The sequence below is a fragment of the Arachis ipaensis genome, chromosome B8, assembly GCF_059453495.1.
Source record: "Arachis ipaensis isolate K30076 ecotype BB chromosome B8, ASM5945349v1, whole genome shotgun sequence".
Lineage (NCBI taxonomy): Eukaryota > Viridiplantae > Streptophyta > Magnoliopsida > Fabales > Fabaceae > Arachis > Arachis ipaensis.
Genome location: NC_142443.1, coordinates 67683919 through 67756007, shown reverse-complemented (window position 1 = coordinate 67756007; position 72089 = coordinate 67683919). Strand labels below are relative to the sequence as shown.

Genomic DNA, 72089 nt, shown 5'->3' with positions numbered 1-72089 from the left:
TATAGGGGTCTTGAATGCTGTTCTGTAAGCCCACAGAGCATCATCCAAGCTCCTTGCCCAATCCTTTCTACGGGTATTTACTGTCCGTTCCAGGATTCTCTCTAATTCTCTGTTAGAGACTTCAGCTTGCCCGTTGGTTTGTGGATGATATGGAGTGGCCACTTTGTGGCGAATTCCATACCGAACCATGGCAGAGTAAAGCTGTTTATTGCAGAAGTGAGTGCCCCCATCGCTGATTAACACTCTAGGGACACCAAACCTGCTAAAGATATGTTTCTGGAGGAATTTCAGCACTGTTTTAGTATCATTGGAGGGTGTGGCGATAGCCTCAACCCACTTTGATACATAGTCAACTGCCACCAGAATATAAGTGTTTGAGTATGATGGTGGGAAAGGTCCCATGAAGTCAATTCCCCATACATCAAACAACTCTATTTTCAAGATCCCTTGTTGAGGCATGGCGTAACCATGAGGCAGGTTACCAGCTCTTTGGCAACTGTCACAATTACGTACAAACTCTCGGGAATCTTTATAGAGTGTGGGCCAATAGAAGCCACATTGGAGAACCTTGGTGGCTGTTCGCTCACCTCCGAAATGACCTCCATATTGAGATCCATGGCAATGCCATATGATTCTCTGTGCTTCCTCTCTGGGGACACACCTACGGATAATTCCGTCTGCACATCTCTTAAAGAGATAGGGCTCATTCCACAAGTAGTACTTTGCATCAGTAATTAGTTTCTTTTTTTGTATTCTATTGTACTCCTTGGGTATGAACCTTGCAGCTTTATAGTTTGCAATATCAGCAAACCATGGTGCTTCCTGAATGGCAAATAGATGCTCATCAGAGAATGTCTCAGAGATCTCAAGGAAGGGGAGGGACGTCCCTTCCACTGGCTCTATCCGGGACAGATGATCAGCCACTTGGTTCTCTGTCCCTTTTCTGTCTCTTATTTCTATATCAAACTCTTGCAGAAGCAATACCCATCTGATGAGCCTGGGTTTTGAATCCTGCTTTGTGAGTAGATATTTAAGAGCAGCATGGTCAGTGTACACAATCACCTTTGATCCTACTAAGTAGGATCTGAACTTGTCAATGGCGTAAACCACTACAAGTAATTCCTTTTCTGTGGTTGTGTAATTTTTCTGGGCATCATTTAAAACGCGACTGGCATAATAAATGACATGCAGAAGCTTGTCATGCCTCTGTCCCAGTACTGCACCAATGGCATGATCACTGGCATCACACATTAACTCAAATGGCAATGTCCAGTCTGGTGCAGAAATGACTGGTGCTGTGACCAGCTTAGCTTTCAGCGTTTCAAACGCCTGTAGGCATGCTGTGTCAAACACAAATGGCGTGTCAGCAGCTAGCAGATTGCTTAGGGGTTTTGTGATTTTTGAAAAATCCTTTATAAACCTCCTATAGAATCCTGCATGCCCCAGAAAGCTTCTGATTGCCTTAACATTGGCAGGTGGTGGTAATTTTTCAATTACCTCTATTTTTGCTTGATCTACCTCTATTCCCTTGTTTGAGATTTTATGCCCAAGAACAATTCCTTCAGTCACCATGAAGTGACACTTTTCCCAGTTTAAAACTAGGTTGGTTTCTTGGCATCTTTTCAGAACAAGTTTCAGGTGATCAAGACAGGAGCTGAATGAGTCTCCATATACTGAGAAGTCATCCATGAAGACTTCCAGAAATTTTTCCACCATATCAGAGAAAATAGAGAGCATGCATCTCTGGAAGGTTGCAGGTGCATTGCATAGCCCAAAGGGCATCCTTCTATAAGCAAACACTCCGGATGGACATGTGAATGCTGTTTTCTCTTGATCCTGGGGATCTACTGCAATCTGGTTATAGCCTGAGTAGCCATCCAAAAAGCAGTAATAATCATGACCTGCTAGTCTCTCTAGCATCTGGTCTATGAATGGTAAAGGAAAATGATCCTTTATGGTGGCTGTATTGAGCCTTCTGTAGTCAATACACATGCGCCACCCTGTAACTGTTCTTGTAGGAACCAGTTCATTTTTTTCATTATGAATCACTGTCATGCCTCCCTTTTTTGGGACGACTTGAACAGGGCTCACCCAGGGGCTATCAGAAATGGGATAAATAATCCCAGCCTCTAGTAATTTGGTGACCTCTTTCTGCACCACTTCCTTCATGGCTGGATTTAGCCGCCTCTGTGGTTGAACCACTGGTTTGGCATTATCCTCCAATAGGATTTTGTGCATGCATCTAGCTGGGCTTATGCCCTTAAGGTCACCTATGGACCACCCAAGAGCTGTCTTGTGTGTCCTTAGCACTTGAATAAGTGCTTCCTCTTCCTGTGAATTTAAGGCAGAGCTTATGATCACTGGAAAAGTGTCACCTTCTCCTAGAAATGCATATTTCAAGGATGGTGGCAGTGGCTTGAGCTCTGGTTTAGGAGGTTTTTCCTCTTTCAGAAGAAAGTTCAGAGGCTCTTTCATGTCCCCTGAATCCTCCAAATCAGGCTGAACATCTTTAAAGATGTTTTCCAGCTCTGATTCGAGACTCTCAGCCATGTTGATCTCTTCTACCAAAGAGTCAATAAGGTCAACTTTCATGCAGTCTGATGATGTGTCTGGATGCTGCATGGCTTTGACAGCGTTTAACTTGAACTCGTCATCGTTGACTCTCAGGGTTATTTCCCCTTGCTGGACGTCAATGAGGGATCGTCCAGTTGCTAGGAAGGGTCTTCCTAGAATGAGAGTAGCACTCTTGTGCTCCTCCATTTCCAGCACAACAAAGTCAGTGGGAAAGGCGAATGGCCCAACTCTGACAATCATGTCCTCAATCACGCCTGATGGGTATTTAGTGGAACCATCAGCAAGTTGGAGACATATCCGGGTTGGTTTAACTTCTTCAGTTAAGCCAAGCTTCCTGATAGTGGATGCAGGTATTAGGTTGATGCTTGCCCCAAGATCGCATAAAGCTGTCTTGGTGCAATCATCTTCTAATATGCATGGTATCAGAAAACTCCCAGGGTCTTTAAGCTTTTCAGGAAAGCTTTTCAGAATGACTGCACTGCATTCTTCAGTGAGGAGAACTCTTTCTGTTTCTCTCCACTCCTTTTTATGACTCAAGATCTCTTTCATGAACTTGGCATAAGAAGGTATTTGCTCAAGTGCCTCTATAAAAGGAATCTTTATTTCAAGAGTCCTTAGATAATCTGCAAAGCGAGCAAATTGCTTATCCTGCTCCTCTTTCCGGAGTTTTTGAGGATAAGGTATCTTGGCTTTATATTCCTCAACCTTAGTGGTTAAAGAAGCCTTTTTAGAGGGGTTGTTATCAGCACTTGTGTGTGTCTGATCCCTCACTGGCAATTGAATGCCAGAGTCAGAAGCTGGAGTGACGTTAGACGCCAGCTCACTGCCTGTTCCTGGCGCCTGAACGCCAGAAATGTGCCCCTGTTGGGCGTTCAACGCCAGATTCTTGCCTGTTTCTGGCGTTGAACGCCAATCCTGCCTTGTTTCTGGCGCTGAACGCCAGTTTTGGGCATGGTCTGGGCGTTCAGTGCCAGCCTTCCACCCATTTTCTGGCGTTTTAGTGCCAGAATTATTTTTCCCTGGGCTCTTACTGTCCTCAGGGGAATCTTTGGTGGGTCGCTCATTTCTTGAATTTTTGATGCCTTGAGGTGGGGTATTTAATGTTTTCCCACTTCTTAATTGAACTGCTTGGCATTCTTCTGCTATTTGCTTTGATAGCTGCTGCTTTATTTGCTTAAACTATTCGTCCATATGTATATTAGCTATCCTTGTCTCCTGTAACCTGTCTTTGAATTCAGCTAGCTGTTTTGTTAGAAAATCTAATTGCTGATTGAATTCAGCAGCTTGTTTTACAGTACTGAATTCAGCAGTTACTGTTTTAACCTCTTCATTCATGGAAGGGTTGCTGCTTAGATACAGATGCTGATTCCTGGCAACTGTATCAATGAGCTCTTGAGCTTCTTCAATTGTCTTTCTCATATGGATAGATCCACCAGCTGAGTAATCTAAAGACATCTGAGCTCCTTCTGCAAGCCCATAGTAGAAGATGTCTAACTGAACCCACTCTGAAAACATTTCAGAGGGGCATTTTCGTAGCATCTCTCTGTATCTCTCCCAGGCATCATAAAGAGATTCATTATCTCCTTGTTTAAAGCCTTGGATGTCCAGCCTTAGCTGTGTCATCCTTTTTGGAGGGAAATATTGATTCAGGAATTTTTCTGTCAGCTGTTTCCATGTTCTTATGCTGGCCTTAGGTTGGTTATTTAACCACCTCTTAGCTTGATCTTTTACAGCAAATGGAAACAGTAATAGTCTGTAGACATCCTGATCTATTTCCTTATCATGTACTGTGTCAGCAATTTGTAAAAATTGTGCCAGAAACTCTGTAGGTTCTTCCTGTGGAAGACCGGAATACTGGCAACTTTGCTGCACCATGATAATGAGCTGAGGATTCAACTCAAAGCTACTAACTCCAATGGAGGGTATGCATATGCTACTCCCATACGAAGCAGTAGAGGGGTTAGAATATGACCCCAAAGTCCTCCTGGACTGTTCATTTCCACTTATGTCCATGATGGATCTATGGATATAACTTGGACTGATTTATCTTTTTATTTATTTTATTTTATAAGAAGTAAATACTTAAATAAAATAAAATAACTAAAAAGAATTTGAATTTTGAAAATTTTTTTTTCGTAAAAAAAAAATTAAAAATAATTAGTTAAAAAAACGAAATTTTTTTGAAAAAGAGGGAAGATATTTTCGAAAATTAGAGAGAGAGAGAGTTAGTTAGGTAGTTTTGAAAAAGTTAAGAAACAAACAAAAAGTTAGTTAGTTAGTTGAAACAAATTTGAAAAGATAAGAAGTTAGGAAGTTAGAAGAGATATTTTGAAAAGATATTTTTGAATTTAGTGAGGAGAGAGAAAAACAATAAGATAATACAAGATTTAAAATTTTTAGATCTAATGCTCCTTGTTTTCGAAAAATTTGGAGGGAAAACACCAAGGAACACCAAACTTAAAAATTTTAAGATCAAGACACAAGGAAACTCAAGAACACTTTGAAGATTCACAAGAACACAAGAACATGAAGGAAGAACACCAAACTTAAAATTTTTAGAAAACCAAACCAAAATTTTCGAAAATCAAAGGGGAATCAACAAGAAAACACCAAACTTAAAGTTTGGCACAAGATTTAATAGAAAAAATATTTTTGAAAAAGAAGGTTTTGAAAAGAGTATAAAAGATTCTAACCCAATCAAATTAATGTTCTAGCCAAATGAGTTATGGGACCTTCAAAAAAATTTTAAGAAAAATTATTTTTGAAAACACCAAACTTAAAGTTTGGCACAGGATTTAATAGAAAAATTATTTTTGAAAAAGAAGGTTTTGAAAAGAGTATAAAAGATTCCAACCCAATTACCAAGAACACAGATTAACGCTCTAGTCAAATGAGTTATGGGACCTTATTAAAGTTTGGCATAGGATTTAATAGAAAAATTATTTTTGAAAAAGGTTTTTAAAAATATGATAGCCAATTACCATGAACATAAACACCACGTTCTAATTAACTGAGCTATAAATTTAAAGTGTTTTAACAAGGGATAAATAATAAAAGACTCTAAACCAAAAAAAAAAAAAAAAAAAAAGAGAAAATTTTTCCTAATCTAAGCAACAAAATAATCCGTCAGTTGTTCAAACACGAACAATCCCCGGCAACAGCGCCAAAAACTTGGTAGCACGAATTGCGAATCACACTTTTCACAACGCGTACCACTAACCAGCAAGTGCACTGGGTCGTCCAAGTAATACCTTACGTGAGTAAGGGTCGAATCCCACGGAGATTGTTGGTTTGAAACAATCTATAGTTATCTTGTAAATCTTAGTCAGGAAGTCAATTATATCTATCAGTTGAATTGTGAATAACCAGTAGAGCATAAATTAAAAGTTACTTGTTGTGCAGTAATGGAGAATATGTTGGAGTTTTGGAGATGCTTTGTCCTCTGAATCTCTGCTTTCCTCTGTTTTCTGATTCACGCACGCACGTCCTCCTATGGCAAGCTGTGTGTTGGTGGATCACCGTTGTCAATGGCTACCTTCCATCCTTCCAGTGAAAACTACGCTCACGCGCTCTGTCACAGCACGGCTAATCACCGGTTGGTTCTCGATCCGGTTGAAATAGGATTTACTATCCTTTTGCATCTATCACTAACGCCCAGCCTTCAGGAGTTTGAAGCTCGCCACAGTCATTCAATCCTTGAATCCTACTCGGAATACCACAGACAAGGTTTAGACCTTCCGGATTCTCATGAATGCCGCCATCAGTTCTAGCTTATACCATGGAGATTCTAATTAAAGAATCTAAGAGACACTCATTCAATCGGATATAGAACGGAGGTGGTTGTCAGGCACACGTTCATGGGTTGAGGAAGGTGATGAATGTCACAGATCATCACCTTCATCACAGTTAAGCGCGAATGAACATCTTAGATAGGAACAAGCGTGTTTGAATGGAAAACAGGAATACTTGCATTAATTCATTGAGACACAGCAGAGCTCCTCACCCCCAACAATGGGGTTTAGAGACTCATGCCGTCAGAGAATACAAAGTTTAGATCTAAAATGTCATGAGATACAAAATAAGTCTCTAAAAGTTGTTTAAATACTAAACTAGTAGCCTAGGGTTACAAAATATGAGTGGACTATGATGGATGATGCAGAGATCCACTTCTGGGGCCCACTTGGTGTGCTGGGGCCCACTTGGTGTGTGCTGGGGCTGAGACTTTAAGCAATCCACGTGCAGAGGCCATTTGTGGAGTTGAACGCCAGTTTTTGTGCCAGTTTGGGCGTTCAACTCCAGTTTTTGATCCTTTTCTGGCGCTGGACGCCAGAATTGGGCAGAGAACTAGCGTTGAATGCCAGTTTACGTCGTCTATTCTTGTGCAAAGTATGGACTATTATATATTGCTGGAAATCCCTGGATGTCTACTTTCCAACGCAATTGGAAGCACGCCATTTCGAGTTCTGTAGCTCCAGAAAATCCACTTTGAGTGCAGGGAGGTCAGAATCCAACAGCATCAGCAGTCCTTTTTCAGCCTGAATCAGATTTTTGCTCAGCTCCTTCAATTTCAGCCAGAAAAATACCTGAAATTACAGAAAAACACACAACTCATAGTAAAGTCCAGAAATATGAATTTTTCCTAAAAACTACTAGAAATAGACTAAAAACTAACTAAAACATACTCAAAACTATATGAAATTATCCCCAAAAAGCGTATAAAATATCCGCTCATCAGTCTCCTTTTAATCAACCCCCAAGTCAAGTTGGGAGTCTTCTCCATTGACATGAATGTAACTTTCATAAATGATAAAAAGGAATAAGAAGAAGACATGATAAATTAAATAAAATAATAACTGAAAATTAATTAAAGGTAAAAATAGTCCTTTGCATTAATAATCTCAAAATGCAACATCCTTATCTAAACAGGGTTAATGGGCAATAAAAAGAGTAAAGGAATAAGAAAACAAACTAGAATAATGAAACTTCAACGGAGGTAGTGACTCTTCTCAATATCCAAAGCGAAAGCATAAAACTAGAAATCTATGAATGTAAAGGAAACCTAGAGGAAGTAGTAATTTCTCTCTAAGATTAAAAACTAAAACTAAAAACTATGCGAATGAGAATGTCTGTTGAGTCTCTGCTTGTCCCCTGGCTCTAGTCTATGTTTCTGGGCCAAAAACTGGGTCCAAACTTGGCCCAAAATCGCCCCCAGTATTTTTTGCAATTTCTACAGGTAGCGCGCGTCACGCGTACGCGTCAGTCACGCGTACACGTCGCTGGTCATTTTCGCGTATCACGCATACGCGTCAGGCACGCGCACGCATCGCTGTGCGAACCCCAATTCACGAGCACGCGTGAGCCATGCGTGCGCCTCACTTCTCGCTGGTTATCTTCTTTATTTCTTGTGCTCCTTCCATTTTTGCAAGCTTCCTCTCCATCCTCTAAGCCATTCCTGCCCTATAAAGCCTGAAAACACTTAACGCACAGATCACGGCATCGAATGGTATAAATGGGAGTTAAAAATATACAATTTAAAGGCTCAAAAAGCAAGTTTTTAATCATATAACAAAATTGGAAAGGAATTGTAAAATCATGCAAATTGTATAAATAAGTGTACAAAGACTTGGTAAAACCACTCAAGTGAGCACAAGATAAACCATAAAATAGTGGTTTATCAATCTCCCCACACTTAAACATTAGCATGTCCTCATGCTAAGCTCAAGGAGATACAAAGAATGAATGGGGGAAAGTAAGACTCATGAGATGCAACCTATGAATGCAACTATATGCTAAGATGATTCTGTCTACTTGGTCAAAAGTAAATAAGCTCTTCAAGACAAAAATAAACCAGATTCCACTAATTCAAATCATACAATAAAAGACAAGTAAACTTGTAAGAAGATAGCTCATGAAAGCAGGGAACATAGAATCAAGCATTGAACCCTCACATGAAGTGTATATGCACTCTAATCTCTCAAGTGTCTAGGATAAATTCACTCTACTCTTCTCTAGTTATGCTTTCTAAACTTTGTTCTTCATCTAACCAATCAACAAAAATTTAGTATACCAATGCAAACATCATGAGGTCTTTTTAAGGTTGTAATGGGGCTAAGGTAAGGGTGAGGATATATGTATGGCCAAGTGAGCTATAATATGAATCTTTGACTAACCTAAGCTCTCACCTAAACACACACACACTCTATGTAACTCTAAGATTATGCCTAGCTACCCATAATTCCCACTTTTGTATCACATACTCATGTACCAAATTTTCCTTAATTTCACCATATATGCATTGATCTTTTATTCAACTTAGCATTAGGGTAATTTTGTCCCCTTATTTATTTATTTATTTATATTGTAATTTATTATTTTTATTTTTATTTTTTTTTCTCAATCGTAAAAGCAAACATAACATATCAATGCACATGAGTTTTTAATTTTTTTGGTCTCATATGAGTATGCACCCCAAATTCCCAATACTTTTGTCAGTAAAACACAGCACACTTTCATCAACCCAAGTTCCCACAGTTTCCCACACTTAATTGATACACAATCTCTAACTTAACCTAACCAAAGATTCACTTGGGGTAATTAATTGTTTTTTTGCTTAAGGCTAGTGATGTGGTAAAATATAGAACAAAAGGGGATTAAAAGGCTCAAAGTGGCAAACAAAAGTAATTGAAAGGGTAGGCTATTTGGGATGAGTGAGCTAATAACAAATAATGGTCTCAATCATATGCAAGCATGTAAATACACTAAACAATGGACATATAGAATGGAACAAAATATAGATTACAATCATAGAAAAAAAAACACACAAGAATAAAATATTATGGTTAAATAGTGTAACCATGTAATTAAGCTCAAATCTCACAGGTTGTATGTTCTTAGCCATAGCCTATGTTCCAAATTACAATCTTCAAACAAGTTTAACACAAATTATCAATTTAAATTAGTGAAATGCTATAAAAAGGGTCTTGAAAGGAAACTCATTACTTTAACCAAGCAAAACATACATGCAAACAATTATTAACATGCAATCTATCCTATCTAACAAAGAAAAAAGTCAAATGTTGGTGTTAAGAGAGAGAAAGAGCTTACCTCCGGAAGTCAAGGACTGACCTCCCCACACTTAAGGTTTGGCACCGTCCTCTGTGCTATTAGTAAGGAGTAAGGGAGGGCTGGAAGCATCACCTCCAGTGTCTGGTTTGCCTTGGTTTCCTGTGCTACTGGATGAAGGGAAGTCTGGGGTATCCTTTTGTTCTGGGGGTGGGTGTGTACCAACTATGAGGTCCTTCAGATAGTTGTATCTGCACTTGTTACGGCGCTCCATTTGCTCCATTCGCCAGTCTTGCCGGTCGAACCTCTCAAGGATCTGAAGGAATATCTGATGGATGGACGGTGCCTGTGGTGTGGATGATGGTAGAGTAGAAGAATGAGGAGTATCCAAAGATGGGCCTGCAGGCCGGCTCGCAGAGGGAACTGGTGGCCTGATGTACTTCCCATTTGGGATATACTGGTTGGCCCGAGGGATCATGACCTTCGTGTCACCTGGCCGAGAGGACACACCTGCTGCAGAGACTAAATCTGAGACCAACGCAGGAAAAGGCAGATTACCTGCTATCTGTATGTGTCCCATGGCTTGCCGGATGTGTCGGGGCAGGTTGAGGGGTTGCTCTGTCAGGATGCATCAGATGAGGACAGCCATGTCTGCTGTGAAGGTCGACTCGTGAGTGCTCAGAAAGATATAGTGGGACATAATTTGTGCCCACACGCGAGCCTCCAGGATGAGTGACTGGGCTGGGATGCTCTTGGGTTTTGAACGATGATGCCCGTAGATCCACTTACTGCCAGGTTGGGCTATAATTCCAAGGACGCTATCCCAGTCAAACTGATACATCTGGCACTTACAAGATGCTTCTTGATATACATTCCATCCCTTTGGACTAGGTGGAAGGTCCAGTGCTCTCTGGATGGCACTCTCGGAGACAAGGACCTGCTGCTGACGGACGAAGACAGTCTGCAGAGTAGGCGAGGACAAGTTTGAGTAGAATTTAACTACCCATAATAAGTTGGCCTCCCGTGGCTGTCTCCTCAAAAATCCTCACCGTCTCCTCTCAATTTGGGGCTCCACAAAATCAACAAAGTGTGTTGGGACAATGAGTAGATGCTCATTGTTGTAGTTCCTCTCAGCTAGGATGGGGAACATCTGTTTGTAATAACGGTTAGCAAACCGTGTGGAGTCTCGGGCGGGAAATGCTTTCTCTGATTCATCAAGCTTAATGATCCTCTTCACCCGCTTTGTTGGTGGCTTTACACTGGTAGAGGGAAGTTCTTTTGCTAGTGTTCTTTTGGTTCCTCTCCTTGCTGGTGTCTTGTCAGTGGCTTTCGCTTTTCCTTTCTTGGTACCCATGTCTAAAGAAGAAAAAAAAGGAAGAATATTAAAGATAGATAACTAAAGAACCGGAAGGGAGAAAAGTCCAAGTGATAATGAATGCCAAAGGAAAGATGTTAGCTTAAATACATGGTAGCTACAACATGTAGGTAAGACATTAATGAAGATCAAGAGGCCAATTCATAATAAATAGATGCAAGAGTGTTTATGGCATGCAGAAATAGGCATGAGAAGCATATCTCAAGCATCAAGTAGTAAATGTGCCAAATTAAAGAGCATGTGTAATGATGATAATTGTGAATAATAATCCCAAATACATGTGGAGTACAAATATTGGGAAAGGGAGGCATTCAAGTAAAAGGGTAAAACAAAATAGAGTCCAAGATGCCATAGGCCTTTTCACAAACACTTGGTGAGCAAGTTAAAGTAGGAATGAAAATAATATAATCCAAATATGTATGAGAGCTAAATTAAAAAATCAATTGTCAAATCACTCCTCATAATATCCACAAGCTTCATTATAGTAAGGTAATACCCAAATAAAACTCCAATACTAACATAAGAATGCATGAAAAAGAAAGAAAAAAAAACCATGGATAATGAAATTAAGAGAAAAAGAAAGAAGAAAGAACAATAAATGCAAGAATGAAAGAGTAGAAGGGAAGAGAAAAGAAACCTGGTGATGAAGATAAAGAAAAAGGAAAGAAAAAAGTAGTAGAAAGTAAGAAAGAATAAGGAAGAAGAAAGAAAGAAAGAAGAAGAAATAATTAGGATTGAAAAGAGTTAAGATTGGGGGAGAGGGAGAATTAGAATCAGGTGCTGAGGTGGTTTAAGTGTGCGTCGCATGCGATGCGTACGCGTGCATCCCGCGTACGCGTGGCTCGTGCAATTTTCAAGCGACGCGTAAGTGTCAGGGATGCTGATAAACCACTATTTTATGGTTTATATTGTGCTTAATTGTATGATTTTATCAATTCTTTACCCACTTATTCATATGATTGGCTTGCATTTATATTTCCTTCCTAAAATTATTACATGATTGAATATTTGCTTCCTAAAGACTTTTAATTATGTATTTTAACTCTCCTTCATTACATTAGATGCCGTGATCTGTGTGTTAAGTGTTTCAGGCTTTATAGGGCATGAATGACTTGGAGATTGGAAAGGAAGCTTGCAAAAATGGAAAAAACACAAGAAATTGAGGAGATGACCAGCGAAAAGGGACGCGGACACATGGCTCACGCGACCGCGCGACATAGAGTAAATCGCAGTGACGCGGACGTATGGCTCACGCGACCGCGCGGATTGGAACTGCACAAGTGACGCGGAGGCGTGGACGACGCGCACGCGTGGCAAGGCAAAACGCCGAATGACGCGTCCGCATGAATGACGCGATCGCGTGACATGCGCAATCTGCAGAATCTGCAGAATTCGCTGGGGGCGATTTTGGGCCCTGTTTTGACCCAATTTTCGGCCCAGAAAAGCGGAGTAAAGCCAATGAACATGGAGAAATGAAGGACAACAATTCATTACAGACAATTCTCAGTTTTTGATCTAGTTTTACTCCTCCTCTAGGTTTTCTCTCTGCACATTCATAGTTCTTAGGATTTATTTTCACTACTTTTCGCATTGGGATATTGAGAAGAGTTATTACTTCCGTCAAGACTTCATCATTCTCGTTTGTTTTCTTTACCTGTCTCTTACTCTTCCGTGTCTTTGGTTTACTCAAAAATATTATTGGATTATTTTTAGAATTTATTAATACAAGAATTATTTTTATTTTTAATTGATCCTTTTGATTATTACTTATCATGTCTTTCTATATTTCCCTTTCCTATGTTATGAATTCTACATTTACAATGAGCGAGTAGTTCCATAACTTGGATGGGAGTTAATTGAAGGAAAGACCTTCAGTTGGAATTCTTAAAAGGAAAACTGTAATTGGGTTTATTGTTGGATTGTCCTCTAGTCACTGACACCAATCCTTTTCAATTGAGCGGATTGGAACTTGTGAATAGAAACAGCTTTCCAACTTGCTTGACTTTCCCTTACCTAGTAAGGGATAACTAAACAGAACAACCCTCAATTATCAATTAATCTTGAGAGTACTTCAACAAGAATAGGGCTTCCAACTAATCTACTCCCAGTCAAGGTTTTTATTTAAAATTACATAAATTCTCCAATTTAATTTCTCGTTATTCAACTCAAACCATTTTTGAAAACATCTGATTAATAAAATAGCACATTTCTCTGCAACTCGTTGGGAGACGACCTGGGACTCATACTCCCAGTATTTTAATTTAAATTTTGTGACAACCCTTCTAAATTGATAAGCGGATTTTTGGTTGGTTAAGAACTGTACTTGCAACGTATCTCTTCTAATAATTTCTTAACTCACCAATTTTCGCCACGTCAATTTTTGGCGCCGTTGCTGGGGAGTTGCAATAGAGTGCTAAAGTTATTAATTGAAATTTATTTATTTGCATTTTATTTTATTTTGCTACTATGAGCTTCATGTTTCTTTCGTTAAATGACGCGTTCACTTCCTGATCCAAGCTTGCCAATATTCGATCCTGAGATTGAAAGAACTATTTCACGAATAAGGCAAGCTCGGTGTCGGTTAGTCCTCTCTGAGGGCGGATCTAAAACGTCACTTGAGGAAGAAACAGGCTCCCTTTCTGCTGATTCAGTTGATTTATGTGCAGTTGACATGGCAGCACCTAGGAGAATTACTATCCAGGAGGCTGGAGCCCCTGATTTTTCAATGCAACCGTTTCAAGCGCATCACCCAGCAGTGGCTACAAACTTTGAAATAAAAATAGCACTGCTCAATTTGATGCCCAAGTTTCATGGCTTACCTGCTCAAGAGCCTATCAAGCACCTTAGAGACTTCCAAGCAGCCTGTTCTACTGTCAAGCGTGATGGTGCAGATGAAACTTCAATTTTGTTAAAAGCCTTCCCATTCTCTCTTGAGGAAAAGGCGAGAGAGTGGTACTACACTCAACCCGCAGCAACTGTATCCGACTGGGATACACTTAGAAGAGAATTTTTGGAAAAATTCTTTCCAGCTGAAGTTACTGATAAACTGAGGAAAGACATTTCCATGATTGTTCAGGACGAATCTGAGACTCTCTATGAATACTGGGAGCGCTTCAACAATCTTCTAGAAGCATGCCCCCACCATATGATTGACAAGATAGTGTTGCTCGCTACGTAACATAGGGCATGAGGCCCCAAGATAAGACTACATTGGAAAGTGCTAGCAATGGGTCTATGAAAAAGTATAAGACCACTGATGAGGCATGGCAATTGATCAGTGACTTAGCTGAATCTACAAGGAATCACAGGCAGAAACAAGGCCGGTCAAAAGCTGTTGTAGAGGTATCTTCTAGCAAGGAGACTACTGCTCTGGCTCAAAGTATAAGTGAAATGACCACCTTACTGAAGCAGATGCAGTTGACTCAACAACAAGCGCATCAAAGCCAACAGCTAGTCCCACAGAGAGTGTACGGAATATGTGCTGATTACAGCCATTATACTGATGAATGCCTGCAGCTCCAACAGGAAGACAACACCGTGGCAGCCACTCATAACTTCCATGACCGCCCCAACCAAGGGTACAATCAAGGTGGCAGTTACAACCATGGATGGCAGGACAATTCCAACCAAGGTTGGAGAGATAATTCTAACCAGAATTGGAGGGACAACAATAACAGAGGAGGCAGAGACAATCAAGGATATCAGAGGTGGAATAATAACAACAATAGGCAGCAGAACCAGAACCAGCCTTATAGAGCACCTCACTTGAGGCAGTCCCAAGGGCCACAGCACAACCAACAACAAGTTCCGCAGATCACTCAATCTAATTTCTCTCCGAGTGAAGAGGCCATTCAATCCATTGCACAAGGACAAAGGAACATGGAAAGTTCACTTAATGGCCTAGCATCCACCATACAAGCCCTTATCTCTCAGCTGGCACCACCCAATACTTCAAACACTCAACAGGCAAACTCCAGTGGAATTCCTTCTCAACCCTTGCCCAATCCGAAGGGTGGCATCAATGCCATCACCCTAAGGTCTGGAACTACACTGCAAGAGAGGAATCAGGAGGAACCAAACCCACCAGAACACGCCTCAGCTGAAGAGGTAGTAGAAGTAGAAGATGTTGAAGAGGAAGAGGACATACAGGACATGGCTGAAGAAGAAGAAGCTCAATCACAGGAAGAAGCACCAGAGGACGCTGAAGCTATGAAGGACGCCATTCCTATTCCATTTCCAAAAATTGCAAGGAAGGCCAGGAAGCAGTTGGAACCCGACCCCAAAATGGTAGAGATATTCAAAAAGGCTGAGGTAACTATTCCCCTTTTTGATGTTATTCAGCAGGTACCTAAGTACGCAAAGTTTCTAAAAGATTTATGTATACATAAAGACAAAATTAATGAATTAGAAACTATTCCTTTAGGTAGTTCTATATCTGCTTTAATGGGAGGTATACCTGAAAAGTATAGTGATCCAGGTCCATGTATGGTTAATTGTATTATTGGTGGTGTGATATTTTCTGACTGCATGTGTGATTTAGGAGCATGTGTTAATATAATGCCTTTGTCCATATATGATACCTTGAGGCTCCCTCCCTTAAAAAGGTCGGCAGCTCATTTTGTGTTAGCAGATAAAAGCATTATTACGGTGGTTGGAATAGCTGAAGATGTATTAGTGGGCATTAAGGGGCTCACATTTCGCATTGACTTTTATATCCTGGAGATGCCCCAAAATGACTCAGAGAAGCCATCATCAATCCTACTAGGAAGACCATTCGTGAAGACCTCAAAGTTCAAATTAGATGCTTTTTCAGGAACATACTCTTTTGAAATAGATGGCCGAGTAGTAATCTTCAATCTGAATGGAGCTATGAAGCATCCTCCGGAGGATCATTCTATCCTCCAGTGTGACATCATAGATAAAACCGTGGCTGAAATTCACCAGGAGGAATTTGAAGAGAAGTACATAGGACAAGGTCCGAGTGTGGGGACACTTTATGAAGACAATGACAGTGCTTTACCATTGTTACCAGCTCCAGACAACCCAGAGCCTAACCATGAATAGAAGTTAGAATTGAAACCCCTCCCTCCACACCTCAAATATGCTTACCTTGAGGACAAGCAGAAGTTTCCAATTATCATTGCAAGGGAACTCACTTCTCAACAAGAAGAGCAGCTACTTAGTGTGCTGAGGAGGCACAAGAAGGAAATTGGTTGTAGTTTGGCAGACATCGTAGGCATCAACCTTCAGGTCTAAAAGCACAAAATATTTTTAGAAGAGGGAGCAAGACCTGTCCGTCAACCTCAGAGAAGACTGAACCCCACTATCTTAGAGGTTGTCAAGAAGGAAGTGACCAGACTACTGGAGGCAGATATCATCTACCCCATCTCAGACAGTGAATGGGTAATCCGAGTACAAGTGGTGCCCAAGAAGTCTGAAGTCACTACAGTGAAGAATGAGCATGGAGATCTCATGGCAACAAGAGTTCAGAATGCCTGGAGGGTCTGCATTGACTACAGACGCCTAAACCAGGCCACTCGTAAGGATCACTATCCTCTTCCATTCATTGATCAAATAATGGATCGCTTGTCAGGTAAATCACATTATTGTTTCTTAGATGGTTACACAGGGTATTTCCAGATTCATATAGCTCCTGAATATTAGGAAAAGACCACTTTTACATGTCCTTTTGGGTCTTATGCTTATAAGAGAATGCCCTTTGGCTTGTGCAATGCACCAGCTACTTTCCAAAGGTGCATGATGAGTCTTTTCTCTGATCTTATTGAGGACTGTATGGAGGTTTTTATGGATGAATTTAGTGTATATGGTGATTTCTTCAATCTTTGCTTGGATAGTTTATCTAGAGTATTAGATAGATATGTCAATACAAACCTTGTATTGAATTTTGAAAAATGTCACTTTATGGTTAAACAAGGGAATGTACTAGGACATGTTGTGTCTAATATTGGAATTTCTGTAGATCCAGCAAAGGTGGATGTTATTTCTAGTTTACCTTACCCCTCCTCTATGAGGGAAGTCCGTTCATTTCTTGGCCATGCAGGTTTTTACAGGAGATTCATTAAGGACTTTAGTAAAGTAGCTCTTCCCTTATCCAGACTACTGCAGAAAGATATTGAGTTCGAGTTCAGTGAGGATTGCAAACAAGCGTTTGATAAGCTGAAGACCGCCCTGACTCAAGCTCCAATTGTGAGAGGACCAGACTGGAGCCAGCCATTTGAACTAATGTGCGATGCCTCCAACCATGCAGTAGGTGCAGCACTGGCTCAGCGTGAAGGTAAGGACCCCTTTGTAATTGCTTATGCGTCTAAAACTTTAGATGCCGCTCAGTCTAATTATACTACTACTGAGAAAGAGCTTCTTGCTATTGTTTTTGCTCTGGATAAATTCTGAGCCTATTTACTTGGTACAAAAGTAGTAGTGTACTCAGACCACGCAGCTCTAAAGTATCTATTAGCTAAAAAGGAATCCAAACCAAGGCTTATACGTTGGATACTGCTACTACAAGAATTTGATTTAGAAATTAAGGATAGGAGTTGTAACCAGAATCTAGTGGCAGACCACTTGAGTCGCCTTCAGCACATTAAGCATGACTCCACTCCTATAGCTGATAATTTCCCATTTGATAACATGCAAGCAGTATCTGAGGTAGTCCCTTGGTATGCACCTGTAGCTAATTATCTAGTTAGCCGCACTTTTCCTCCAAACTTTACTAAGCATCAAAGAGACAAGCTGAAAAGTGAGTCTAAATATTATATATGGGATGACCCATATTTATGGAGATGTGGCACTGACCAGGTAATTAGACGGTGTGTGCCTCAATCAGAATTCCAATCCATTTTAGAAGCCTGCCACTCATCTAAGAGTGGAGGACACTTTGGCCCTCAAAGAATAGCTAGAAAAATCTTAGACTGTGGATTCTGGTGGCCTACTCTTTTTAAAGACGCTACTGAATTTTGTAAATCCTGTTTCCCATGCCAAAAATTTGGTAATATATCCATGAGGGATGAGATGCCTCAACAAATTATGCTTTTCTGTGAAGTTTTTGATGTTTGGGGCATTGACTTCATGGGTCCATTTCCAAATTCTAATGGTCATTTTTATATATTGTTAGCTGTGGATTACGTTTCCAAATGGGTGGAAGTAATTCCTACCCGCACTGATGATGCTAACACTGTTGTTTCCTTTGATAGAAACCACATTATTTGTCGCTTTGGATCCCCACGAGCAATCCTGAGCGATCAAGGCACCCATTTTTGTAACAGAAGACTAACAGGATTAATGAAGAAGCATGGGATAATTCATAAAGTTGCAACCGCCTACCATCCTCAGACTAATGGGCAAGCCGAGGTGTCAAACAGAGAGATAAAGCGTATATTGCAGAAAATAGTCAAACCTCATAGGAGAGACTGGAGCACCAGGCTACAAGATGCACTTTGGGCATACAGAACAGCATACAAGACACCCATTGGGATGAGTCCTTTCCGCTTAGTTTATGGAAAAGCCTGCCATCTCCCAGTTGAAGTAGAGCATAAAGCCTTTTGGGCAGTAAAGGAATGCAATATGGGATTTGAAACATCCGGAGCTGAGAGGAAGTTGCAACTGCAAGAATTAGAAAGCCTTCACCTGGAAGCTTATGAGAACTCAAGGCTGTACAAGGAGAAGATGAAGGCTGTACATGATAAGCACATCAAGAGGAGAGAGTTCCAACCTGGGGACTTAGTCCTCCTTTATAAATCTCGACTGAGGCTCATGCCAGGCAAGTTGAGATCAAGATGGGAAGGTCCATATAGAGTAGAGAAGGCCAAGCCGTACGGAGTTTTTCACCTAAGTCATCCTTCAAGTTCTGAACTCATCAAAGTTAATGGACATCGTTTAAAGCTGTACCATGGCAAGAAGTTGAAGAAAAACAAGGAGCTCGAGATCTTCCTCTTGGAAGATCCACACATAGCCGAAGACTGAGCTAGTGGAGCGTCCAACTTACGGACGTTAAAGCAAAGTGCTAGGTGAGAGACAACCCACCATGGTATGATCGTTCTTTTCTTTATTCGCAGTTTTCTTTTTCAATAACTGTTCTCCTTATTTGCACATTTAGCTTGCATCTACTTTTGCATATTTTTATTTCGAAAAAAAAATTTCACACGACGCGACCACATCAATGATGCGTCTGCGTCGCAGGTGGCTCAGAAAGAATAAGAAAGCGAACAGAAAGTCATGCGAGAGCATGGCTGAAGGCGTGCCTTGGGCACAAATCGCCCCACGCGTCCACGTCAGGTGGAAAATTTGCCTCCCACGCGACCACATCACCCACGCGGCCGCGTGACCTGAAAATCGATGTGAAAAGGGTGCATAGCTGAAAGTTATGTTGGAGTGGTGATGGACTAGCGCTAGACGCACAGCCCTTACCACGCGAACGCGTGCCCCACGCGTCCGCGTCATATTCCAATATTGGCCACTCACGCGGTCGCATGACCCACGCGATCGCGTCACCCATATTTTGGCAAAATAAGATTTCGAACAGAGACTTGTGCGAGCGCGAGGCTGCCGTCGCGCCAGTAGCATAAAACGTGTCACGCGACCGCGTGACCGACGCGACCGCGTCAATCCGAATAAGCGCAATTCACGCGAACGCATCACCCACGCGTCCGCGTCGCTTGCGCTGCACAGCTTACCCTGATTTGCCAAATATCTTATCTTTCTTCTCCCCAAATCCTATTTTCTCTTTTCCCTCCTTATTTCTTGTTTCTTCCGTCTTCCTTCTTTCTCACCTTCTTCTCCCTCTCTCTCATCCCCATTATCAAGGTTTTTCTTTTCTTCTTCCTTCCTTACTTTTTCATTATCTTTATTATTTTTATGTTTTCTTCTTTTCTTTTCTTTTTACTTTCATTATCCATATTTTCTTTTTCCTTCTTTTTTTTTCTTTTAATTGGTGTTAGAAATTTAATTGAGTCATTATTTTTCATTATATGCTTGTGGATTGTTGCAAAAATTGTTTGGCAATTATATATTAATTTTTAAAGGGTTGCTTGCATGTTCAAATTATTATTTTCAATAGTTTATTCATCATGCATGCTACGTGTTTGTGAAAAAGCCCATATGGCATTATGTATTTTCTACATTATTCTATTCTATTATTCAATGCTTGCTTTTCATAAATTTCCTTTACTATTTTATTAATTTAATTTAATTGTCAATACAAACGTGATGGTTAGTTTGTTACGAGTGATAACATATTTAACAAATCAAATGCTTGATCTATGCTACTCATGCCTTTGCCTGCATGCCAATAAACACCTTGCATTTAATTGTCATCAAATGCACTTTCTATATTTTCATTGGTGAACTTTTCACATGTAGTCATGACCATGTGTTAACGACATCCTCTTTACCGTGCATTGATTATCACTTATACAATCCTCTTCCTTGCTCTATCCTTTTGAATTCATGTTACTTTCTATTTCCCTTTTCAGGATGGCCACCAAGAAAGGAAACGAGAAAGCTACTCCCAAACCACCAGCAAGAAGAGGAATAAAAAGAGCATTAGTGGCAGAGCCTTCTTCAACTGCAGTCAAACCCTCAACAAAAACAATTAAGAGGATTATAAAGGTTGATGAAAAAGAAAAAGCCTTCCCAGTAAAGGACACTGCGCGATTTTTCAATCGCTACTGTGAGCAGATGTTCCCTATCCTGGCAGGACGGAGCTACAACAATGCATACCTTCTTATCCTCCCACCCAATATTACTACCTTTGTTGAGCCGCAAATTGAACGAAGACAATGGGGTTTCCTCCAGAGATAGCTAAGGCAGGTTAATCTTTCTTGGGTAGTTGAGTTCTACTCTAATTTCCACCTGCCAACCCTGCAGTCTGTCTATGTACGTCAGAAGCAAGTCTCTATTATAGAAGAGGCCATTCAACAAGCTCTAGATCTTCCCCCTGCTCCAGAAGGATTGGACGCCTTTCAAGAAGCCTCACTTAAGCGCCAGATGCACCAATTTGACTGGGACGCCGTTCTCAGAGTTATCGCACTACCTAGCAACAGATGGATCTACGGATACCACCGTTCCCGTCCTAAGGGAATATCAGCTTCAGCACTTACCTTGGAGGCTCGCGTATGGGCACAGATCATGTCCCACTACGTCTTTCCGAGCACTCACGAATCCTCCTTCACTGTAGACATGGCCGTTCTACTATGGACGCCTTTAAGAAGCCTCACTCAAGCGCCAGATGTACTAATTTGACTGGGATGCCGTTCTCAGAGTTATCGCACTACCTGGCAGCAGATGGATCTACGGATACCACCGTTCCCGTCCTAAGGGAATATCAGCTTCAGCACTTACCTTGGAGGCTCGCGTATGGGCACAGATCATGTCCCACTACGTCTTTCTGAGCACTCACGAATCCTCCTTCACTGTAGACATGGCCGTTCTACTATGGTGCATCCTTACAAACCAGCCTCTAAACCTACCAAGACACATTCGGAATGCCATGGGACACGTACAGATTGTGGGCAACTTACCTTTTCCCGCCTTGGTCTCATATCATGTCTCAGCAGCCGAAGTCTCGTACAGAGCTGGGGACATCAAAGCCATGCTTCCACGGGATGATCAGTACGTCCCTAACGGGAAATATATTAGACTTTCAGCAGCCACTACTAGCCAGCCTACCGAACCAGCTGAGGACATTTCTCCTTCCACACCACAAGCACCTACAACAACCCAACTGCTCCATCAGTTACTTGAAAAGTTGGATCGTCAGGAACAGAAAGCAAAGCTAAGAGAGCGCCGTAACAAGCGCCGATTCACATACCTTAAGGAGCTGATTATGGGAAAATTCAAGGACTCAGACACCCCGGACTCCACTTCCTTTACCAGCACAGGGAGCCATGACGGTCCCGACTGTGGAAATACTGCCACCAGCCCACCTTTGTTCCTGACAGATGGCACCGAGGACGATACAAAGCCTTAAGTGTGGGGAGGTCGGTCAGTACCTGACTTCCGGAGGTAATTTCTCTTCCCTAACACCAATATATTAGGATATTTAGTTAGTTTTTCTTTTGTAGAATAGGATAAATTGCATAGTAATAGATTAGTTGCATGCATGTTCTACTTGATTGAAAAGACAATAAGTTTCTTCTAAGACCCTATCTTTAGAATAAAATTTCACTAATTTTAATCAAAACTTTTATGTTGAAATTTGCTTGAAGTTGTATTTGGAACATGATTTTTGGGCTAAAGAACACACAACCTGTGAGATTTGAGCCCAAATGCATGGTTACATTATTTAACCATAATTATTTTATTCTTGTGTGTTTACTTCTATATGATTGTAATCTACATTTTGTTTCATCCTATATGTCCAATGTTTAATATATTTATATGTTTGCATATGATTGAGGTCATTACTTGTTTAAATTCACTTATCCAAATTAAGCCTATCCTTTCAATTACCTTTGTTAACCACTTTGAGCCTTTAAATCCCATTTGTTCTGTATTTTACCACATTACTAGCTTTAAGCGAAAAAACAATTTTATACCCCAATTGAATCTTTGGTTAGCTTAAGATAGAATTATGTGTGTTAATTAAGTATGGGAAATTGTGGGAACAAAAGATAATAAGGGAATGTGTCATGATAATATAATGGGAATTTGGGTACCTACTCATGTGAAACTATAAGAATAAATATATTTATGTGCATTGATTAGCTATGTTTATTTTTTTTATGTTTATGTTGAAAAAAAATCAAAAAATATTCAATAAATAAATAAGGGGACAAAATTACCCCAATGCTAAGTTAAGAATTCAAAGATCAATGCATGTATGATAAAATTAAAATAAAAAGTTGATACATGAGTATGGAATGTGAAAGAGAAATTTTGGGTAGCTAGGTGTGAATTTTAAGTTATATAGAATATATATATATATATATATATATATATATATATATATATATATATATATATATATATATATATATATATATATGTTGGGTTTAACCAAGATTCAATTTCTAAGCTTACTTAGCCATATATGTACCCTTACCTTTACCTTGGCCCCATTACGACCTTGAAAAGACCTCATGATGTTTGCATTGATATATTAATTGTTGTTGATTGGTTAGGTGAAGAACAAAAAAAATTAGAAAGCATGATTAGAGAAGGATAGAGTGATTGCCCTATACACTAGAGAGATTAGAGTGTACATACATCATCAGTGAGCGTTCAATGCTTAAAATTCTATGTTCCCTACTTTCATGAGCTACCTTCTTGCATTTTTTATCTGTTCTTACTGTATAAGAATTGAATTAGTGGAGTTTGATTTGTAATTGTCTTAAAGAACCTATTTACTTCTGATCAAGTAGACAAGAATCATATTGTTGCATTCATATATATAGGTTGCACTGCATTACATGAGTTTTACATGTTCCTACTCATTTATTTTATCTCCTTCAACTAAGCATGAGGACATGCTAATGTTTAAGTGTGGGGAGGTTGATAAACCACTATTTTTATGGTTTATATTGTGCTTAATTGTATGGTTTTATCAATTCTTTACCCACTTATTCATATGATTGGCATGCATTTATATTTCCTTCCTAAAATTATTACATGATTGAATATTTGCTTCCTAAAGACTTTTAATTATGTATTTTAACTCTCCTTCATTCCATTAGATGCCGTGATCTGTGTGTTAAGTGTTTCAGGCTTTATAGGGCATGAATGACTTGGAGATTAGAAAGGAAGCTTGCAAAAATGGAAGGAACACAAGAAATTGAGGAGATGACCAGCGAGAAATGACGCGGATGCATGGCTCACGCGGCCGCGTGACATAGAGGAAATCGCAGTGACGTGGATGACGCGCACGCGTGGCAAGGCAAAACGCCGAATGATGCGTTCGCATGAATGACGCGATCGTGTGACATGTGCGATCTGCAGAATCTGCAGAATTTGCTGGGGGCGATTTTGGGCCCTGTTTTGACCCAATTTTCGGCCCAGAAAAGCATACTAGAGCCAAGAAACATGAAGAAATGAAGGACAACAATTCATTACAGATAATTCTCAGTTTTAGATCTAGTTTTACTCCTCCTCTAGGTTTTCTCTCTGCACATTCATAGTTCTTAGGATTTATTTTCATTACTTTTCGCATTGGGATATTGAGAAGAGTTATTACTTCTGTCAAGGCTTCGTCATTCTCGTTTTTTTTTCCTTACCTGTCTCTTACTCTTCCATGTCCTTGGTTTACTCAGAAATAGTATTGGATTATTTTTAGAATTTATTAATACAAGAATTATTTTTATTTTTAATTGATCCTTTTGATTATTACTTATCATGTCTTTCTATATTTCCCTTTCCTATGTTATGAATTCTACATTTACAATGAGCGAGTAGTTCCATAACTTGGATGGGAGTTGATTGAAGGGAAGACTTTGAGTTGTAATGCTTAAAAGAAAAATTGTAATTGGGTTTATTGTTGGATTGCCCTCTAGTCACTGACACCAATCCTTTTCAATTTAGCAGATTGGAACTTGTGAATAGAAATAGCTTTCCAACTTGCTTGACTTTTCCTTACCTAGTAAGGAATAACTAAACAGAACAACACTCAATTATCAATTAATCTTGAGAGTACTTCAACAAGAATAGGGCTTCCAACTAATCTACTCCCAGTCAAGGTTTTTTATTTAAAATTACATAAATTCTCCAATTTAATTTCCCGTTATTCAACTCAAACTATTTTTGAAAAAATATGATTAATAAAAAGGCACATCTCTCTACAAATCATTGGGAGACGACCTGGGACTCATACTCCCAGTATTTTAATTTAAATTTTGTGATAACCCTTCTAAATTGATAAGCAAATTTCTGGTTGGTTAAGAACTGTACTTGCAACGTATCTCTTCTAATAATTTCTTAACTCGCCAATTTTCGCCACGTCAGACGCGTACGCGTGATACGCGTACGCCAATTGGCACGAAGGCAACCCCGCGTATGCAGAACTCTCTGTTTGATACGCAGAGAGCAATAAATGCATATGACACGTGCGCGTCAAGGACGCGCACGCTCGGATGGCCATTGTGGGAAAACGACGCGCATGCGTCAGGGACGCATACGCATGGTGGGGCTTGTGCTCCCAGCACAGTTCTAGCTCCACACCATCATAACTCTCTGGCCATACACCCATTTATGCCGATTTGCAGGGTCATGCGTACGCGTGGGGAACGCGTACGCGTGGACTGGTGAAAATGCAAGGGACGCGTACGCGTGAGGGACGCGTACGCATGGACTTGCTTGTGCGCAAGGCACGCCACCAGCACCACTCCTGCCCAACTCTCTGTTCAATTTTTATTTTCATGCACGCACATATGACACGTACGCGTCAGCGACGCTGGCGCGTCGTGTGCTCTTTTTTTTTTATTTTATGCAGAATGCAAAATGTAGCATGCAGATGAATATGTAGAAATTATGAATGACTACTACAAAAATTAAAATAAAATAGACAGAGAATGAGAAGAAACAATCATACCATGGTGGGTTGTCTCCCACCTAGCACTTTACTTTTACGTCCTTAAGTTGGACGGTCCATAAGCTCAGTCTACTTCTGTTGGTGGGTCCTCCAAGAGGAAGACCTCTAGCTCTTTATTGTCCTTCATCTTCTCACCATGATACAGCTTTAAGTGATGTCTATTGACCTTGATGAATTTGGAACTTGAAGGATGACTCAAGTGGAAGACTCCGTATGGTTATGCCTTCTCTACTCTGTAGGGGACTTCCCATATGGATCTCAGCTTTCCTGGCATGAGTCTCAGCCTTGAGTTGTAAAGGAGAACTAGCTCTCCAGGTCTGAAATGTCTTCTTTTAATATGCTTGTCATGCACAGCCTTCACCTTCTCCTTATATAATCTGGAGTTGTCATATGCCTCGAGTCGAAGGGTCTCCAGTTCTGCCAGTTGCAACTTCCTTTCAGTACCAGCCTTCTCAAATCCCATGTTGCATTCCCTTACAGCCCAGAAATCCTTGTGTTCCACCTCCACTGGGAGGTGACAAGCCTTTCTGTACACTAAGCGGAAAGGGCTCATTCCTATGGGTGTCTTGTATGCTGTCCAATAAGCCCAAAGCGCATCTACAAGTATGGTGCTCCAGTCCTTCCTATGAGGCTTGAATATCTTCTCCAGAATGCACTTTATCTCTCTATTAGACACCTCGGCATGCCCATTAGTCTGGGGATGGTAAGTTGTTGCTACCTTGTGAAAAATTCCATGCTTCTTCAGTAGTCCTGTTAATCTCCTGTTACAAAAGTGAGTGCTTTGATCATTCACGATTGCTCGTGGTGATCCAAAGCGACAAATAATATGGTTTCTAACAAAGGAAACAACAGTGTTAGCATCATCAGTGCGGGTAGGAATTGCTTCCACCCATTTAGAAACATAATCTATAGCTAACAGTATATATAAGAAACCACTAGAATTTGGGAATGGACCCATGAAGTCAATGGCCCAAACATCAAAAATTTCACAGAATAGCATAAGCTGTCGGGGCATCTCATCCCTCTTGAATATTTTACCAAACCTTTGGCATGGGAAACAAGATTTACAAAAGGCAGTAGCATCTTTAAAAAGAGTGGGCCACCAGAATCCACAGTCTAGAATTTTTCTAGCTGTTCTTTGAGGGCCAAAATATCCACCACTCTCAAAGGAGTGGCAGGCCTCTAAAATAGATTGGAATTCTGATTGAGGCACACACCTTCTAATTATCTGGTCAGCACCATACCTCCATAAATATGGGTCATCCCATATATAATATTTGGACTCGCTTTTCAGCTTGTCCCTTTGATGCTTAGTAAAATTAGGAGGGAAAGTGTGACTAACTAGATAATTAGCTATAGGAGCATACCAAGGGACTACTTCAGATATTGCGTGTAAGCAGTCAAATAAAAAAGCATTATTAATAGGAGTGGAGTCATCCTTGATGTGCTCAAGGCGACTCAAGTGGTCTGCCACTAAATTCTGGAAACCATTCCTATCCTTAATTTCTAAATCAAATTCTTTCAGCAGCAATATCTAACGTAATAGCCTTGGTTTGGACTCTTTTTTAGCTAATAAATACTTTAGAGCTGCATGGTCTGAGTACACTACCACTTTAGTACCAAGTAAATAGGCTCGAAATTTATCCAGAGCAAAAATAATAGCCAGAAGCTTTTTTTCAGTGGTAGTGTAATTAGACTGAGCAGCGTCTAAGGTCTTAGAAGCATAAGCAATTACGAAAGGATCCTTACCTTCGTGCTGAGCCAACGCCGCTCCTACTGTATGGTTGGAGGCATCACACATAATCTCAAAAGGCTGGCTCCAGTCTGGTCCTCTCACAATCGGAGCTTGAGTCAAGGTAATCTTTAGCTTATCGAACACATTCATGCAGTCCTCACTCAGCTCGAACTCAACATCTTTCTGCAGCAGTCTGGATAAAGGCAATGCTACCTTACTGAAGTCCTTGATAAATATCCGGTAGAAACTTGCATGGCCAAGGAACGAATGGACTTCCCTCACGGAGGAGGGGTAAGGCAAACTAGAAATCACATCTACCTTTGCAAGATCTATGGAAATACCAGTATTAAAAACAATGTGTCCTAGAACAATACCTTGTTTTACCATAAAATGACATTTTTCAAAATTTAAGACAAGGTTTGAACTAACACACCTGTCTAATACTCTAGCTAAACTATCCAAGAAATGGCTAAATAAATCACCATAAACGCTAAAATCATCCATGAAAAATTCCATACAGCTCTCAATAAGATCTGAGAAAAGACTCATCATGCACCTTTGGAAAGTAGCCGGTGCATTACATAAGCCAAAAGGCATCCTCTTGTATGCATACCTTCCAAAGGGACATGTAAAAGTAGTCTTCTCCTGATCTTCATGAGCTATATGAATTTGAAAATAGCCTGTATAACCATCTAAAACAGTAATGTGATTTACCTGACAGGCGATCAAGCATCTGATCAATGAATGGCAAGGGGTAATGATCCTTGCGAGTAGCTTGGTTGAGGCGCCTGTAATCAATGCAAACCCTCCAGAAATTCTGCACTCTAGTTATCAGGAGCTCTCCGTGGCCATTCTTCACTGTTGTGACTCCAGACTTCTTGGGCACCACTTGTACTGGACTGACCCATTCATTGTCTGAGATGTGGTAGATGATATCAGCTGCAAGCAGTCTGGTTACTTCCTTTTTGACAACTTCTATGATGGTAGGATTCAACCGCCTTCGAGGTTGACGGACAGGCCTTGCTCCCTCTTCTAGAAATATCCTGTGCTCACAAACTTGAGGGCTGATGCCTACTATATCCGCCAAGCTCCACCCAATTGCTTTCTTGTGCCTTCTCAGCACACTAAGCAACTGCTCCTCCTATTGGGAAGTGAGTTCCCTTGCAATGATGACTGGGAGCTTCTGATTGTCCTCAAGGTAAGCATACTTGAGGTGGGGTGGAAGGGGCTTTAATTCCATTTTCTGCTGATGGCTGGGCACTTGATCATCTGGAGCTAGTGATGATGGCAAAGTGTCCGCATTGTGTACAGAGGGTTTCCCCACACTTGTATCTTGCTTCATGTGCATCTCTTTTACTTTTTCTTGGTGAACTGCAGCTACAGTCTCATCAACGATGTCGCACTGGAAGATGGAGTAATCTTTCGGAGGGTGCTTCATAGCTTCATCCAAGTTGAAGCTCACTGCTCTGCCATCTATCTCAAAGGAGTAAGTTCCTGAGAATGCATCCAACTTAAACTTTGAGGTCTTCAGAAATGACCTTCCAAGTAGGATGGATGATGGTCTTCCTGAGTCATTAGGGGGCATCTCCAAAATATAGAAGTCAATAGGAAATGTGAGCCCCTTAATGCTCACCAGCACGTCCTCAATAATTCCAACCACTGTGATCATGCTTTTATCTGCCAAAACAAAATGAGCTGCCGACCTTTTTAAGGGAGGAAGCCTCAAAGCATCATATATAGACAATGGCATAATGCTAACACATGCACCAAAGTCACACATGTAGTCAGAAAATGTTACACCCCAATGGTACACGTAAACATACATGGCCCTGGATCCCCACATTTTTCTGGTATGGCACCCATTAAAGCAGATATAGAGCTACCTAAGGAAATAGTCTCTAGATCCTGTATTCTATCCTTATGCATGCATAAATCTTTTAGAAATTTCGCATATTTAGGTACCTGGCTAATGGCATCAAAAAGTGGAATGGTTACCTCAATCTTTTTGAAGATCTCCACCATCTTTAGGTCGAGCTCCATCTGCTTTCTGGACTTCCTAGCAAGGTGTGAAAATGGGATAGGGATGGCGTCTCTTGTAGCTTCAGCCTCCTTTGGTGCGCTATTCTCTGGTTGAGCTGCTTCTTCTTCAACCATGTCTTGTACTTCTTCCTCCTCTTCAGCATCTTGTACCTCAACAACATTCTGAACTTGAATGTTCTCCTTTGAGCTTGATTCCTCATGGTTCCTCTCTTGCAGTGTAGTCTCGGATCTCAAAGTAATGGCATTGATGCCACCTTTGGGGTTGGGTAAGGGTTGAGAAGGAATTGAACTGGAGTTTGAAGGTTGATTGTTGAAGGTAATTAGTGAATCCATCTGGGAGACGAGAGCCTGTAAAGTAGCATTCAAACCGTTCATAGTAGAGTTAAATGTATTCTGAATGTCTTGCGTCATAGTGTGAAGCATCTCATCATTAGAAGAAGAAGGGGGTAAGTGATTTGAGGGGCTTGCTGTTGGTTGTTCTGAGGTGCTTGGGAGTGCCTTTGGTGAGGTACTCTGTAAGACTGGTTTTAGTTCTGCTATCTGTTGTTGTTGTTGTTGTTGTTCCACCTCTGATTTCCATTGTTGTCTTTGCCTCCTCTGTTGAAGTTGTCTCTCCATCCCTGGTTGGAATTATCTCTCCATCCCTGGTTGGAATTATCGCTCCACCCCTGGTTGGAGTTATCTTCTCAACCTTGATTGTAGTTTCCACCTTGGTTGTAATTGCCGCCTTGTTGATTGTATCCTTGATTCGGACGGTCATAGAAATTGTGAGTAGCTGCCAAGGTGTTGTCTTCTTGTTGGAGTTGCGGACACTCATCAGTCTAATGAGTATAATTGGCACATATTCTGCAGACTCTTTGAGGAACCAACTGTTGACTCTGTTGTGGTGGGGGGCTGAGGTTATTGTTGATTCAGCTGTAGCTGCTTCAGTATGTTGGTCATCTCTCCCAGAGTCTGAGTGAGAGCAGCAGTCTCACTGCTAGAGGAAACCTCCGCAACAGCCTTGGGATGGTTGTTCCTGTGCCTGACATTCCAGGTAGATTCAGCTAGATCGGTGATCAGTTGCCACGCTTCTGTCGCCGTCTTATACTTCTTCATAGAGCCATTACTTGCAGTATCTAATATAGTGTTATCCTGAGGCTTCATGCCTTGTGTGAAGTAGCTGATTAACACCATCTGGTCAATCTTGTGGTGGGGGCATGAGTGATGACATGTCATCATGTCATATTTTTCTATGCTTTTTCATACAAGAAATTGATGATTAGTGCTTAAATATTGAATGATTTTTGTGCTTAAATGATATATTTCTTTGATCTTTTGATTTTATAAATTTTTTAGGAAATAAGTGGAAAAAGAAGCAAAATAGCACAAAATCAGCTCAAAAGAAGAAAAGAAGGATTTTGGGGCACACTTTGAAGTTTGAGCACGCTTTGGAACCTTATGCCACGCTTTTAAAAAAGCGTGGCCCATGACCATGAAGCATTGGCATTAGCATTAATGCCTTATGCATGCATTATCATGAGTTAATAAATTAAAGCATGCATGCATTTAATGCCATCATGAACCATGCATTATTAACACATTGGCATTACTAATAAATGAATGAACGCTACGTTGGCTTATTCATACTAGTATTATTAATGCCATCGTTGGCTTATTCATACTAGTATTCTTAATGCCATCATTGGCTTATTCATGTATTCATTAAATGAATGAACGCTACGTTGGCATTACTAATAAAACCAAGCAAGCGTTCATTAACCAAGGAACAATGAGCGCTCAAAGTGAATGCTACGCTCACTAAAGCGAGTGTTTTCGGGCTTATTGGGCTTTGGAAGCAAGGCGTAGCAAGGAAACAAAGGGTAGCGCTCAAAGGAATGAACACAGCGTTCAATAAAGTGAACGCCCAGGAGGAGAATGGCGCGCGAGCAACGTTCAACAAGTGAACGTGAAGTTCACTAAGTGAACGCTAGGAACCAAATTCTCACCAAGGAAGCACGTGAAGAAGCATGCCTAGCAATGTGAACGGGGCGTTCACTTTCCTAACTGAACGTTCCACTGGAGCATCACCAAGCCAACCCTGACCCATTCATTCAAGGCCAAATCCAAATCAACCCATTTTATTGAAGCCCCAAAGCAAGCAAAGCCCATTGACATAACTCAAAGGCACAAGAAAAAGCTAGATTAGGAATTTCATTTAAATTGTAATTTGTTTTTAATTTCAATTTTATTATTGTAAAGCCTATATAAAGGCATCAATTTCATTTCATTAAGGAGGCTGGCTCTGCTAGAGAGCAGTAGGAGTAGGAGTAGAATAGAGTGCTCTCTTTTAAATTTTCCTTTTTGAATTTGAGAATTGGAAATCAGATCTGGGTTTTCTTTTCTTTTCTGTTTCATCTTCTTTCCTCTGCAATTTCTTTTCTGTTTTGTTCGAGAGAGAAATTGAGCTCTTGGCTTTCTTTGTGTTTTTGCTATTTTATTGAAATTTTTAATTTCTCTTTAGGATTTCAAAATTGATCTAAGTCTTCTTACTGTTTTGATTCTTCTGCACTTTTACATTTCTGTTTTGGTACTGAATTGATCTGTTTCTGAATTTCCTCATCTGAGAGCTCTTTAGTTTACTGCACTTCACATTTTTCAGTTCTATTTTAATTCCCAGCACCCAAAACCTTTTATTCTTCATGCAATTTAAGTTCCCTTGAAATTTATATTCAGCAATTTAAATTCCTTTCACTTTAAGCTTCAGTCATTTACCTTTCTTGCAATTTAAGTTTCAGCTCTTTTACTTTCTTGCACTTTAAGATTCAGGCAATTTACTTCTTCTGCACTTTTAATTCACTGCAATTTATCTTCTTCTAGTTCCATTTCACTCAATTCAACACTGTTAGCTTGACTAGAATCACCTCACTAAAGTTGCTTGATCCATCAATCCCTGTGGGATCGACCTCACTCTAAGTGAGTTTTACTACTTGATACAACTCGGTACACTTGCCGGTGAGTTTGTGTGAAAATCTAATTTTCACTCATCAATAAGTTTAGGAGATTCCTGAAGTGTTCCTAGTATTCGTAAAGGGTCTCTGACTCACCTTGAATAATGCAGGAAATCTCTTTCCTCAATCTCTCTGTAACTTCAGCTGGGAAGTATTTGTCCAGGAACTCCCTTCTGAGCAGATCCCAATTGGTAACGACTACTTCAGGTTGAGTGTAGAACCACTCCCTTGCCTTTCTGTCAAGAGAAAACGGGAAGGCAGACAGCAAAATAGTAGTCTCATCTGCACCATGACGCCTAACAGTTGAGCAGGCTGTCTGAAAATCCCTGAGGTGCTTGATAGGCTCCTGAGCAGGTAAGCCATGAAACTTGGGTATTAGGTTGATTAACGCAGTCTTCAGTTCAAAATCTAGGGCCAGATTTGGGTGACGCGGTTGATACGGTTGCAGTGTAAAGTCTGGAGTGCCTGCTTCCTGGAGAGTAATCCTTCTGGGCTTCGCCATATTACCTGCACGTAAATCAACAGAATCAGTAGAAAAGGAGCTTGTTTCTTCCTCAGATGGCACTTCAGATTCGCCTTTAAAAGAGACTGGTGAATTGGTAGTAACCACTTCACCACCCTCAGAGGCTAACCGACGTCGAGCTCGCCTAATACGTGAAATAGTTCTTTCAATTTCAGGATCAAATGTGGCTAAGCTCGGATCAGGCAACGAACGCGTCATTCAATGAAAGAAACATACAGCTCATGGTAATAAAATAAAATAAAATATGCAAAAATTGAAAAATTAAAAATATGCACACCAACTAATAATTTAGCACGCTATTGCAACTCCTCGGTAACAGCGCCAAAAATTGATGCGGCAAAAATTAGCCAATTAAGAATTTATGATAAGAACAGCATTGCAAGTACAGTTCTTAACCAACAAAAATCCGCTTATCAATTTAGAAGGGTTGTCACAAATTTAGAATAAAAATACTGGGAGTAGAAATCTCAGGTCGTCTCCCAATGAGTTGACAAAAGGGTGCTACTTTATTAGTCAGGAGTTTTCCGAGGAATTTTAAGAGTTGAAGAACAAAAAATTAAATGATGGTAAATTAAAGCAATGTAAATTAAAAGAGATTTATATATTCAAAATAAAAAGCCTTGACCGGGGAAAGATTAATTGGAAGTTCTATCCTTGTTGGATTTTCCCAAGTGGAATAGCAAGAGGTTGTTGTTTTCACTTAGTTAACCCTTACTAAATAAAGGAAAGTTAAGTGATTGAGCTAACTCTTATTAGCATTAGTAAATAGAGAGTTAGCCAACGACTTCCAATTGAACTAATCACTTGAGTATTCCAACTCAAGGGTCTCCTTTTAATCAACCCCCAAGTCAAGTTGGGAGTCTACTCCATTGACATGAATGTAACTTTCATAAATGATAAAAAGGAAAAAGAAGAAGAAAAGATAAATTAAATAAAATAATAACTGAAAATTAATTAAAGGTAAAAATAGTGATTTGCATTAATAAATCCCAAAATGCAACATCCTTATCTGAACAGGGTTAATGGGCAATAAAAAGAGTAAAGGAATAAGAAAACAAACTAGAATAATGAAACTTCAGTGGAGGTAGTGACTCTTCTCAATATCCAAAGCGAAAGCATAAAACTAGAAATCTATGAATGTAAAGGAAACCTAGAAGAAGTAGTAATTTCTCTCTAATATTCAAAACTAAAACTAAAAACTATGCGAATGAGAATGTCTGTTGAGTCTCTGCTTGTCCCTTGGCTCTAGTCTGTGTTTCTGGGCCAAAAACTGGGTCCAAACTTAGCCCAAAATAGCCCCCAGCATTTTTTGCGATTTCTGCAGGTAGTTCATGTCACGCGTACGCGTCGCTGGTCATTTTCGCGAATCATGCATACGCGTCAGGCACGTGCAGGCATCGCTGTGCGAACCCCAATTCACGCGCACGCGTAAGCCATGCATGCGCCTCACTTCTCGCTGGTTATCTCCTTTATTTCTTGTGCTCCTTCCATTTTCGCAAGCTTTCTCTCCATCCTCTAAGCCATTCCTTCCCTATAAAGTCTAAAAATACTTAACGCACAGATCATGACATCGATTGGTATAAAGGGGAGTTAAAAATATACAATTTAAAGGCTCAGAAAGCAAGTTTTCAATCATATAACAAAATTGGAAAGGAATTGTAAAATGATGCAAATTGTATGAATAAGTGTGCAAAGACTTGATAAAACCACTCAAGTGAGCACAAGAGCAATCTGAAAAAGCCAAAAGAAACAATAGCTCTTTAAACCAAAAGGCAAGAGCAAAAAGCCAATAACCCTTTAAACCAAAAGGCAATGGTAAAAGGATCCAAGGCTTTGAGCATCAATGGTTAGGAGGGCCCAAAAGAAACAAAATCTTGGCCTAAGCACTCCAATTGAATAGTGTCCCTAACTATATGCTTGTGGTGTGGAGGTGTCAAGTAAAAAACTTGAGACTGAGCAGTTAAAGTCGTGATTCAAAGCAAAAAGAGTGTGCTTAAGGACTCTGGATACCTCTATCTAGGAATTCTAGCAAAGCTCAATCACAATCTGAAAGGTTTCACCCAGTTAAGTGTCTGTGGCATTTATGTATCCGGTGGTAATACTGGAAAACAAAGTGCTTAGGGCCATGGCTAAGACTCTAAAAATCTCTGTTCAAGAATAAAAAAGAACTGAACTAGGAGAGTCAATAATATCATATGAATTCTAAGTTCCTAAAGAGACCAAAATTTCTGAGTTTTAATGGATAGTGAGATGCCAAAACTATTCAGAAGAAAAAAGCTACTAAATCCCGCTCATCTAATTGAAACTGAGCTTCATTGAAAATTATGAGATTTATTGTATCTTACTCCTTTTTTTATCCTACTTTGTTTTTAGTTGCTTGGGGACAAGAAATAGTTTAAGTTTGGTGTTGTGATGAGCGGATATTTTATAGGTTTTAGTGCAAAATTCACATTTTTTAATTCTACAATGATTTTATGTGTTTTTATGCAATTTCAGGTATTTTCTGGCTGAAATTGAGGAGCTGGAGCAAAAGTATGATTCAAAGGCAGAGAAAGCACTACAGATGCTGTTAGGATCTGACCTCCTTGCACTCGAAAGAGTTTTTCTAGAGCTACAGAAGTCCAAATGGAGCGTTCTTAATGGCTATGGAAAGATAACATCCAGAGCTTTCCCGAAATATATAATAGTTTATACTTTGCTTTAGAATTGGAGACCCAAAACCTACGTTCAACGCCAGCCATCTACCCTAGTCCAGGCGTCCAACGCCCACAGAGGAGTGGCCAGCATCCAACGACCATAAAGGTGTACCTAGCCAGCGTTCAATGCCCAAGGAGCATCCTAGCATGTGGAGACCACTCAAGCTCAGCCCAAACACTCACAAAGTGGGCCCCAGAAGTGGATTTTTGCACTACAAGTCTTAGCCTATCATATTTCTGTAATCCTTAGTTATTAGTTTAGTATTTAAAGGAAACACACTTTATCTCTCTCCAGCATATCATATTTTCAAACACCATTATGTACAGTATGAGTCTCTAAACCTCCTAGGTTAAGGGGAGGAGCTCTGCTGAGTTTTATGGGTTAATAAAAGTATTACTGTTCTATCTCAATTCGTGTTTGATTCTCTATTCTAAGATGTATCTTCGTTCTTCAACCTTATGAATGAGTTGAACCGGCATAAGGTTATCTCTATTCTACATAGGTTTAGCGAGCGTCTTTCATCGGATATCAATGAAACACTAGCTTGATTATACATCTCTTAGACGGTTAATCCACAAATTCGACGGGGACTTCTCGAGACACCAGTTCCGCCGAGGTGTGGGGAGATTAGGGTTTTTGTGGTAAATGCTAGAACCAAAGGCACAGCATTCTCTGATCTGGAAGATTCGACCTTGTCTGTGGTATGTTGAGTAGGATCATCAACAGGAATGGACTACAGGAGCTTCACCCTCAATCAGACTGGATGCGCACTAACCCTAGTGTTCAGCCTGGAGGAAGATTGGCGACCTCTCAAGAAAGGCGTTGATCACTTACAGCCTGCCATAGAAGAAATCATTCACAGTTGTCATAGACAGTAAGACCGAATTAATCCAAAAGAACAAAGCATCTCTGAAGCCTTAACCATCTTCCTATCCTTGCATTCACCTTCAATTGAGTAACGTTATCCTTATTTTACTTTTATGCGCTTTAAACAAACAAACAATTTTTCTATCCGCCTGACTAAGATCTACAAGATAATCACAGTTTGATTCAAGCCAACAATCCTCGTGGGATCGACCCTGAATCACTCAGTTATTACTTGGATGACCCAGTGCACTTGTTGGTTCAGTTGTGCGAAGTGTAATTCTGCGCACCAGTAACCCTGACACAAAGTCCATCGTGATGCTCCCCCATTTCCATTGAAGAATTTTTAAGGGTTGAAGGGTTCCTGACAGTTTTTTATGTTCAATCTTGACTTTCTAACATGTCAGGCACTTAGATACATTCAAGGCCACGTCGTTCTTCATTCCTGGCCACCAGAACATAGCTTTCAGGCCTTAGTACATCTTGGTGCTTTCCGGATGGATAGAGAATCTGCTTTTGTGCGCTTCTTTTAAGATATCCTGTCGTAAGGTTTCAACATCCGGCACACAGATCCTACCCTTGAATCTCCATACTCCATCATCGTCCCATGATACTCTCCACCGCTTCCTGATAAACCCCAATTCTGTGGTTTATCTTGTGCTTATTTTAGGGAATTTTATCACCTTTTCCCATATTTATTCAATGAAATAGCATGGTTTTGTAATTCTCCCTTAATTTGTTCTTAAGTGTAAAAACATGCTTTTTAGGCCCTTAAATTGGTAATTTTAATTCACTTTAAATCCATTCAATGCCTTGATATGTTTGTTGAGTGATTTCAGGTTCATAAGGCAAGTATTGGATGGAAGAAATGAAAAGGAAAGCATGCAAGTGGAGAATTCATGAAGAAATAAGCAAAATGGAGAATTAAGGGACACGCGCACGCGTTATGCACGCGTACGCGTGCATTGAAGATTCGCAAGCCACGTGCACGCGTCAAGCACGCGTACGCGTGAGTGGAGGTTTTTGCTATCGACGCGCATGCGTCAAGCACGCGCACGCGTGACACTCGGCACATGACCGACTTAAAGTGAATTCGCTTGGGGTGATTTCTGAACTGCCCAGGCCAAAATCCAACTCCTTTTTGAGGGTATTTCATGTAGAATTCAAGATAGAGAAAAGGGGGGGAGCACTTAGTTAGTCATGATGAGCCTTTAGTTAGTTTTCTAGAGAGAGAAGCTCCCTCTTCTCTCTAAAATTAGGTTAGGATTAGATTGATTCCTCTTGGATCTAGATTTGATCACTTGATTTCATCTTGTTTTCTTTACAATTTCTTGTTTCTCTATTTTGATTCTCTTAGTTTGTGATGTTAATTTTACTTTTATACATCTTTTATGTTCATGCACTCATGTTGGATTTGGATCTCTTTTAGTGAAATTTGATGTTGATGTTCTTTTATTGTTGATTTGAGTTGTGAATTTTACTTTCCTTGCAATTAGTAGTTAGTAGATTTATATTTCTTGCACCTTTACTATGCTTTACCTTTATTGCACACTAGGTGTTTGATAGAATGTTTACACTAGTTTTTTGAGTAGTTTTCTTTACTCTTGGCCTAGGCTAAGAGAATTGAGTGACCTTGAGTCATTGGGTCTCATTGAATTTGTGATTTTAGAACCCTTGGTGATTAATTTGATATCCATTGACACTAACCCAATACTAATCCAATTAGTAGATAGGTTGGGACTTATGGATTGATGTTGATCAAGCCATTTGACATACTTCAAGCCTAGGAGTAAATGTTACGTACTTAAGGCTTTTGGAAGTAGACCTAATGAGTTTGGTTCTTCATAATTGTCAATCTATGGTTTGTAGACAAGGATGGTGATTTCAATTTATCTATGTCTAGCCAAGAGTTCTTTCCTTTATTTTATTAGTTCTTGATTGTTTACTTTCTTGCTTTTATATTTCCTTGCCCTTTTATAAACCAAACCCCTTGTTCCTTCATAGCTATTAATTAATCACTTCATTGCAATTTCTTGTGAGACGACCCGATGTTTAAATACTTCGGTTAATTCTTATTGGGGTTTGTACTTATGACAACCAATATTTTTGCATGTGAGGATTCTTTGTTGGTTTAGAACTATACTTGCAACGAGATTTCATTTGTGAAATTCTAAACCATCATGAAGAAAACTGAGCATCAAAATGGCGCCATTGCCGGGGATTTGCAATGGTGTTATATTATTGGCTATTGTATATAGTGTGAATAGTTTGATTTTTAGCTTGTTTGTTAGTTTTTGTTAGCTTTTGGACTTTGTTGCTTATTTTTGTTTGCTACTATGAATTCTCATCAATTTGGCTATGAGTTTGGCTCAAATTATGTTGTAGGAAACGGGAGTTACCATGGCAATATGCATCAAGAATTTGGGAACAATCAAGGATGGAAGGAACCTCGAAGGATTGATTAACCCTCTTGGTAACAACCCCCTCCGGTTCCTTATAGGTATAATTCCAATCCTAATGCATATCAAATTAATGGATGTGGTGACCCTTATTGTGATTGTCAACAATCAACACCATATGCCTATACACCACTTCTTCAACCTAATTTCGAACCACCTTACTCACAAGCCCCATATCACCAAACCCATCCGTATGAACCCAATCCTTATCCATCATACCAACCATCCTACAAGCCATATGAACTATTCATGGAACCAACACCATTCCAACACAATTACTCTCAAGAACCATCTCAATATACATCACCTCCATACCCTTACCGAGATGAGCCAACTTCCAATTATCAAGCCCTCACAAACAATGAACCCTCTTTTCTCCCACCACCTACAATGGATGATTCTCTTCAAGAATATATCAGCTCTTACCTCCAAAGGCAAGAAGAGACCCAAAAGGAGTTTAAGGAGTTAGAAGCCAAGATTTCCACTGTGGCAGAAGCCATTTGCAACATAGTCTCCTCCCGTCTAAGCTTACATGATCAAGGCACTCCCATTGATTAGTGTGGAGAAACAATCAAAGAGCTTAGTGGGGGAGTGAATTCGAAACTCCAAGGTGAAGAAAAAGAGTTGAAGCGAGATTTGTATCAAGAGGAGGAAGTTAAGATTATCAATGTTACAGAAGTGGATAATGAGTTGAGAGAAATTAATCAAGAAGTGGATTCCATCGTTAGCGATTTTTTGTCCGCCTTGACCAATCCCCTTGGTATCAATGTTGAGAAGGGTGTGCAACCTCCAAAGTAAATCATGGTTGAAGATTATGAGGGAATTGATCAAGAGAGGGATTCAATCATTAATGACTTCCTCTCTATAATTGAATCTTCTTCCATTGAGCTTGTTGAAGGGATTGAGGAAGAGGTGGAAGTTGTGAAAGAAGCGAACAAGGGAACGGATCTCACATTGGCTAAGTGTGGGGAGGTCTCCCTCTCTAAGTCATCATCCTACACAACATTCAAGTGGGTAAAATTCTTATTCCTAAGCTTTACCTTCTCACTTGAATATGGTTTGATTGAAAATGATGGTCAACTTAGAGCTGTTTGTGGGATTAAGAGTAAGAAAGAGTTGTGTAGTGGTTGGAAACATCACTCTAAGTTCATGATGATTGCATGCTCAAAATTGAATAGCAATGGTTGGTGTAGAACCAAATTGCATAGGTCTAGGAGAATGTTTGGATGCTCAGTTGAGAATTCACAAGCCTTGTCACCCAAATTTAACTATGGTAGTCAACAAGAAGATGGGTGCAAGAACAATATTTGGGACCCCAGAATTCATTTCAACAACCAATACTCTTGGGGCCTTGCCATTTACCTACATTTACTTAAAGGCTTATTGCGCTTAATTTGGAATCCCGGCAGACATCGGAGATACAAACATTGGTGGGGATTCCAGGATGAATTCAAGCTCTCCGGTGGATTAGGTATCCTATCCCAAACAAAAAATATTTGTTAAATAGACTAAACTCAGCAAGGGGTGCCTCTTTCCAATTCAGCTTGTTTGTTGACAGAGAAAGCTGAACAAGACCTTGGGCTTTTACTGGGCCTAATAAGCTTTTTGTGCAAAAGATTTGTAATTTCCTTTTGACAATATTGGAGAAGTTGTTCATTCATTTCTATAGGTCTGGCCTTTGTTGGGATCTGGCTTTTTTAAAAATCCTTTTCATAAGGAAGATCCACAATATGTTATTTTCTATTCCAGAATGCGTGAGGCAAATTTGAACATATTATTTCTTGCATTTGTTGAAGAAGGGACTTAATCTTTTGTTGGATTTGAGGCTTTTGTAACTAGGTTTCCAGGGTTTTGAAGGAGACTTCTTCTTTTAAGAAGTTAATTTGGTTATTTTTTGAATTGGAGCATGTTGAGGGTCTTATGGGCAGGAGTTGAAACAAATTGGAAGGTTGTTGGGGTACCTCCTATATAGGTAGTGATTCCATCATATGACATCATTAAAGGAAAAAGAGCTCTAATAAAGGGTGTCCCCAGAATGACCTGATTCCTTAAATCTTGCACAAAGAGGAAGGGTGTTTTTATCCGTAAAAGACCATTTTTGATGACAGCCTCAGAAAGCCTGTACTTAATTTGTAAACGTTCACCGTTAGCTGTATTAAGACGTTCTACAGTTTTTTCAAAATATTTTGTTGGGATTAAACCCTCCAAAATACAATTTTTATCTACACCTATATCGAACAAGGCTACAGTTTCGAACATAAAGTCCTGGATGACAATTCAGATATTGATATAGAATTTCATGACGGTTAGTTAACTGACTAATCGGAGAATTTTTGCTATCTCATCTTCTTGATCATCTTTTGAGAGTTAGATAATTTGGTCATCCTCTTCATTTTGGAAAATTTGGTTTTGAAGATTTTGATCATTCTGAGGTTCTTCCTTAGTGGTATCAGAATCTTCGTGCAAGATATGAGACAAGCAATTCTGGTGTTGTTTTTGTTGTTGTTTGATGTGATGAATTTCTTTCTTGAGAATATTAATCTCATTTTGGAGGTCCTGAATAGTAACAGGCTTAGAAACTTGTTTTTGAGTTTTTTGAAAATAGGTTTGACATCGTACTTGTTTTTGATAACCAGGGTTTTGGTTTTGGATTTATTTCTGGTTTCTAAGGTTTGTTTGAGCTTCTGAAGGAAGTATTTTCTCTGTTTAGGGTCAGAGATAGCATTTATGGCATCGAAAAGAAGATCTTGTTCTTGTGTGATGACATTGAGCTCAAAATATTCATCAGATGATGAGGATATATCATCATCCTGCTAGATGTTGTTTAAGTCCTCCGAAAATTCATGCCTGATTCTTCTTCGGAGCTTTCAAGGAGGAGGTTATTAATCTGCTCCTCAATCTGAAGATCAAGGTTGAGATTGTTGATCCTCTTTTTTGAGCCTACAGTACTTACTAATATGACCCGGTTTTTTGCAATTGAAGCAGATAATTTGGTTTTTGGGAGTTTCCTTATCTTCGTCTTTCGTTTGTCTAGGAAGAGGCTTGCAATGCTTCCTAGGTTTCCACTGCCATGGGTTTTGATCGGGCCAACGGTTTTTTGGTAAGACTATTTTGTTTTCATTTTACTACAGGATGGTAGGCCAAACTGTTCACAGAAGGAACCTAGATCTTTTTTGTTTTGGGCCTTTTCGCTGGCTAGTTGCCTTTGAATTTTGTCATCCTGACAAAGTTTTAAGGCCACTTTTTGGACATAAGAAATTAATTGGCCATAACTTAAAGAATTGTACGGAATAATACCATCCAGAGTTAAGCTTCTGATTTTATCCCTAACTTTATCTCCTAGAGATTTTGGGAGTCCGACTAAGAACTTTTCTTTCCAGAACGACTGTTGGCTATCTTCTCTAGTGAAGACTCTGGTTAAGAAGGTATCTTTATACCACTTGAAATCAGACAGGGATTTGCATTTGAGATTGGACAGAAGTTCAGCAGACCGATCTTTCCACAAAGATGGGTCGCCTATGAAATGGTTTGCTATAGTAAAGATCAGGGTGCTAACTGCATCAAGGATGGTTTCCCCATTCTCTTTAAGAATAGATTCGCCATTATCATTGGTTTTAACTGCAGACAGGATGATATCTTTTTCATCATTCATGAAAAAATTATCCCATCATCCTTTAAGCTGTCCTGAAAATCCTGATACAATAACATTTGCTATTGCTTCTTCAGAGCTTTCATGAGCAGTTTGATAGGCCGTCCAAACCATTGTCATATGTTGTAACATATGCATGATGTTATACTCCATTTTTCCATCTATGTTCTATTCATAGATGTTGTTCACATTGAAACAGTTGAAGCCTAGCTCTCTGTCTACCAAAGCTAGGTCAGGAGCAGTATTTTGGAGATGATAGTGTTGATGAGGTTTAGTAAGACCTTTCCATTTTGTAATGGAGGTGGTCATGATAGGGTTGATTCTAGGTGAATCTGATCCATTGTCCGAGTCTTGCGACTCTTCCTGGAGAACATTAATGGACGTTTTAGCAGATTGCCTAGTAACTCTTGTGGATGATTCAGTGGTTTGCGGAGTGTCAGGGATGGTCATCTGGCTGAGAAGCTGATCTATTTTGTGTACAAGTTCAGAGGTACCTGAATCTTGTTTGAAAATGGAAGATTTGAGGTTTTGTCTAATCTTTGGGTTGATCTTAAAAGTTTTAAAAAGGGGTTTTTCTAGAGCTTTTAGAGAATCATGGGTACTGTTGCTTAGGGAGCCGAGCTTTTGGCCTAAGGTTTGGAGATATTTGTTAGTATAGTTGGCTTGTTCCATGATATCCTTGATATCTTTAGGCCCAATGGGTTCATCTAAATTTTTGGTTTTGAAGGGTCAGGCCATGACAGGAGTTTGTTTAGTATCCAAGTTATTTGTAAGGATGAACTTTCCTGTTGGGGGAAATTCTGACTTAACTAATTCCCCCTCCTAGATTTTTCAGGTGGAAATAACATTCGCAGAATGAGATGTACTACTATCTACTTTAAAAGGGTAGTCTATATTGTTTTTTATGCTATAAGCATGGAACCATTCGAAGAAAGGAATATGCATCTTGGCTTGGTTGAGGAAGTGATAATATTTCTCCCGAAAATATGAAATTTGATGAGCCTTAAAGGTTTGCAAGTACCATCTCTTCTGAAGTTTCCACTCTTCAGAGTTGACGTTCCTTCGCAAGGCTTCCCTATCTATAACAAAGTCTTTATTCAACATTGACATCATCATTCATGGAGGAATATGTTGGGGATTGAATAGACTGTTCATCTACATCTTTTTCTTTTTGGTAAACAGGTCTAGGAATACTAGAGTTTATTTGTAACCCTGTAAGGTTGATTCTCGGTTGGCCATCCTAATTTGTGGATTAGGAAGAGAGGAATCAAATCTTATATAAAAAGACTTTCTTGCGGAGGCGAAGTCAGATATGTAAGTAGATGCTGCTTCGGACCTTGACGAAAAAGAGTTTCTTCTGTCAAAGAAGATTTCTACTTTTCCAGTTTCATCTTGTTTAATTTCGGTTTGCTTTGATTGCTAGTGTTTTAGCCCTTGTACTTGTATATGTATTCTTGAGAATTGATTTATTTTGACCAAGTAAATGCATTCATGTAGATATATTGCATATATATAGATTGTATATAGTTAGACATGCTTAGTTTAAGTGTGAGAAGGTTTGATAAACCCCAATTCTGTGGTTTATCTTGTGCTTATTTTAGGGGATTTTATCACCTTTTCCCATATTTATTCAATGAAATAGCATGGTTTTGTAATTCTCCCTTAATTTGTGCTTAAGTATAAAAACATGCTTTTTAGACCCTTAAATTGGTAATTTTAATTCACTTTAATGCCATTCGATGCCTTGATGTGTTTGTGGAGTGATTTCAGGTTCATAAGGCAAGTATTGGATGGTAGAAATGAAGAGAAAAGCATGCAAGTGGAGAATTCATGAAGAAATGAGTAAAATGAAGAATTAAAGGCCACGCGCACTGATGAGCGGATAATTTATACCCTTTTTGGCATTGTTTTTACATAGTTTTTAGTATGTTTTAGTTACTTTTTATTATATTTTTATTAGTTTTTATACAAAAATAATATTTCTGGACTTTACTATGATTTTTTGTGTTTTTTTGTAATTTTAGGTATTTTCTGGCTGAAATTGATGGGCCTGAGCAAAAATCTGATTCAGAGGCTAAAAAAGGACTGCAGATGCTGTTGGATTCTGACCCTCCTGCACTCAAAATGGATTTTCTGGAGCTACAGAATCTCAATTGGTGCGCTCTCAATTTTGTTGGAAAGTAGACATCTTGGGCTTTCCAGAAATGTATAAGAGTCCATACTTTACCCGAGATTTGATGGCCCAAACTGGCGTTCAAACACCGGCCAGAGACCCTTTTCTGGAGTAAAACGATAGAACTGGCAACAGAACTGGAGTTAAACGCCCAAACTGGCATCCAAGCTGGCGTTTAACTCTAAGAATGGCCTATGAATGTGAAAGCTTCAATGCTCAGCGCAAGCACACACCAAGTGGGTCCCAGAAATGGATTTCTGCACTATCTGCACTTAGTTATTCATTTTCTGTAATCCCTAGTAACTAGTTTAGTATAAATAGCACTTTTTACTATTGTATTAGGGAATTATGATATTATCATCCTTGGACTTGGAGGCTGGCCACACGGCCATGCCTAAACTTCTTTCTCTTATGTATTTTCTACGGTGGAGTTTCTACACCTCATAGATTAAGGTGCGGAGCTCTGCTGTTCTTCATGAATTAATGCAAGTACTATTGTTTCTCTTTCAATTCACACTTACTTCTTCTCCAAGATATACTCTCGTACTTAATTCAGTTAAGTCAAAATGAAGGGGTGACCCGTGACAATCACCCACTATCTTTGTTACTCGCTTAGCTAAGATCCACGTGCCTGACAACCACAAAGCGGTCTACATGATGTTCAATGTAGTCATTGGACGACAGCCGGAGTATATTCTCTTGGGTCTCTAAGACACGGACCGAGTCCGTGAGATTAGGATCTTTGTGATATAGGCTAGAACCAATTGGCAGCCATTCCTGAGATCTGGAAAGTCTAAACCTTGTCTGTGGTATTCCGAGTAGGATCTGGGAAGGGATGACTGTGACAAGCTTCAAACTTGCGAATGTTGGGCATAGTGACAATGTGAAAAAGGAGAAGGGTCCTATTCTGATGCTAGTGAGAACCGACAGATGATTAGCCGTACGGTAGCTGTACCTAGTATTTTTCATCCGAGACGAGAAATCCGACAATTGATTAGCCGTGCAGAGATCGTACCTGGTATTTTTCATCCGAGAGGATCATACAGCTTGCCATGGAAAGGAACACACATGATTGGAAAAAGAAAATAGCAAAGCAGAGGTTCAGAAGCAACAAAGCATGTCCAAACGCTTATCTGAAATTTCCACCAATGAATTACATAAGTATCTTTATTTTATTTTATGTTTTATTTATCTTTTAATTATCTAAACCTCATAACCAACTGAATCCGCCTGACTGAGATTTACAAGATGACCATAGCTTGCTTCAAGCCGACAATCTTCATGGGATCGACCCTTACTCACGTAAGGTATTACCTGGACGACCCAGTGCACTTGCTGGTTAGTTGTGCGGAGTTGTGAAAAGTGTGAATCACAATTCCGTGCACCAAGTTTTTGGCGCAGTTGCCGGGGATTGTTCGAGTTTGGACAACTGACGGTTCATCTTGTTGCTTAGATTGGGTAATTTTATTATATGTTTAAGCTTTTTATTTTTATTTTCGAAAAAAATACAAAAAAATTTAATAAAATCATAAAAACCAAAAAAATTGTGTTTCTTGTTTGAGTCTTGTGTCAAATTTTAAATTTGGTGTCATTTGCATTTCTTTTTTTTATTTTTCTTGAAGTTTCAAAAATTCATGCATTGTGTTCTTCTTTGATCTTCAAGTTGTTCTTGATGATTTTCTTTGTTTAATCTTGTGATTTTCTTGTTTTCTGTCTTTTATTGTTTTTCATATGCATTTTTGAATTCATAGTGTCTAAACATTAAAAATTTTTATGTTTGGTGTCTTGCATGTGTTTTTTTTCTTAAAAATTTTCAAAAATATGTTCCTGATGTTCATCATGATCTTCAAAGTGTTCTTGGTGTTCATCTTGACATTCAAAGTGTTCTTGCATACATTATTTGTTTTGATCTTAAATCTTTATGTTTTGTGTCATTTTGTTGTTTTTCTCTCTCTTCATTAATTCAAAAAAATCAAAAATAATATCTTTCCTTATTTTACTCATAAATTTCGAAATTTTAGGTTGATTTAGTCAAAAATTTTTAAAATTTAGTTATTTCTTGTTAGTCAAGTCAAAATTTCAATTTAAAAGTTTTATCTTTTCAAATCTTTTTCAAAAATCAAATCTTTTTCATTTTCTTCTTAATATTTTCGAATTTCTTAAATAAATTTTCAAAATCTTTTTCTTAATTTTATTCATATTTTCGAAAACTTTACTAACAATTAATGTTTTGCTTCAAAAATTTCAAGTTTGTTACTTTCCTGTTAAGAAAGGTTCAATCTTTAAATTCTAGAATCATATCTTTTAGTTTCTTGTTAGTCAAGTCATCAACTTTAATTTTAAAAATCAAATCTTTTTAATTTCCTTTTTCAATTACTTTTCAAAATAAATTTCAATCATATCTTTTTCAAAACTTAATTTCAAAATCTTTTTCTAACTTCTTATTTTTTTCAAAATTTATTTTCAAATGTTTTTCAATTAACTACTTGACTTTTTGTTTGCTTTTAAAAGTTTACTATTTCTTATCTTTTTCAAAACCACCTAACTACTTTTCTCTCTGTCTAATTTTCAAAAATCACTAACCACTTTTTCAAAATTCTTTTTAATTAACTAATTGTTTTAAATTCTAATTTTATTTTGTTTCTTTTAATATTTTCGAAACTAACTTAATTAATTAAATAAAAACAAAAATATTTTTCTTTTCTTTTAATTAATATTCGAATACTCTCCCTCTCATCTCTTTCTATTTATTTTATTTTTTACTAACACTTCTCTTCTACTCATAATTCGAACCCTCTCTTTCTCTGTGTTCGAATTTCTTCTTCTTCCTTCTTCGTTCTATTCTTCTTTTCCTCTGACACATAAAGGAATCTCTATACTGTGACATAGAGGATTCCTCTTCTTTTCTATTCTTTTCTTTTTCATATGAGTAGGAACAAGGATAAGGACATTCTTGTTGAAGCTGATCCTGAACCTGAAAGGACTCTGAAGAGGAAGCTAAAAGAAACTAAAGCACAACACTCTGGAGAGGACCATACAGAAATTTTTGAAAAAAGAAGAAGACATGATAGCCGAACCCAACAACAATGGTGGAGATGCAAGGAAGGTGCTTGGTGACTTTACTATACCAACTTCTGACTTCTATGGAAGAAGCATCTCAATTCCTGCAATTGGAGCAAACAACTTTGAGCTTAAGCCTCAATTAGTTTCTCTAATTCAGCAGAATTGCAAGTTTCATGGACCTCCATTGGAAGATCCTTATCAGTTCTTAGCTGAATTCTTACAAATCTATGATACTATTAAGACCAATGGGGTTAATCCCGAGGTCTACAGACTTCTGTTTTCCCCTTTGTTGTAAGAGACAGAGCTAGGATATGGTTGGACTCACAACCTAAAGAAAGCCTGAACTCTTGGGAAAAGTTGGTCAATCCTTCATTGGCGAAGTTCTTTCCACCTCAAAAGATGAGCAAGCTTAGAGTGGAAGTCCAAACCTTCATACAGAAGGAAGGTGAATCCCTCTATGAAGCTTGAGAAAGATACAAGCAATTGATCAGAAGGTGTCCTTCTGACATGCTTTCAGAATAGAGCATCTTATGTATATTCTATGATTGTCTGTTTGAATTGTCCAAGATGTCATTGGACCACTCTGCTGGTGGATCTCTTCATCTGAAGAAAACACCTGTAGAAGCCAATGAACTCATTGAAATGGTTGCAAATAACCAATTCATGTATACTTCTGAAAGAAATTCTGTGAATAATGGGATGACTCAAAAGAAAGGAGTTCTTGAGATTGATACTCTGAATGCCATATTGGCTCAGAATAAAATATTGACTCAGCAAGTCAATATGATTTCTCAGAATCTGACTGGAATGCAAGCTGCATCCGGCAGTGCTAAAGAAGCCTCCTCTGAAGGAGAATCCTATGGAAACACCTATAATCCTTCATGGAGGAATCATCCTAATTTCTCATGGAAGGATCAGCAGAAGCCTAATCAAGGCTTCAATAATAATAATGGTGGGAGAAATAGGTTTGGCAATAGCAAGTCTTTTCCATCATCTTCAGAGTAACAGACAGAGAATTCTAAGCAGAGCCTCTCTGACTTAGCAACTATAGTCTCTGATCTACCTAAGACCACACTCAATTTCATGACTGAAACAAGGTCCTCCATCAGAAATTTGGAGGCACAAGTGGGTCAGCTGAGTAAAAGAGTTAATGAAACTCCTCCTAGTACTCTCTCAAGCAATACAGAAGAGAATCCAAAGAGAGAGTGCAAGGCCATCAATATAACCAACATGGCCGAACCTATAGAGGAGGAAGAGGCAGTGATTTCCAGTGAGGAAGACCTTGCTGGACGTCCACTGACCAATTAGGAGTTCCTCGTTGAGGAACCAAAGGAATTTGAGGCTCATACAGAGACCATAGAGATTCCACTGAACTTACTATTGCCATTCATGAGCTCTGATGAGTATTCTTCCTCTGAAGAGGATGAAGATATTATTGAAGAGCAAGTTGCTCAGTATCTAGGAGCAATCATGAAGCTGAATGCCAAGTTATTTGGTAATGAGACTTGGGAGGATGAACCTCCATTGCTCATCAATGAACTGAATGCATTAGTTCAGCAAAAATTACCTCAGAAGAAATCGGATTCCGAAAAGTTCTTAATACCCTGTACCATAGGCACCATGACCTCTGAGAAGGCTCCGTGTGACCTGGTGATGCGACACAGAAGCTGGTGAATTAAAAATTATTAAAATGGTTATGTTGCAAGTATAGTTCTTAACTCACCGAAAATCTGCCTATCAATTTAGAAGTATGTCACAGAGAGTTTGAATTAAAAATTACTGGGAGTTTTAAGTCCCAGGTCGTCTCCCAACAAGTTGCAGAAAAGTGTGCTATCTTATTAATCAGATGTTCAAAGAAGTTGAGTTAAGTAAATTGGAATTTAAATTGAGGAAATTTAATTAATATGAGTAAAAGCCTTGACTGGGAGTTGATTGGTTGGAATTCTACTATTGATGGAGTGATTGTAAGATTAATTTATAATTAACGGTTGTTCTGTTTGGTTATCCTTTACTAGGTAAGGGAAAATCAAACAAGTTGGAATGCCAGATCTGTTCACAAGTTGCAACCCATTTAGTTCAAAGGGATTGGCGTTGGTGACAGGATAGCAATCCAACATTTAACCCAATTACAAATTTTTCCTTCAATCCTTCCAACTCAAGAGTTCCTTTTAATCAACTCCCCATCAAGTAAAGAAACTACTCACGCATTGTAAATAATAAATCCATAGCACATGAAAGGGAATTAAAAGAAGACATGATTATTGGAATTGAAATTGAATTAAAAAGAAATAATCCTTGCATTAATTAATCATAAAAGTATTCAAATAACAAAATTGAACAAAACAAAGAACATGGAAGAATGAAACCAAGTTAAGAAAACGAACTAGAATGACGAAGTCTTGATGATAAAATAACTCTTCTCAATGTTCCAATGCTAAGATCAATTGAAAATTAAAAATTCTAAAACCTAGAGAGAAAAACCTAAGAGAGTAAAACTAGATCTCAAACTGTCTCCGAATGAATGTGTTGTTTATTTTTGCATATTCTCTGACTCTAGTCTGCTGTTCTGGGCCGAGAACTGGGTCGAAATAGGGTCTAAAATTGCCCCCAGTGAATTCTGCAGGTTATGCAGATCGCACATGTCACGCGATCGCGTCATCCATGCGGACGCGTCACTTGTGCTTTTCCTCGCCATGCGTTCGCGTCGTCCACGCTACCGCGTCGCTTGAGCTTTCCAATCCGCGCGGCCGCGTGAGCCATGCGGCCGCGTCGCTGCGATTTGCTCTCCTTCACGCGGTCGCGTGAGCCATGCAACCGCGTCACTTCTCGCTAGTTATCTCCTCAAATTCTTGTGTTTCTTCCATTTTTGCTAGCTTCCTTCCCAATCTCCAACTCATTCATGCCCTATAAAATCTGAAACACTTAACACACAGATCACGGCATCGAATGGAATAAAGGAGAATTAAAATTAAATAATTAAAGTCTCTAGGAAGCAGTTTTCAAACATGTAATAAATTCCGGAAATAAATCTAATATGCATGCTAATTTAATGAATAAGTGGGTAAGGATCATGATAAAATCACATAATTAAACACAAAATAAACCATAAAATAGTGGTTTATCAACCTCCCCACACTTAAACATTAGCATGTCCTCATGCTTAATTGAAGGAGATAAGAAAATAAGTATGAACATGTAGAAACTCATGAAATGCAATGCAAACCTATATATATATATAAATAAATGCAACTATATGGTTCTTGCCCACTTGATCAAAAGTAAATAAGCTCTTCAAAACAATTACAAATCAAATTCCACTAATTCTATCATTATACAATAAAATGGATAAAAGTGCAAGAAGATAGCTCCTGAAAGCAGGGAACATGAAAATTCAAGTATTGAACCCTCACTGATAATGTATGTACGCTCTAATCTCTAGTGTATAGGGTGATCACTCTATCCTTCTCTAATCATGCTTTCTAACTTTTGTTCTTCTCCTAACCAATCAACAACAGTTAATATACCAATGCAAGCATCATGAGGTCTTTTCAAGGTTGTAATGGGGCTGAGGTAAAGGTAAGGATGTATATATATATAAGGCTAAGTGAGCTAACAAAGTGAATCTTTGATTAGTCTAAGATCTCACCTAACATATACATACTTTATACAAGTTTAAAATCATACCTAGCTACCCATAATTTCCACTTTTGTATGATTCCCATACTCATGTACCAAATTTTTCTTTTTAATTTATCACATGTGCATTGATTAACATTAATATTGGGGTAATTTTTGTCCCCTTATTTATTATATATATATATATATATATATATATATATATATATATAATTTTTTTTTTCATAAAAGCAAACATAACGTATCAATGCACATAGATTCTTCATTATTTTCTAATTTGGTTTTTCTTTTCATGAGTAGGTTTCCAAATTCCCAATATTCAAATAAGTTAAATACATTCCCTTATTACCCAATGTTCCCACACTTTAGTTGATACACAATTTCTATCTTAAGCTAACCAAAGATTCACTTGGGATTTTTAATTTGTTTTTTTGCTTAAGGCTAGTAATGTGGTTATAGAACAAGAGGGGGAATAAAAGCTCAAGGGGCTAACAAAGGTGATGTAAAAGGTAGGCTTATTTGGGATAAGTGAGTTAATAACAAATAATGGCCTCAATCATGTGCAAGCATGTGAATATAATAAATATTGGACATATAAGATAAAACAAAATATAGATTACAATCATAGAGAAGTAAACACACAAGAATGAAATAATTATGATTAAATAATGTAACCATACATAAAGGCTCAAATCTTTCACAGGTTGTGTGTTCTTTAATTCAAATATCATGTTCCAAATACAACTCAAGCAAATTTATCATAAAAATTTTTGAAAAATTAGTGAAATTTTGTTCCAAAGATAGATTTTTAAAAGAAACTTATTGTCTTTTCAATCAAGTAGAACATGCATGCAACTATCCTAACCTACACAATTTATTCTATTCTATAAAGGAAAGAAAATCTAACTAAAATATCCTAATTATTGGTGCTAGCGAAGAGAAATTACCTCCGGAAGTCAGGTACTGACCGACCTCCCCACACTTAAGGCTTTGCACCGTCCTCGGTGCCATCTGTCAGGAACAGGGGTGGGCTGGTAGCAGTATCTCTATCATCGGGACCGTCATGGCTCCCTGTGCTAGTAAAGGAAGTGGAATCCGGGGTATCTGAGTCTCTGAAGTGTCCCTTGAGTAGCTCCTTGAGGTGTTTGAATCGGCGCTCGTTACGGCGTTCTCTCATCTTTGCTTTCTGTTCTTGCCGATCCAACCGTTCGATTATCTGCTGGAGCAAATTCTCAGTTGTAGATGCTGGTGGTGTTGAAGAAGGATTATCTTCAGCTGGAGCAGTAGGAAGGCTTGTAGTGGCTGTTGAGAGTCTGAGGTATTTCCCGTTAGGGACATACTGATCATCTCGTGGAAGCACGGCTTTGGTGTCCCCAGCTCTGTAGGAGACTCCGGCTGCTGAGACAAGATCTGAGACCAAGGCGGGGAAAGGTAAGTTGCCCCCAATTTGTACGTGTTACATAGCATTCCGGATATGTCTTGAGAGATTCAGAGGTTGGTTTGTAAGGATGCACCATAGTAGAACAGCCATGTCCGCAGTGAAGGAGGACTCATGAGTGCTCGGAAAGACGTAATGGGACATGATCTGTGCCCATACGCGAGCCTCCAAGGTAAGTGCTGAAGCCAAGATTCCCTTAGGGCGGGTACGGTGGTATCCGTAGATCCAACGGCTGCCAGGTGCTGTGATGATTCCAAGAACGGAGTCCCAGTCAAATTGGTATCTCTGGCGCTGAAGGGTGGCTTCTTGAAAAGCGTCCATTCCTACTAAAATAGGGGGAAGACTCAGAGCTTGTTGAATGGCCTCTTCTGTGATGGGGACTTGCTTCTGCCGGACATAAACAAACTGCAGGGTCGGCATGTAGAAGTTGGAGTAGAACTCAACTACCCAAGAAAGATTGACCTGCCTTGGCTGTCTCCGTAGGAAACCCTATTGTCTTCGCTCAATTTGCGGCTCAACAAAGGTGGCAATATTGGACGGGAGGATAAGAAGGTATTCATTGTTATAGTTCCTTTCTGCCAGGATAGGGAACATCTGCTCACAGTAGCGATTGAAAAATCACGCAGCGTCCTTTGCTGTAAAGGCTTTTTCCATTTCATCAACCTTTATTATCCTCTTAACTCGTTTTGTTGAGGGCTTGACTGCAGTTGAAGAAGGCTCTGCCACTAATGCTCTTTTAGTTCCTCTTCTTGCTGGTGGTTTGGAAGTTGCTTTCTTCTTTCCTTTCTTGGTGGCCATCCTGAAAGAAGGGAAGAGAAAGAAAATTAAATTTAAAGAGATATACAGCATGGAAGGAAACGAAAAAGAGGGTGAATGATGCACAGCAAAATGTAGATGACATTAACACATGCTCTCGAGTGCATATGAAAAGCCAACAGTGGAAAATAACTAGTGCATACAAAGACAAGTGGATGCAAGGCGTTTATTGGCATGCCGGAAAAGGGCATGAGTAGCATAGACCAAGCAATACTTTGTAACAAGCCAAAATGTTTGTATTGACAATAAAATTCAATTAATATAATAGTAAGGGAAAGTTGTGAAAAGCAAGCATTGAATAGTATAGCATAGAGAAGTGCATAACGCCATATGAGCTTTTTCACAAACACATAGCATGCATGGTGAATAGGGTATAGAAAATATGAAGATGAATATGCAAGCAATCCCTTAAATAGGAGAAAAAATAAATGTCAAATAATTTGCAATAATCCATAAGCATATAATGAGGGATGATGACTCCAAAAAGTTTCTAGCACCATGTAAAAAGGAAAAGAAGGAGAAGAAAAATAAAATAAAAAAAATTGAAAAGAAAAAGAAAAGAAAAGGAAATAATAATATATATACATAAAATAATAAGAATGATAGAAAAGAGAAGAAGGAAGAAGAAGGTAAAACCTTGTTAATAGTGGTGAGAGAGATAGAGAGTGAAAGGTGAGATAGAAAGGGGAGGGGGGAAGGAAGAAATAAGGAGGGAAAAGAAAAATTAGGATTGGGGGGAGGGAAAGATAAGGTATGTGGCAATTTTAGGTTGAGCTGTGCGGCGCATGCGACGCGGCCGCGTGGGGCACGCGTTCGCGTGGGTGCACTTCCAGGTAAGGGGGCGCGATCGCGTCGGTCACGCAGTCGCGTGACCCATGTTACGCTGCTGGCGCGAGTGCAGCCTCGCTCCAGCACAACTCTCTGTTCAATTTATTTTAATTGCCAAAATTGGGTGACGCGATCGCATGAGTGTGCGTTATAAATGGGTGACGCGGCCGCGTCGGCGACGCGGTCGCGTGACAAGGATTGTGTGTCCAGCACCAATCTAGCATCACTCTCGCACAGAATGTTACTGTGCACCTTTTACGTCGAAAACTCAGGGCACGCGGTCGCGTGGGAGGCCATGATTCCCATGCGACGCGAACGCGTCAGAGACGCAGTCGCGTGGGTCGATTTGTGCCATTGGCACGCCTCCAGCCACGCTCCAGCGTAACTCTCTGTTCATTTATTTTTTTTCTCCACCGCCCGTGCGACGCGGACGCGTCGCTGATGCGATCGCGTCGCGTGGCGAAAAACCCTTTTTTTTTTTGGAATATAAAGACATGTAAATGAAAGAGCACGAAAGCACTAATAAAGAGAAGAGTTATTAAAGAAGAAAAACTAAAAGTGAAGAAAAGAACGATCATACCGCGGTGGGTTGTCTCCCACCAAGCACTTTGCTTTAACGTCCGTAAGTTGGACGCTCCACTAGCTCAATCTGCTGCGATGTGGGGATCTTCCAAGCGGAAGATCTCAAGCTCCTTATTTTTCTGCACCTTCTCGCCATGGTATAGCTTCAGGCGTTGTCCATTAACCTTAATAAGTTCAGAGCTTGAAGGATGGCTTAGGTGATAAACTCCGTACGGTTCAGCCTTCTCTACTCTGTATGGACCTTCCTATTTTGATCTCAACTTACCGGGCATGAGCCTTAGTCGAGATTTGTAAAGGAGGACAAAATCTCCAGGTTGGAACTCTTTTTTCTTGATGTTTTGATCATGCACAGCTTTCATCTTTTCCTTGTAAATTCTGGAATTCTCATAAGCTTCTAGGCGAAGGTTCTCCAGTTCCTGCAGTTGCAACTTTCTTTCAACTCCAGCATTCTCAATTCCCATGTTGCACTCCTTAACTGCCCAGAAGGCTCTGTGTTCTACTTCAACTGGGAGATGACAAGCTTTTCCATAAACCAAGCGGAAGGGGCTCATCCCAATGGGTGTCTTGTATGCTGTTCTGTATGCCCATAGTGCATCTTGTAGCCTGGTGCTCCAGTCTTTTCTATGAGGCTTGACTATCTTTTGCAAGATACGCTTAATTTCTCTGTTTGACACCTCAGCTTGCCCATTAGTTTAGGGATGGTAAGCTGTTGCAACTTTATGGATTATCCCATGCTTCTTCATCAATCATGTTAGTCTCCTGTTACAAAAATGGGTGCCTTGACCGCTCACGATCACTCGTGGTGATCCAAAGCGACATATAATATGGTTTCTCACAAAGGAAACAACAGTGTTAGCATCATCAGTGCGGGTAGGAATTGCTTCCACCCATTTGGAAACATAATCCACAGCTAACAATATATAAAAATATCCATTAGAATTTGGAAATGGACCCATGAAGTCAATGCCCCAAACATCAAAAATTTCATAGAAGAGCATATATTGTTGAGGCATCTCATCCCTCCTGGATATATTACCAAATTTCTGGCATGGGGGGCAAGATTTACAAAACTCAGCAGCGTCTCTAAAAAGGGTAGGCCACCAGAATCCACAGTCTAAGATCTTTCTAGCTGTTCTTTGAGGGCCAAAATGTCCTCCACTGTCAGATGAGTGACAGGCCTCTAAAATGAACTGGAATTCTGATTGAGACACACAACGTCTAATTATCTGGTCAGTGCCACATCTCCATAAATGTGGGTCATCCCATATATAATATTTAGACTTGCTTTTCAGCTTGTCTCTTTGATGTTTAGAAAAATGTGGAGGAAATGTGCGGCTAACTAAATAATTAGCGACAGGTGCATACCAAGGGACTACCTCGGATACTGCTTGCAGGTTGTCAAAAGGAAAATTATCATCTATAGGAGTAGAATCATCCTTAATATGTTCAAGGCGACTCAAGTGGTTTGCTACTAAATTCTGATTACCACTCCTATCCTTTATTTCTAAATCAAATTCTTGTAACAGCAGTATCCAACGTATAAGTCTTGGTTTGGATTCTTTTTTAGCTAATAGATACTTTAGAGCTGCATGGTCTGAATACACTACTACTCTAGTACCAAGTAAATAAGCTCAGAATTTATCCAGAGCAAAAACAATAGCAAGAAGCTCTTTCTCAGTGGTAGTATAATTGGACTGGGCAGTGTCTAAAGTCTTAGACGCATAGGCAATAACAAAAGGATCCTTACCTTCACGCTGAGCCAACGCTGCTCCTACTGCATGGTTGGAAGCATCGCACATGATTTCAAACGACTGGCTCCAGTCTGGTCCTCTCACAATTGGGGCTTGAGTTAGAGCAGTCTTCAGCTTATCAAACGCTTGTTTGCAATCCTCACTGAACTCGAACTCAATATCCTTCTGCAGTAATCTGGATAAGGGAAGTGCCACCTTACTAAAGTCCTTAATAAATATCATGTAGAAACCTGCATAGCCAAGGAACGAACAGACTTCCCTCACAGAAGAGGGGTTAGGTAAACTAGAAATAACATTCACCTTTGCTGGGTCTACAGAAATGCCACTATTAGATACCACATTTCCTAATACAATCCCTTGTTTTACCATAAAGTGGCATTTTTCGAAATTCAATACAAGGTTTGTATTAACACATCTATCTAATACTTTAGATAATCCCTCTAAGCAAAGGTTAAAAGAATCACCATAAATGCTAAAATCGTCCATAAAAACTTCCATACAGTCCTCAATAAGATCAGAGAAAAGACTCATCATGCACCTTTGGAAGGTAGCTGGTGCATTGCACAAGCCAAAGGGCATTCTCTTATAAGCATAAGTCCCAAAAGGACATGTAAAAGTAGTCTTTTCCTGATCCTCAGGAGCTATATGAATCTGGAAATAACCTGTGTGACCATCTAAAAAGCAATAATGTGATTTACCTGACAGGCGATCCAGCATTTGATCAATGAATGGAAGTGGGTAGTGATCCTTACGGGTAGCTTGGTTGAGAGGCCTGTAATCAATGCAGACTCTCCAAGCATTCTGAACTCTAGTTGCTATGAGCTCTCCATTCTCACTCTTCACTGTAGTGACTCCAGATTTCTTGGGCACCACTTGTACTGGGCTTACCCATTCACTGTCTGAACTGGGATATATGATACCTGCTTCCAATAGTCTGGTCACTTCCTTTTTGACAACTTCCATGATGGTGGGATTCAATCTTCTTTGTGGTTGATGGACAGGTCTTGCTCCCTCTTCTAAAAATATTCTGTGCTCGCATACTTGAGGGTTGATTCCCACTATGTCTGCCAAACTCCACCCAATTGCCTTCTTATGCTTCCTCAGTACATCAAGTAATTGCTCTTCTTGTTGAGAAGTCAGTTCCCTTGCAATAATAATCGGAAGCTTCTGCTCATCCTCAAGATAAGCATATTTGAGATGTGGAGGGAGAGGTTTCAATTCTAACTTTTGATCATGGGCGGGCTCTGGATTATCTAGGGCTTGTGAAAATGGCAAAGTTCCCCCATTGTCAGTTAAGAGGGTCCCCACACTTGGACCTTGTCCAGTGTGCCTCTCTTCAAACTCTTCCTTTTGAACTTCAGCCATACTTTCGTCTATGACATCACACTGGAAGATAGAACAATCTTCTGGGGGGTTGTCAATGACTCCATTCAGATTGAAGATTACTATGCGGCCATCTATTTCAAAGGAGTATGTTCCTGAAAAAGCATCCAATTTGAATTTTGATGTCTTCAGGAATGGTCTTCCAAGTAGGATTGATGATAGCTTATCTGAATCATTATGGGGCATCTCCAAGATATAAAAATTAGTGGGAAATGTGAGCCTTTTAATGTTCACCAAAACATCTTCAGCAACTCCAGCCACTGTAATAATGCTTTTATCTGCTAACACAAAACGAGCTGTCGACCTTTTTAAGGGAGGGAGCCTCAAAACATCATATATAGACAAAGGCATTATACTGACACATGCTCCTAAATCACACATGCAATCATAAATTACTACACCACCAATAGTACAACTAACTATGCAAGGACCTGGATCACTACATTTTTCAGGTAATCCTCCCATTAAAGCAGATATAGAACTACCTAAAGGAATAGTTTCTAATTCATTAATTTTGTCTTTATGGATACATAAGTCTTTTAGAAACTTTGCATATTTAGGTACCTGCTGAATAACATCAAAAAGGGGAACAGTTACCTCAACCTTTTTGAATATCTCTACCATTTTAGGATCGGGTTCCAGCTGCTTCCTGGGCTTTCTTGCAAGTTGTGGAAATGGAATAGGAGTAGTGTTTTCTGTGGTGCCTGCGCCTTTTGGTGCTTCCTCCTGTGGTTGAGCTGTTTCTTCTTCAGCTGTGTTCTGTATATCCTCTTCCTCTTCAACATCTTCGATTTCTACCACCTCTTCAGCTGAGGCGTATTCTGGTGAGCTTGGTTCCTCCTGATTCCTCTCCTGCAATGTGGTTCCGGACCTCAGGGTGATGGCATTAATGCCTCCCTTTGGATTGGGTAATGGTTGAGAGGGGATTCCAGTTGTGCTTGAAGGTTGGTTACTGAAATTGTGTGCTGATCCAAACTATGTCATAAAAGCTTGCAGAGTAGAGGTGAGACCATTCAGACTGGCATTAATACTATTCATGATGTTGTTTTCCATGGTCTGTTGTCTTTTCTCAAAAGATTGTAATAGATCTTCATTAGAAGATAACGAAGAATGAGTAAATTGAGAGGTCTGCTGCTGATTGTTCTGTGGTCCTTGGTTCTGCCTCAGGTGAGGTGCTCTGTAAGGTTGATTTTGCTGCCTGTTGTTGTTATTGTTCCACTTCTGATTTCCCTGATTATCTCTGCCTCCTCTGTTATTGTTGTCCCTCCAATTCTGGTTTGAATTGTCCTGCCATCCATGGTTATTATTTCCACTTTGATTGTACCCTTGGTTGGGGCGGTCATAGAAGTTGTGAGTGGATGCCACCATGTTGTCTTCTTGTTGGAGCTGCGGGCATTCATCAGTGTAATGGCTATAATCAGCACAGATTCCGCAAATTCTTTGTGGGACTAGTTGTTGGTTTTGCTGTGGTGGAGGAGGTTGAGCTTGCTGAGCTTGTTGATTCAACTGCATTTGCTTCAGTAAGTTGGTCATTTCACAGATGCTTTGAGTCAGAGCAGCAGTCTCTCTGCTAGAAGATACTTCTGCAACAGCTTTTGAACGGCCTTGCTTCTGTTTGTGGTTCCTAGTGGATTCAGCTAAATCACTGATCAATTGCCAAGCTTCATCAGTGGTCTTGTACTTCTTCATAGACCCATTGCTGGCACTTTCCAGTGTGGTCTTATCTTGGGGCCTCATACCCTGTGTAATATAGCTGAGTAGCACGATCTTGTCAATCATGTGATGGGGGCATGCTTCCAGAAGATTATTGAAGTGCTCCCAGTATTCAAAGAGAGTCTCATTGTCATCCTGAACAATTGTGGAGATATCCTTCCTCAGTTTATCAGTAACTTCAGATGGAAAGAATTTCTCCAGAAACTCCTTTCTGAGTGTATCCCAGTTGGATACATTTGCTAGAGGTTGAGTGTAGTACCACTCTCTTGCTTTTCCTTCAAGAGAAAATGGAAAAGCTTTCAGCAGAATTGAAGTTTCATCAGTGCCATCACGCCTGACAGTAGAACAGGCTTCCTGGAAATTTCTCAAGTGCTTGATAGGCTTTTGAGCAGGTAGGCCATGAAACTTGGGCATCAAATTTAGCAGTGCGATCTTTATTTCAAAATCTGTAGCTACCGTTGGATGATGCGCTTGAAACGGTTGCATTGTAAAATCAGGGGCTCCTTCCTCCTGGATGGTAACTCTCCTAGCTGCCATGTTTTCTGCACGTAAAACAATCGAATTAGTAGAACGGGGGCTGGTTTCTTCCTCAGATTCACTTTCAGATCCGCCCTCAGAGCGAGCTAACCGATGCTGTTCTCGCCTTATTCGTGAAATTGTCCTTTCAATTTCAGGATCGAATATTAGCAAGCGTGGATCAGGAAGTGAACGCGTCATTTGACGGAAGCTGGTGCAAAATAAAATGCAAATAAATAAATTCTAATCAATAAAATTAGCACTCTATTGCAACTCCCCGGCAACGGCGCCAAAAATTGATGAGACGCAAAAGCTGGTGAATTAAAAATTATTAAAATGGTTACGTTGCAAGTATAGTTCTTAACTCACTGAAAATCTGCCTATCAATTTAGAAGTATGTCACAGAGAGTTTGAATTAAAAATTACTAGGAGTTTTAAGTCCGAGGTCGCTCCCAACGAGTTGCAGAAAAGTGTGATATCTTATTAATCAGATGTTCAAAGAAGTTGAGTTAAGTAAATTGGAATTTAAATTGAGGAAATTTAATTAATATGAGTAAAAGCCTTGACTGGGAGTTGATTGGTTGGAATTTCTACTATTGATGGAGTGATTGTAAGATTAATTTATAATTAATGGTTGTTCTGTTTGGTTATCCTTTACTAGGTAAGGAAAAGTCAAACAAGTTGGAATGCCAGATCTGTTCACAAGTTGCAACCCACTTAGTTCAAAGGGATTGGCGTTGGTGACAGGATAGCAATCCAACATTTAACCCAATTACAAATTTTTCCTTCAATCCTTCAAACTCAAGAGTTCCTTTTAATCAACTCCCCATCAAGTAAAGAAACTACTCACGCATTGTAAATAATAAATCCATAGCACATGAAAGGGAATTAAAAGAAGACATGATTATTGGAATTGAAATTGAATTAAAAAGAAATAATCCTTGCATTAATTAATCATAAAAGTATTCAAATAACAAAATTGAACAAAACAAAGAACATGGAAGAATGAAACCAAGTTAAGAAAACGAACTAGAATGACGAAGTCTTGATGATGAAATAACTATTCTCAATGTTCCAATGCTAAGATCAATTGAAAATTAAAAATTCTAAAACCTAGAGAGAAAAACCTAAGAGAGTAAAACTAGATCTCAAACTGTCTCCGAATGAATGTGTTGTTTGTTTCTGCATATTCTCTGACTCTAGTCTGCTGTTCCGGGCCGAGAACTGGGTCAAAATAGGGTCCAAAATCGCCCCCAGTGAATTCTGCAGGTTATGCAGATCGCACATGTCACGCAATCGCGTCATGCATGTGGACGCGTCACTTGCGCTTTTTCTCTCCATTCGTTCGCGTTGTCTACGCTACCGCGTCGCTTGGGCTTTCCAATCCGCGCGGCCGCGTGAGCCATGCTGCCGCGTCGCTGCGATTTGCTCTCCTTCGCACGGTCGCGTGAGCCATGCGACCGCATCACTTCTCGCTGGTTATCTTCTCAAATTCTTGTGTTTCTTCCATTTTTGCTAGCTTCCTTCCCAATCTCCAACTCATTCATGCCCTATAAAATCTGAAACACTTAACACACAGATCACGGCATCGAATGGAATAAAGGAGAATTAAAATTAAATAATTAAAGTCTCTAGGAAGCAGTTTTCAAACATGTAATAAATTCCGGAAAGAAATCTAATATGCATGCTAATTTAATGAATAAGTGGGTAAGGATCATGATAAAACCACATAATTAAACACAATATAAACCATAAAATAGTGGTTTATCACCTGGGGTCAGGAATAAACCTCATGCCACTCTCTGTAATGGAGAAACTAGGGATCTTTGAGGTACGAGCTACAAAAATCTCACTAGAGATGGCAGAAAAATCAATGAAATAGGCTTATGGACTTGTAGAGGATGTCTTAGTGAAGGTTGAAGGCCTGTACATCCTTGTTGATTTCATAATCCTAGATACTAGGAAGGATGAAGATGAATCCATTATCCTTGGAAGACCCTTCCTAGCTACAGCAAGAGCTGTGATTGATGTGGACAGAGGATAGTTTGTCCTTCAATTGAATGAGGACTACCTTGTGTTTAAGGCTCAAGTATCTTCTTTTGTAATCATGGAGAGGAAGCATGAAAAGTTTCTCTCAACACAGAGTCAAACAGAGCCCCCACACTTAACTTCTAAGTTTGGTGTTGGGAGGCCACCATTAAACTTTGAGTCTCTGTGAAGCTCTCTAAGAGCTCACTGTCAAGCTATTGACATTAAAGAAGTGCTTATTGGGAGGCAACCCAATTTTATTTAATTATATTTAATTTCATAGACATTTATTTTCCATTGTTATTTTATGTTTTCTTTAGGTTGATGATCATGTGAAGTCATAAAAATAGCTGCAGAATTAAAGCAAAAACAAAAAACAGCATCAAAAATAGTACACCCTGGAGGACAGGCTTACTGGTGTTTAAATGCCAGTAAGGATTGCAGAATGGGTGTTTAACGCCCAGTCTGGCAGCATTTTGGGCGTTAAATGCCAGAATGGGCAGCATTCTGGGCGTTTAATGCCAGAAAAGGGTGTCTGGTATTTGGCTGGCGTTAAATGCTAGAATTGGCAGACAGACTGGCGTTTAACGCAAGAAAAGGGTGTCTGGTGGGCGTTAAACGCCAGAAATGGGCATCAGTCTGGCGTTTAACGCCAGAAAAGGTAGCAGAGTTGGCGTTAAACACCAGAAATGGCACACAGAGGGCGTTTAAATGCCAAAATGGTGCAAGGAGCAGAATTCCTTGACACCTCAAGATCTGTGGACCCCACCACAAGATCCCCACCTACCCCAACTCACTCTCTCTCCTCCTCACACCTCTCCATAACACTCTTTCCCAAATACCCTTGACCAATCCCATCAATACCTCTTCCCCAAATACCATTCACTTATCAAATCCTACCCTCTTCCCCACAACCTCTTCACTACTCACATCCATCCATCATAAAACCCCACCTACCTCACCATTCAAATTCAAAACATTTCCCTCCCAAACCCAAACCCTCATACACGAATTCCCCCTCTCTCTTACCCTATAAATACCCTTCCTCACCACCTTCAATTTCACACATCATACACTCTCCTACCCCCCTTGGCTGAAACCAACACACTCCTCCATCTCCTCCATTTCTTCTTCTTTTACTCCTTTCTTTCTTCTTTTGCTCGAGAACGAGCAAACTTTTTAAGTTTGGTGTGGAAAAAAGCTCTGCTTTTTGTTTTTTCATAACCATTAATGGCACCTAAGACTGGAGAAACCTCAAGAAAGAGGAAAGGGAAGGCAATTTCTTCCACCTCCGAGCCATGGGAGATAGAGAGATTCATCTCAAAAGTCCATTAAGACCACTTCTATGAAGTTGTGGCCAAGAAAAAGGTGATCCCCAAGGTCTCTTTCATGGTAAAAAAGAGTGAATATCCGGAGATCCGACGTGAGATTCGAAGAAGAGGTTGGGAAGCTCTCACCAACCCAATCCAACAAGTCAGAATCTTAACGGTTCAAGAGTTCTATGCTAATGCATGGATCACTAAGAACCATGATCAAAGTATGAACCCAAACCCGAAGAATTGGCTCACAATGGTTCGGGGGAATTACTTGGATTTCAGTCCGGAAAATTTGAGGTTGGCATTTAACTTGACAATGATGTAAGGAGATCCTCATCCTTTCACTAGAAGGGTCAACTTTGATCAAAGATTGGACCAAGTCCTCATAGACATCTGTGTGGATGGAGCTCAATGGAAGAGAGACTCAAGAGGCAAGCTGGTTCAATTAAGATGGCTTGACCTCAAACCCGTGGCTAGGGGATAGTTGGAGTTCATCCAACGGTCTATCATTCCTACTAGCAACCGGTCTGAAATTACAATAGACCAGGCTATCATGATGCATAGTATCATGAATAGAGAGGAAGTAAAAGTTCATGAGATCATACCTCTAGAACTCTACAAGGTGGCGGACAAGCCCTCTACTTTGGCTAGGTTAGCCTTCCCTTATCTCATCTGTAACCTATGCAATTCAGCTGGAATTGTCATAGAGGAAGACATCATCATTGAAGGAGACAAGCCAATCACTAAGAAGAGGATGGAGCAAACAAGAGAGCCCACTCATGGACCTCAACCAGATCATGAGGAAATTCCTCATCAAGAAATCCTTGAGATGCCTTAAGGGATGCACTTTCCTCCACAAAACTATTGGGAGCAACTCAATACCTCCTTAGGAGATTTGAGTTCTAACATGGGGCAACTAAGGATGGAGCACCAAGAGCACTCCATTATCCTCAATGAAATTAGAGAGGACCAAAAGGCCATGAGAGAGGAGCAACAAAGGCAAGGAAGAGACATAGAGGAGCTCAAGCACTCAATAAGATCTTCAAGAGGAAGAACTAGCCGCCATCACTAAGGTGGACCCGTTCTTTAATTTCCTTGTTCTTATTTTTCTGTTTTTCAATTTTTATGCTTTATGTTTTTTCTATGTTTGTGTCTTTATTACATGATCATTAGTGTCTAGTGTCTATGTCTTAAAGCTATGAATGTCCTATGAATCCTTCACCTTTCTTAAATGAAAAATGTTTTTATCTGCAAAAGAACAAGAAGTACATGAATTTCGAATTCTATCTTAAAAGTAGCTTAATTATTTTGATGTGGTGGCAATACTTTTTGTTTTCTGAATGAATGCTTGAACAGTGCATATTTTTTATAGTGAAGTTTATGAATGTTAAAATTGTTGTCTCTTGAAAGAATAATGAAAAATGAGAAATGTTATTTGATAATCTGAAAAATCATAAAATTGATTCTTGAAGCAAGAAAAAGCAGTGAATGCAAAAGCTTGCGAAAAAAAATGCAAAAAGTTAAAGAAAAAAAAAGAAAGAAAAAGAAAAAGCAAGCAGAAAAAGCCAATAACCCTTTAAACCAAAAGGCAAGGGTAAAAAGGATCCAAGGCTTTGAGCATTAATGGATAGGAGGGCCCAAAGGAATAAAATCCTGGCCTAAGCGGCTAAATCAAGTTGTCCCTAACCATGTGCTTGTGGCGTGAAGGTGTCAAGTGAAAAGCTTGACACTGAGCGGTTAAAGTCGTGGTCCAAAGCAAAAAGAGTGTGCTTAAGAGCTCTGGGCACCTCTAACTGGGGACTCTAGCAAAGCTGAGTCACAATCTGAAAAGGTTCACCCAGTTATGTGTCTGTGGCATTTATGTATCCGGTGGTAATACTGGAAAACAAAATGCCTAGGGTCACGGCCAAGACTCAAAAAGTAGCTGTGTTCAAGAATCAACATATTGAACTAGGAGGATAAATAACACTATCTGAATTCTGAGTTCCTATGGATGCCAATCATTCTGAACTTCAAAGGAAAAAGTGAGATGCCAAAACTGTTCAGAAGCAAAAAGCTACTAGTCCTGCTCATCTAATTGAAACTAATCTTCATTGATATTTTTGAGATTTATTATATTTTCTCCTCTTTTTATCCTATTTTGTTTTTAGCTACTTGGGGACAACTAACAACTTAAGTTTGGTGTTGTGATGAGCGGAAAATTTATACCCTTTTTGGCATTGTTTTTACATAGTTTTTAGTATGTTTTAGTTACTTTTTATTATATTTTTATTAGTTTTTATGAAAAAATCACATTTCTGAACTTTACTATGAGTTTGTGTGTTTTTCTTTAATTTCAGATATTTTCTGGCTGAAATTGAGGGACCTGAACAAAAATCTGATTCAGAGGTTGAACAAGGACTGCAGATGCTGTTGGATTCTGATCCTCCTGCACTTGAAATGGATTTTCTAGAGCTACAGAAGCCCAATTAGTGCGCTCTCAATTGCGTTGGAAAGTAGACATCTTGGGCTTTCCAGAAATGTATAATAATCCATACTTTGCTCGTGATTTAATGGCCCAAACTGGCGTTCAAACGCCGGCCAAAGACCATTTTCTAAAGTAAAATGCCAAAACTGGCACCAAAACTGGAGTTAAACACCCAAACTGGCACCCAAGCTGGCGTTTAACTCCAAGAATGGCCTATGCACGTGAAAACTTCAATGCTCAGCCCAAGCACACACCAAGTGGGCCCCGAAAGTGGATTTCTGCACTATCTGCACTTAGTTATTCATTTTCTGTAATCCCTAGTAACTAGTTTAGTATAAATAGTACTTTTTACTATTGTATTAGGGAATTATGATATTATCATCCTTGGATTTGGAGGCTGGCCACACGGCCATGCCTAAACTTCTTTCTCTTATGTATTTTCGACGGTGAAGTTTCTACACTTCATAGATTAAGGTGTGGAGCTCTGCTGTTCTTCATGAATTAATGCAAGTACTATTGTTTCTCTTTCAATTCACGCTTACTTCTTCTCCAAGATATACTTTCGTACTTAATTCAGTTAAGTCAGAATGAAGGGGAGACCCGTGACAATCACCCACTATCTTCGTTACTCACTTAGCTAAGATCCGCGTGCCTGACAACCACAAAGCGGTCTACATGATGTTCAACGTAGTCATTGGATGACAGTCGAAGTATATTCTCTTGGTTCTCTAATACACGGACCGAGTCCGTGAGATTAGGATCTTCGTGGTATAGGCTAGAACCAATTGGCAGCCATTCCTGAGATTCGGAAAGTCTAAACCTTGTCTGTGGTATTTCGAGTAGGATTTGGAAAGGGATGACTGTTACGAGCTTCAAACTTACGAATGTTGGGTGCAGTGACAGTGTGCAAAAGGATAAGGGTCCTATTCCGACGCTAGTGAGAACCGACAGATGATTAGCCGTGCGGTAGCTGTACCTGGTATTTTTCATCCGAGACGAGAAATCCGACAGCTGATTAGCTGTGCAGAGATCATACCTGGTATTTTTCATCCGAGAGGATCATTGGTGCACGAAATTGTGATCCCTGGCAATGGCTCCAAAAACTTGGTGCTCTAATCTTAATTCATGATTTGTCACAACTTCGATATAACTAACCCGCAAGTGCACTAGGTCGTCCAAGTAATAAAACCTTACGTGAGTAAGGGTCGATCCCACGGAGATTGTCGGCTTGAAGCAAGCTATGGTCACCTTGTAAATCTCAGTCAGGCGGATATCAAATGGTTATGGAGTTTTTGAATAATAATAATAAATAAACAGAAAATAAAGATAGAAATACTTATGTAATTCATTGGTGAGAATTTCAGATAAGTGTATAGAGATGCTTTCGTTCCTCTAAACCTCTGCTTTCCTGCTGTCTTCATCCAATCCTTCCTACTCCTTTCCATGGCAAGCTTTATGTAAGGCATCACCGTTGTCAATGGTTACATCCCATCCTCTCTCTGAAAAAGGTCCAAATGCTCTGTCACGGCACGGCTAATCATCTGTAGGTTCTCGATCATACTGGAATAGGGTTCACCCTCCTTTTGCGTCTGTCACTACGCCCAGCACTCGCGAGTTTGAAGCTCGTCACAGCCATCCCTTCCCAGATCCTACTCGGAATACCACAGACAAGGTTTAGACTTTCCGAATCTCAGAAATGGCCATCCATGGGTTCTAACTTATACCACGAAGATTCTAATATCTCGGACTCGGTCCCCTGTATTAGATATCTAAGAGATACTCATTCTAGCTTATTTGCATGTAGAACGGAAGTGTTTGTCAGGCATGCGTTCATAAGTGAGAATGATGATGAGCGTCACATAATCATCACATTCATCATGTTCTTGGGTGTGAATGGATATCTTAGAAGTGGAATAAGTTGAATTGAATATAAAACAGTAGTACTTTGCATTAAATCATGAGGAACAGCAGAGCTCCACACCTTAATCTATGGAGTGTACAAACTCTACCGTTGAAAAATACATAAGTGAAAGGTTCAGGCATGGCCGAATGGCCAGCCCACCCAAACGTGATCAATATGATCCAAAGATGGTTCAAAAGATCCTAAGATGTAAATACAATAGTAAAAAGTCCTATTTATACTAAACTAGCTACTAGGGTTTACAAAAGTAAGTAATTGATGCATAAATCCACTTCCAGGGCCCACTTGGTGTTTGCTTGGGCTGAGCTTGAAGTTTACACATGCAGAGGCTTCTTTTGGAGTTGAACGCCAAGTTGTAACGTGTTTGTGGCGTTCAACTCTGGTTTGTAACGTGTTTCTGGCGTTTAACTCCAGACTGCAGCGTAGAACTGGCGTTCAACACCCTTTTGCGCCATTTGGAGTTCTGTAGCTCCAGAAAATCTACTTTGAGTGCAGGGAGGTCAGAATCCAACAACATCAACAGTCCTTCTTCAACCTCTGAATCTGATTTTTGCTCAAGTCCCTCAATTTCAGCCAGAAAATACCTGAAATCACAGAAAAAAACACAAACTCATAGTAAAGTCCAGAAATGTAAATTTAACATAAAAACTAATAAAAACATCCCTAAAAGTAACTAGATCCTACTAAAAACATACTAAAAACAATGCCAAAAAGCGTATAAATTATCCGCTCATCACAACACCAAACTTAAATTGTTGCTTGTCCCCAAGCAACTGAAAATAAAATAAGATAAAAAGAAAAAAATATACTATAAATTCCAAAATATCAATGAAACATAGCCCCAATCAGATGAGCGGGACTTGTAGCTTTTTGCCTCTTTAATAGTTTTGGCATCTATAGGAACTCAGAGTTCAGATGGTGTTATTGATTCTCCTAGTTCAGTATGTTGATTCTTGAACACAGCTACTTTATGAGTCTTGGCCGTGGCCCTAAGCACTTTGTTTTCCAGTATTACCACCAGATACATAAATGCCACAGACACATAACTGGGTGAACCTTTTCAGATTGTGACTCAGCTTTGCTAAAGTCCCCAATTAGAGGTGTCCAGGGTTCTTAAGCACACTCTTTTTTTGCTTCGGACCTTGACTTTAACCGCTCAGTCTCAAGTTTTCACTTGACACCTTCACGCCACAAGAACATGGTTAGGGACAGCTTGGTTTAGCCGCTTAGGCCATGATTTTATTCCTTTAGGCCCTCCTATCCACTGATGCTCAAAGCCTTGGGATCCTTTTTATTTACCCTTGCCTTTTGGTTTTAAGGGTTATTGGCTTTTTGTTCTTACCTTTTGGTTTTAAGAGCTTTTGGCTTTTTCTGCTTGCTTTTTCTTTTTCTATTTTTTTTTTCGCCAAATTTTTTTTCCTGCAAGCTTTGTATTCGCTGCTTTTTCTTGCTTATGATTTTTCAGATTATCAAATAACATGTCTCCTTGTCATCATTCTTTCAAGAGCCAACATATTTAACATTCATAAACAACAACTTCAAAAGACATATGCACTGTTCAAGCATTCATTCAGAAAACAAAAAGTATTGTCACCACATCAATATAATTAAACTAAGTTCAAGGATAAATTTGAAACTCATGTACTTCTTGTTCTTTTGAATTAAAAATATTTTTCCTTTAAGAGAGGTGATGGATTCATAGGACATTCATAACTTTAAGACAAAGTTACTAAATACTAATGATCATGTAATAAGACACCAACATAGATAAGCACTTAACATAAAGAAAACGAAAAACAGAAAATTTGAGAACAAGGAATGAGTCCACCTTAGTGATGGTGGCATTTCCTTCTTGAGGAACCAATGATGTCTTTGAGCTCTTCTATGTCTCTTCCTTGTCTCTGTTGCTCCTCCCTCATAGCTCTTTGATCTTCTCTAATTTCATGAAGGATGATGGAGCGCTCTTGATGTTCCACCCTTAATTGTCCCATGTTTGAACTTAATTCTCCTAGGGTGGTGTTGATTTGCTCCCAAAAATTCTGTGGAGAAAAGTGCATCCCTTGAGGCATCTCAGGGATTTCTTGGTGATGAGCTTCTTCATGCGTCTCTTGAGATCCATGAATAGGCTCTCTTGTTTGCTCCATCCTTTCTTAGTGATGGGCTTGTCCTCATCAATGAGGATATCTCCCTCTATGTCAATCCCAGCCGAATTGCATAGATGGCAAATGAGGTGAGGAAAAGCTAACCTTGCCATAGTGGAGGACTTGTCAGCCACCTTGTAGAGTTCTTGAGGTATAATCTCATGAACCTCTACCTCTTCTCCAATCATGATGCTATGGATCATGATGGCCCGGTCTATAGTAACTTCAGACCGGTTGCTAGTGGGAATGATTGAGCGCTGAATGAACTCCAACCATCCTCTAGCTACAGGCTTAAGGTCCAATCTTCTTAGTTGAACCGGTTTGCCTTTTGAGTCAATCTTCCATTGAGCTCCTTCCACACATATGTCCATGAGGACTTGGTCCAACCTTTGATCAAAGTTGACTCTTCTTGTGTAGGGGCGTGCGTTCTCTTCCATCATTGGCAAGTTGAACGCTAACCTCACATTTTCCGAACTGAAATCTAAGTAGTTCTCCCGGACCATGGTAAGATAATTCTTTGGGTTCGGGTTCTTACTTTGATCATGGTTCCTGGTGATCCATGCATTAGCATAGAACTCTTGAACCATTAGAATTCTGACTTGTTGGATGGGTTTTGTTAGAACTTCCCAACCTCTTCTTTGGATTTCATGTCGGATTTCTGGATACTCATTTCTCTTGAGTTTGAAAGGGACCTCGGGGATCACCTTCTTCTTGGCCACAACATCATAGAAGTGGTCTTGATGGGCTTTGGAGATGAATCTTTCCATCTCCCATGACTCGGAGGTGGAAGCTTTTGTCTTTCCTTTCCCTTTTCTAGAGGATTCTCCGGTCTTAGGTGCCATCAATGGTAATGGAAAAACAAAAAGCTTTATGCTTTTACCATACCAAACTTAGAATATTGCTCGCCCTCGAGCAAGAGAAGAAAGAAAAGAAGAAGAAGAAGAAGAAGAAATGGAAGAGAGGGAGAGAGGGTTGTGTCTCGGCCAAGAAGGGGATGAGAGGGTTTTGTTGTGTGAAAAATGAAGAAGAATGGAGTTGTTTATATAGTGGAGGGAGAGGGGTTAGGTTCGGCCATTTAGGGTGGGTTTGGATGGGAAATTGATTTTGAATTTTTGAAGGTAGGTGGGGTTTATGAGGTAGGTTTATGGGGAAGAGTGGATGGATGTGAGTGGTGAAGGGGTAGTAGGGAAGAGAGCTTGATGTGATTGGTGAAGGGTTTTGGGGAAAGGTGTTTATTGGGAAGAGAGGATGAACATTGAGAAGAGGGAAGAGTATGAGTGGAGGTATGTGGGGATCATGTGGGGTCCACAGATGCTGAGATGATCCTGTAGGGTCCACAGATCCTGAGGTGTCAAGGATTTACATCCCTGCACTAATTAGGCATGTAAAATGCCTTTGCATGCAATTCTGGCGTTTAAACGCCAAATTGATGCTTGTTCTGGGCGTTCAGCGCCCAAATGCAGCATGTTTCTGGCGTTGAACACCAGTTCTATGCTTGTTTCTGGCGTTCAGCGCCAGCTTTCCTCAGTGTGCATTCCTGGCGTCTGAACGCCAGGATGCTGCTTGTTTTGGGCGTTCAACGCCAGATCCATGCTCTGTTCTGGCGTTGAACGCCAGCCAGATGCTCCTTACTGGCATTTAAACGCCAGTAAGCCCTTCCTCTAGGGTGTGATTTTTTTTCTGCTGTTTTTGATTCTGTTTTTGATTTTTCTATTTATTTTGTGACTCCACATGATCATGAACCTAATAAAACATGAAATAACAATAAAATAAAAATAAAATTAGATAAATAAAAATTGGGTTACCTCCCAAC

The 72089-nt window shown here is 39.7% G+C and overlaps 2 non-coding genes across 2 annotated transcripts; both read right to left on the bottom strand.

Moving 5' to 3' along the window:
• Nucleotides 1-14054: 14054 nt before the first annotated feature.
• On the bottom strand, nucleotides 14055-14162 carry LOC148548436 (small nucleolar RNA R71). Its single transcript, XR_015898232.1, has one exon. It is a non-coding gene; the product is annotated as a small nucleolar RNA R71 (small nucleolar RNA).
• Nucleotides 14163-48145: 33983 nt separating this feature from the next.
• Nucleotides 48146-48253, bottom strand: LOC148548435 (small nucleolar RNA R71). The gene has a single exon (XR_015898118.1). It is a non-coding gene; the product is annotated as a small nucleolar RNA R71 (small nucleolar RNA).
• Between the last annotated feature and the right edge of the window lie 23836 nt (nucleotides 48254-72089).